Here is a 68,308-nt window from a genome sequence, read left to right as displayed (position 1 = left end):
GGTGGAGCCAAAGGAGAAATGTGGCCTGAGACCTCTCAATGTGTGGGCCTGTGGGTGGGTGGGTGGGTACGGTTCAGAGAACCCATCAGGCTGCTTCCTGCCCCCTGCTCTCTGCCTTCTCCTGTTCTTCCCCCTTGTTAAGGCTTTTCTTCCCCACATGTATAGCTGGAGGTGGAGGAGAAGACTCTGTGGGCCTCTCTCAGCCCCTGTGAGGTCACCATCTAAGACAGACAGACGGAGGTAGTGTTCTCACGTGTACCGGGCCCATTGCAGCTGACCATCCACTCGGCCTTTAGCCACACTTGCATGGGTCAGGGTGCCCGCAGGATATGATGGGCTCTCAGGGCAAAGTGAATAGATTTTAGAGAAGGGTGTTGGAGGTGTAGATAGAAGCAGGATGGGCCTGCACCTGGGGAGGAGTAAGGGGAGGCTGAAGGGACAGGAGAGGAAGGAGCAGTGTGATGAGAGCTGGGGAGGGCTGCCCCACAGGACTAGCGACCACAGCTGGCCTGTGGGTGGAATAGTTACCCAGGCTCTCTCTTGCCATCCATCTCCCACAGCTGACTCCCACTGGCTGATCCACCAGGCAGCCAGAGAGCAGCTTTCCTGGCAGAGAGCAGGGCAGAGAGGGGCAGGAATGGATCCAGAAGGACCCAGGAGGATTCTTAGGATCATGGGGGGCACCCAAATGAATAGCAGACCCTGCCAGCAAGATGGTCATCATCTACTAGAGGAGAGAAAAGCTTACTAACTCTCACTAGGTGGGGAGAGGACAGCCCAGGAGAGATTCAGAGAAAGCACCAGATTGGCTCGGAGGAGGGAAGGAGCTGGGGTGGGAAGGGTGCCAAGGATCATAGAGGAATTAAGGGAGAAGAGGTATAAGAGGTTGCTGTAATAAGTTACCACACATTCAGTGGCTTACAACGGAAATCTGAAATGGGTCTCATGGGCTAAAAGCAAGGCGGCAGCCAAACTGTGTTACTTCTGGAAGTCCTAGGGAAGAATCTGTTTCCTCACTTTTTCCAGCTTCTAGAGGCTGCCTGCATTCCTTGGCTTGTGGCTCCTTCCTCCTTCAAAGTGTATCCCTCCAACCTCCATTTCCATAGTCACGGCTCCTCTCTCTGCCTTTGATGGTCCTGCCTCTCTCTCATAAGGACCCTTGTGGTTACATTCAATGCATTCAGAAAATCCAGGACATTCTCTCCATCTGCAAAGTCCTTTCCTGCCATGTAAGGTGCATAGTCACAGGTTGCAGGGATTAGGGCATGTATATCTCTGGAGGGCCATGCTCTGCCTGCCACAGAGGCACTGGAGATGGGGCAGGGTTTAGACATGTGAAGGCCAAGGGAAAGGACCCTGCAGGCGGAGGGGACAGCCCGAGCAGAGGAACGGGTGAGAGGACATGAGCAGCACCTGCCAGCACCTGGCGTGTGGTTGCAGGAAGCCGTGGTTTGGGGGAAGAGGCCTGGAAAAGCTGAAAGCCCAGTGCCTGCTCCATTTCCAAATAAATGCATCTGGCCTCTGAGTTGAGGGGGCAAACACTGCCCTCTGAGGTATAGTGAGCCCTGCTGGGGGCCGGATCAGCATCACTGCTCAGTGTTTATCCCACTGCTTTATTCAGGCACTGATCCTGGCCAGTCTGACCCTGAAATTGTCCCCTCAGTGATGTTCTCCACTTAGTCCTGCCCCCGCCATGTGGCCCTATGCCAGCCAGTGTTCTTTATATACGATTTTCATTTATCCCCCACTAACCTTCGAGGCTCTGAGAGGTTAAGTAACTGGCCTTGGGTGACTCAGCTTTAAAATAAATAGTGGATCAGTGAATTAAAACCAGGCCTCATTTTATAGGGGAGGAAACTGAAGCTCGGGAGGTTAAATAACTGGGCCAGCTGATGAGTGGCTCTCAAACTGAGGTGTGGCTCGGGTTTCACAGGCCAACCTTGTCACTGCCTCAAACACGGTCACTCATAAATCTTAACTGCGCCGCTACTACGCTGCACACTTAGCATCTGTTTTGTATTATTTGCAGGGATCTTCCTCTGCCTCACATCTACCTTGCCCACTATTCAGGGAGCTGGCAGGGGCTGGGCCTGGGTCTCTTTCATCTCTGTATCCTGCACCTGCTCTGGGCCTGGCTCAGAACGCATGCCTTGGGGAGGAATGAATGATGCTTCCTGGGTGTGGCTGTGGGCAAAGCTGGGAACTGCACAAGGAGGCCACCTGCTGCCACCAAGATCCAGAGGGGCTGTTGACTTGAGTCTCTGCTGGGCCCAGGCTTGGGGGTCTCAGCCCATCCAAATTTTTCGGCAGATCTGAATGCCCAAGTTTATTTTATTTTTAAACAAATGTATGTTATATTTAGTTTTTGGAAGACTATGGACTCATAATACAGTACAAACATTTTAAAGTACAAAGTATAACAGAATGTTAGCCTTTCTGCATCCTTTGAATCCAACCTCCCAGGTCCCCTCCCAAGAAGCATCCCATGCTATGACTTTTTGTGTATCTTTCTAAAGAGATCCTATGCATTTGCAAACATAAGTGTGTGTCTATGTTCTTCCCTGGAGCACACGTGCAAAGGGTAGCTGTTTATGTATATGGCTTTGCAATCTTTTTCATTTAATAAAATATTTTGAAAAAAATTTTTAAAAATTTCTCACCCAAGGATATGTTTCCATTGTTTGTTTTTTTTTAAAATATCTTTATTGATTTCAGAGAGATGAAGGAAGAGGGAGAGAGAGAGATAGAAACATCAATGATGAGACAGTCATTGATCGGCTGCCTCCTGCATGTCCCCGACTGGGGATCAAGCCTGCAACCTGGGCATGTGCCCTGACCGGGAATCGAACCCCGATCTCCTGGATCCTAGGCCGATGCTCAACCGCTGAGCCACACCTGGAGGGGCTCCACTGATTTTTAGAGAGAGTGGAAGGGAGAGAGAAACATTGACATGAGAAAGAAACATCCGTCAGCTGCCTCCCTCATGTGCCTTGACTGGGGATTGGACCTGCAAACTTTTGGTGAACTGAGTCACTTGACCAGGACTTGACATTTTTTTAATCAGTTCCATGTAGCACTGCCTCTTTCTTTTAGATGGTGGCACTATATTCTGTTGTCTAGAGGTGTCATGTAATGGATATTTAGGTGGTCTCAGTATTTTGCCATTATAAATAAAGCTGCAATGAACATGCTAGTACATCATCTCATTTTGTACCTGTGCAAGAGTACACTTGAAAGATAAATACCTGTGGAGAAGTTGGTGGGTCAAAAATTATATTTAAAATTTTGATAGATGTTGGAAATCACTGTTCATAGCATGTGTACTGATTTTACTGCTACCAAGAATGTGTGGATAGTCCAGTTCCCCATATGCCTAACAAATAATAAATTATCAACCCTTTTTATCTTTACCAATCTGACATGTACAAAAAGAGATTTCTTGATAGTCTAAATTTGCATTTCTCTTACTGTGAGTGAGGCTGAACATTTTCCTATATCTAAATGCAATTTGCATATCTTTTCTGGGAACTGTCTGCTCATATTCTTTTTTGTTGTTAATCTTCACCTGAGGGTATTTTTTCCATTGATTCTTTAGAGAGAGTGGAAGGGAGGAGGAAGGGGGAGAGAGAGAGAGGGAAGAGAGAGAGAGAAACATCGATGTGAGAGAAACACATCAACTGGTTGCCTCCTGCAGGTGCCTCGACCGGGCCAGGGATGGAACCTGCAACACAGGTATGTGCCCTTGACCAGAAATAGAACCCAGGACCCTCCAGTGTGGGGGCTGACGCTCTAACCACTGAACCACGCTGGCCAGGGCCGTTTGCTCATATTCTTGCTCTTTGTTTCCTCCTGGGTTTTTGGTCTCTTAGTTATTTGTAGGGACTCTTTTTATGCTTAAGGATATTAGCCTTTGGCCCATTATATAAGTGGCCAATATTTTCCCCTACGTTCTATCATTAAAGGCTTCCTGCTTATCACTTTTCTTTTGCCTATTTATCTCCTCTGTAATTATCCCTCTTATTCTTGATAATTTTCATTCATGTGACCTGATTTAAAGCTTTAAAACTCCATCTCATTTAAAGCTTTTAAGACATGTATTGATATTCTCATTTGTGTTGGGAGATAATCCTCCATCAATCTCATGCATTTCTGCCCATCTGGCAACCAGAGACACTGACAGCTTTTGTTCTGGTCTGTCTTTTCAAGGATGTTTTAGTAGTGGATTATCTTGGAAGATAGAGATAGCATCTCCCTCTGGAGCAGAGGCAGGGTTTTTTTTGTTTTTTTTTCTACTGTTTTGTATAATAACAATGATGTTTCCTCCTGGAACAAAGATCAGACAGGTTTGCTTACAAACCAATTATAAGAGATTTGGCTTTCCAAAGCTTGGGGTTGCTCACCTGTGATGCAAAACTCATTGCATAATGTAGCACCCAGCTGGGTCGAGCTTTGCATTGTCCTCATAGCATGTGGGGAGCAGGGCAAGAGGAATCAATGCAAACATGAAGGTCCAGCTGCTTGCTGTGCTATAAGTAATGAGGTCCTTTGTCTCTGACCTAGGAATCTCAGGTCTTTTGCCAGGTTAGATGTGGCAGGCTAACTTGTTAGCTTGCAAAAAGAATAAATCGCAGACCCTTAGAGTTTTTGAGAATTTGGCAGCTGGGCAGAGTGAGACTTTGATCGCCTGAGCCCAGGGTCACTCAGACAGAAAGCAGCAAAACTGGGCCTGGAACTGGTCTCTTACTTCATACCCCAAGTTTTGGCAACACCAGCATAGCCTTTCCCTGCTTGCCGGTAAGCTGCCTATGGCTAGGCTTCCCATGGCTGATTTATCTTTGTGTCTCTCCCACAGCTTCATGGTTTCACACAGGAGTTTAATGGATATCCATCTTGGGCTAGTGGTTCTCAACCTTTGGGGAGCCCCAGAATCACCTGGGGAGCTCAGGGATAACACAGACTTATAAATATGTTGGCTCGCCCCCAGAGATTTGATTCAGCCACCCTGGGGTGGAACCCAGGAATCAGTGTTTTAAACAAACTTCCCAGGTGATACTGTCCCAGAGGGTCTAAGGACCACACTGTGAGTCACTGCCGCTGAAGGCTTGTGAGCAGTGACTGATCAAAGCCGGCAGGGGCCCTGGGGGCCAGCTCCAGGGGAGGCGCCACAGTTGTTTGGTCTTGAAGCGATAAGGCTAGGATTATGAGGGCGGCCCAGGGAAGGAATGAAGGGGGCCTGGGACGCCCAGCCCTGTGTTCCCAGCTTCAGGGCACCCTGCTGACTCATACGACACTTTGCATGTGTCAACTTCTGACTCAGAAAAATTCAAATCCAGTGACCTGACCTGCAGAGGCCCTTCCTTGTCTGAGTCCAGTCAGCTCTGCGGCCTCTACTGCCCAGGTTCTCCGCTGGCACAGGGGTTAGACCTGAGGCACGGGGCCAGGCCTCTCGGTGTAAATCCCAGCTCTGCCACTTGTTGAACTTCAGGCTTAAATAAATTGTGCTCAGCTTCCTAGTCAGTAAAATGGGGAGATTACTATCTGCAACAGTATCTACAGCACAGGGGAGCTTGAGGATTTAAACAAGTTAGCGTATGCTGCACACTTGAACAGGGTCAGGATCCTTTGTTACTGGAACTTTCCACCCATCTGCCACCTGCTTGTCCTCACTCCCCTATTGCTGCTTCTCCTGGGCTCTGTTTAAGGCCCCCCTCCTCCAGGAGGCCCTCCCTGCTCACCCAAGGCCTCTCTCAGAGTGGTCTCCTTCCCTGAGCTCCAGCAGCCCTTGGTTGGGTCCCTCTTCTGACCCTAGCCTGACACCTGCTCCTGCCAGGCGCCTGCATTGTTTACCTCTTTCTCTTCCCTGAGCTCAGAGCTTCCCCTGGGGGCAGACTGCCTGGGTCCGTGGCGCCTGCTTGCTGGTCTCAGTTCAAAAGGAACCAGGCTGCGTGATCTCAGGCAGGCTGAGTCCCTACTATCTCAGTGTTCAGATCTACAAACTGACAGAGCTGAGCTAAGGCATCAATTATTGAGTTTTAAAAGGGAGAACTTTCCGCTTCAGTAAAATCTTGCAGAAAGCTGGGGATATAAAACCAGAGAGCAGAGCTGCTTTGGTTGAAGGAGTGTGTGTGTGTGTGTGTGTGTGTGTGTATGTGAGCATGTGAGTGAGTTTGAGTCTGTGTATGTGTGAGTGTGTGACTATGAGTGTGGAGAGTATGTGAGCATGTGTGTATGTGTGAGTGGAATGAGTGAGGGTTGTGTGTATGTGGGTGGGTTTGAGTATATAGGTGTGAGTGTGTGGGTGTGTGAGTGTGTGGGTGTGTGAGTGTGTGGGGGTGTGAGTGTGTGGGGGTGTGAGTGTGTGTGAATGTGTTTGTGAGTGTGGGGGCTCAGCAGCAGGTCTGCTGAGCACGCACCTCTCTGCTGAGGGCTGTGCAGGCCACGCTTGAAACTCTCTGGGCTAGAAGGTTTGGGGTGTAGGAGTTTCGTCCAGCTCATCTTGCAGGCTTACAGTAGATGCTTAACACGTTACTCAGTGGTCAAGATGAGCATAAGAACAGGTAAAATAGGCCTGGCAGGAGTGGGAAGTTTTGGCTTCCTGAAACCTCCCCTCCCCCCACCTGGGCTCTACCCCAGACACAGATCTCTCTGTCTGAAGGTGTTTGTTTGGTTTCTGTGTGTGAGGCCCTAGCTGTGTGTTTACTGAGCAAGGACTGATGTCTTTGGTGGATGTTCTAGTTTCGCAGGCCCCAGCCCTAATCCCAGCCAAGGCCTATGGAGGAAGAACCCCAACCCCAGCACATTCCACTGGAGGGGGGCTGGGTCTCAGGGGGAGGCTGGGGCTGGCATTCTATAGGTCCTGCCTGGAATGTCAGTGAGGTCCCCGGTGAGGTGTTGTCCTCCCTTAGTGCTCTGTGTGTGGGGGTGGGGTGGGGGGTGTATTCCCTCCCAATCCACTGTCCACTGATCAAAATGCCTCTTGCATACCAGGCCCCTGGCAGAGGGTGGGGTCTCAGGGGCACCTTCTCTGGGCAAAGGGCTTCTCCCCCATCAGACCAGACCTGGGCTTTCCTGGTGTTCCCAGCTTCTGGCAGCCCACCTAGTTATGGGATTCTTTGCAGTTTCTGCCTAATGAATGTTTATCTTGTAGCCAGCTGAAGTCAGGAGGGACCAGAGGCAGCCAGGGCTCAGTATTCTGTCACCAAAGTGGTAATGAATTTCATCTGTTCTCAAGAATGTCCCCTCCCCACTCCCACCTCTCTGGCTGCTTTTCTCTCTGGGGAAGAAGCAGTTTTTCCAGAAACTTGGCTGATTCCCTTCCCCCAGGTCTGCTGGGCTTCTCTTGCCAGCTGGAAGCCAGTGGAATTTGGGACAAGTCGGAAATGAAAAAATATAAACACTCCCCCCCCCCCCCCCCAGGCACAGAGGTGATACACATTCATTGTTGCTTGGTTGGAAATTCAGAAAGTGCAAGTCCTGGCTGTGGGCTCTGTGAGGGCAAGGCCGGGGATGACACAGCCTTTGTCTTTTCCCTTCCCTCAGAGGGCATTGGCCCTGGCAGATGAGGGCACAGTGAGGGCTTGGTGAGTAGAACCCAATGAGAACCTAATTTTGCCAAGACTTCTTCCAAAGTAGATCCAGGGAGACCTTGGGGGCGAACACTGTCCTTCTGGTGCGGGATCAGATAAGCCAAACGTGTCCCAGACAGTCCCCTGACTGCAGCAAATGCCAGGCTCAGGCCTCAAGCTAGGAGTCATCTTGAGTTCCTCTCCCTCCCTCATGCTCTGTGCGATTCCATCAGCTTAAACTGTGGGCTCTGCCTTCAGAATAAACGCCCACATCAGGCAACTTTTCACGAATTCCTCTCATGTGTCTTGCCTGGACTTTCTATGAGCCTCCTGTCCGATTTCCAGCTCCCACCCTTGGCCCCCAGGCTGTTCTCCAGAGGGCTCCCAGTGTTCCTCATCTCACAGCCCAGCTTCCTAATAAGACTGCAGACCCTCATACTGATGGGGCCACAACTGGGCCTCCTCCCCTGGGGAACCCCTCTCAACCAAGAGCTTCTGGGTGTTCTTCGGGGAGTTTGCCTCCGCTGTGTCCTCTGTCTGGGTCCCCCAGAATCTGAAAGCTCCTTGACTCATTCAGGTCTCTGTCCATGCGCCTTCTGCTCAGGGCCTCTTTCATAGGCCTCTCCCTGATGATTGCCCTTCACCCCTTCCCTGCTTTGCTCCTCCCCATGCACCCCTCATTCCTAGAATTGTTGCCGGTGGAAATGGGGTTCTTTCAGAGTGGCGAGAACAGCATTTCCGGAGACCCACACATGGGACGTTGAAGTGTGGTGGTAAGATTTATTGGGAGAGAAATAGAAGGCTGTCCTTAGGTTTCATCTCTGTCCATCCTGCTGTGGAAAGAGTCCAGCCTTGTCTTCATCAAGCCCAGATATAGGGCCAATGTCCAGAAATTCTGTGCCTTTGGTTTAGTCCACGACGGTCGCCATCCGTCTAGTGTAGCCTGTTCCTGCTGTGTCCTGGTGGGCGCTGTGTGGCCCCAGGCGGCTGCCAGGCCTGCATGGCTGCTATGGAGACAACACACAAACACACGGGTAAGCTAGTCTCACCGAGTGAGAGAGGGCTTTGTTAAGCTTGGATAATATTATCTCGGGCTTGGGAAGGACCAGGCACCCTTTCAAACTAACCAATCAATTTCCCAATCTTTCTTGGGCTTCTGGTGGGTCCTCTCTTAACCCATCTCCTAGATCTTCCAGGGTTCTGTGTCCCTTAGCCAATACTGTAGGTCTTTTTCCCAGGCTGGGCCCCGCCCCTATTGTCACCATCTGAGTCCTTATTGCACAGACCTCAAAGTGGAGGGACCTCCACCTGTGCCATCTTGGCCTCTACTGGGGATGTGCCTAGCAGGGGCCTTTTTCCTGCGGTTTTATCTTTCCCTCGGTAATCCTGGCTAATGTCTGGTAACAATCCTTTCTGCCCCCCCTTCACGCATTAGGTTCCCTGGGGAGCGTGTGAAGCTGTAGCTTCCTAATGAAGCAGGCTTATTGTCTGATTCAGCGCCCTAGTTTGTTTGTTTGTTTATTTATTTATTTATTTATTTATTTATTTTTAAATATATCTTTATTGATTTCAGAGAGAGGAAAGGAGAGGGAGAGAGAGAGATAGAAACATCAATGATGAGAGAGTCATCAATGATGACTTCCGCAACCAGGCATGTGCCCTGACAGGGAATCGAACCGCGATCGCCTGGATCCCAGGTCGACGCTCAACCGCTGAGCCATGCCCGGCCGGGCAGTGCCCGAGTTTATTAGGCTTGATGTCTGATGTCCTTTTTGCCTGTTATTAATTACTATCTAGCTACTTATGCTACCAGAATTGCATCATGTCTCCCCGACCCAGAATGAAAGTTCAGGAGGGCAGGGGCTTTTTGACTATTTTGTTCTAGAAGCTCAAAGTCTAGAATTGAAACTGAGGGTCCTTCTGACTTTGATTAAGTTCAGCTTTAAAATCATAGTTCTAAAAATCACCCCTCTCTCTCATCAACAACCCTGAAGGCAGCAGAAGACACTAGGTGGGGCCTGCCCAATGATCACATGAGCGGGATCTCTGGCAGGCTAATGATAACAGCTTGTCCTAAATTATGTTTCAGCTCCTGAGCCCGAAGGTGGAATGACCCCTGGGCTACTGTGGGTGGCTAAACAAAATTAATACTTTTCCTCCCACCTCTGTCTGAATATTTTGGGCAGGAAAGAGGGGAGGGTTAAGGTTCTTTCTAAGTTTTTTGTTTCTTAATAAACAGCTTAAAACCAATATCCCCAAAATGCTGCTTCAGGGTGCCAAAACTTTTGTTCTCCTCAGTTCCGCCTTTGAAACTTTAAATAAGTTTCACACACCAGCAGCTAAATTGGTAGGTTGCTCTGTATTTCACTGATCCAATAATTCAGTCCTGAGAATAAGTTAGTTCAGTTAGGTTTTTGCGTCTTATTTCAGGAGGCAGTGATGCAGATGGGCTCCCAAAGTGAGGCCTATATTGTGTGTAAGCAAGTAATGAAGTATTTAATAAGAGTGTGTCTATAAAAACAAAAGAAAAAAACCCCAAAGATTGATAATCTAAAAACCAGTTTCTGCATCTGTCAGACTGTCAGTAGAGAAGATTTCTAAATATCTGGCTCAAAGCTGCTTTTTCTGGAATGAAGGCAGGCAGTGACAACTTGGTAGATTCTCCTGGGCAGCAGGTTGAATGTCTCTAATGATATCATCAGGTTCTCAGGTAAATGCTCTGTGTGCCTTCACAGAATTAGCAACTGAGATTGTTTCAGCATGAGCTGTTGTGGTGATTTCCCTGAAGTGTACGTCATGTCTTCTCAGACAAAAACAGACCAAATGGGAGAAGAACACACACATTAATTCAAAGGGTTGTAGCTAAATATTTAAGAAAACTAGAAAAATTCAGGATCCAGTTTACAGGTGAAAATAAAATTTTAATGACAACTGACTGAACTAGAATCTCATATCCACAACTGTGAGTTATAGTTTCCATTGAAACACAATTTCTCTCCCTAAAATAATCCTCATTTTTATCAAAGATAGATAAATTTGATCAAAGATAGACAAATTAAGACTAATTTATTGCATAAGTCTAGTTTCAATAAATTTGGCTCCATTATTTGCATAAACACAAGAATAACAATTGATCATATAAGCTCTTTTTAAATCTGCTTTTCTGGAATTTCATACAGATCTCTAGATTGAACTTTAGCCTCTCAAGACTGAAAAGCCAAACCACATAGTTGCCACCAGCCTTTGCGGGCAATACCTATAGATTTGGGTAAGTTACCCAGGTTCAATGTTCCCCAAAATGTCTTGAGGTTCTTTCTTTGCCAAAGGGTCACGGGTTTGATTCCCGATTAAGGGCTCGTACCTGGGTTGCAGGTTTACAGGTGCATCAGGGAGGCAACCAATATATGTGTCTCTCTCACATCAGTGTTTCTCCCCCCCTTTCTAAAATTCAATGGGAAAAATAAATATCCTAGGGTAAGGATTAACAACAACAACAAAATCAACAAAACTGCCAATATTTCTCTGCTATAATTCTCGGTGTTTAGTGTTTGGCGTTGTTAGGGCTGGGTGGATGAACGCTTTCTGTTTGATGACAGAAGGTGCCTGGCGAATAGAGGGCCGTTCATCATTATTGGCTGAATGGTAAAAAGGGCTTTTCCCGTTTCTTCCTCTTTTCCAACAAATGATCATTAAACATTTTCTAGCTCTGAATCGGCCCTGGGGTTAGATGCAGCAATGAAGATGCAAGTCTAGTTGGGGAGACAGAGCTGTTGTATGTGATGGAGTGGCCCAGAGGGCTGTGTCTGTGGGGGTGGGATGGACCCAGCCTGAGTGGACGCCCCAGAGGAGGAGGCTCCCAAGCTGAGACCGAAAAACAGGAGTCGCTGGCATCCAGGTAGAGGGAGGAGGCAGGTGAGAAAGGAGGATGCTCCAGGCCTGAGGGATGTCACCCTCATGGCCATGTGTCAGCCTTTGGTGCACAGTAGGTGTTCAGTGAAACTGCTGGGGTCCAAGAACTACACCTGATTTCAAGAAAGACAATGTCAGGTCCCGGACAGGAGCCTTGCTAGAGTGAGGTCAGTAAGGGCTCTGTAGAGTTCACTGGGGATTCACAGGATCAGAGAGATGAGTTTTGAAACGGAAAAAGTGCCAAGTCCTAGAGCCTTTGTCCCTGAGAGAGGCTGTTGCCCTCGAAGATCCTGGTGGGAGGGAAGTTGCTAAAAAGCGAGCAGAGAACCAGGAAATCAGGGCAGGCACCAGGACGTTTTTCTTTCTCTCTGTCCTGCGCCTGGCCCTCCCCATGCCCAGGTGGCATGAGCAGAGGTTTGGCACAGAGCTCCAAATGAGGCCCAAATAGCCCAGGGTTGGGGCAGGGGCAGAGAGTCCTCCCCTCCCCCACCAAGTGGCCAGCCAAAGCCCCTCCCAGTGTGGAGAGGAGCCTGATCTAGTAAACACTCAGTCCCGGGGGGGGGGGGGGGGGGGGGGGGGGGGGTGGGGGGGGGGTGGGTGGGGGGTGGGGGGGGGTGGGGGGGTGGGGGGTGGGGGGTGGGGGGTGGGGTGGGGGGGGTGGGGGGGTGGGGGGTGGGGGGGTGGTGGAGGGAGGTGGGGGTGGCAGTCCTCATCTTCCCAGGGTGTGGAATGTGACACTTGGAGGGAAGCTGACCCTCTTCCTTCCCCCACTGGGTTGGACAAGGGGCCATTCCCTAGGACTCAGCGCTTTCTCCCCTCACCCATGACTGGCCCAGGTTCCAGTCAGGCTGGTTTTTCCTCCTATGGGGACTCCAAGAGGAAAGCCACAGGCCATCCTGACCCAGCCCGGCCTGCCTCATCTTTCCTGGGTTTCCACGTGTGGGATGTGACAGAGATGAGCTGCCACAGACCTGGGATGCTGACCTTGAGTCCTCATGACATCACCCACCTGGTATGAGTGAGGCCTTGAGCTGCCCATAGCGTGGCCAGTGTGGCCAGTATTTCTCATCTCTGTCCTTAACTCTCCATCCGCATTACTAGGAGAAGTTCAGGCCCCCTCTCTCTAACATGGACTATTTCAGCAGACCTTTAACTGGTCTCCCTAGCCCTGGCCATGCCTCCCTCCTGCCCACCAGCCCACTCACCACATGGAACCGCTGGCAATTTCTAAAATATAAACTTGACCACATCGCATCCCTGATTGACGTGACTTTCCATTGTCTTCTGCATAAAGTCTAACAACTCCTTGGGTGAGATACTGCCCCTCACCCGCCTCCGCCTCTTCCTTAGTCCCTCCTCCCCACATCCCTCCAAACTGGGCCACTGGATGTTCCCCCCAGCTGGTATCAGCCACTCCACTCACTCTTCCAGGTCCCAGATCTCTTCCACACCTTCCCACCCCAAAACACTTATTTGTCTTTCAGTCTCTTGCTCAAGGGTCGTGCCCTCTATGAAACATCTCTCAATGCTCCTGGGCAGAAGTGAGTCCTCCCACCTTTTGCTCTGTCAACATAAGAAGCTTCCAAACCTGTAAGAAATTTTTATGAATTTGAGCCAAACTGACAACAATTGCTGGGAAGCAAAACCTCAATGCATTGAGAGAATGCTCTGGAAAATGGAAGGTTTGTTATTGGAGAAATTGGGGTATCTTTTTCCCCGCTGAATTCTTACAATATCTTGAGAAAAATAATTTTCTGAGACTCGCACGGGAGGATGAGTGATTTTTATTTGCGTGGAATTTCATCCCTGGGTTTCCAAAGTCCCATTTCCCTTAGTCTAGTCATAGAAGATGTGTAGCTGAGGTTTCAGTAGAGCTAGAAGCAAGGCCAGTGTCCAGAATTTCTGTTGCATGTTGCAGCCGGGTCCAGTTCAGCATCAGGCTAGTTGCAGTCCATTAGTCCTTTGCGTGTGGGGTCCACATGGCTGTGGGCCATGTGGGCGAATGCAGGGGAACCAAGGGAGCCCGCCCCCTGCAACAAGAGTCCCAATAATGCAAAATCCTTTGTTTAAGGGATTAAATATCCCACATTTTGCCTCCTTGCAGTGGCCATGTCTATTCTGGCCAATGACTTGTTTCCAGGTGTGACTGACAGGCAAGTACCTTCTCAAGGACACCCCAACTTTACTGGGCATGCATCTATTCTCTCTTTCTGTCCCTTCCCCCAGCACCTTCAGGGAATAGACCTGTGGCTCCCTGGGGAGTGTGAAGCTGTAGCTTCCGGGCGAAGCTGCCCAAATGACAGGCCTATAATATTTGACCTTCCCTTTGTTCCTTTTCTGTTATGAATAACCAGGTTAACTACAACGGTATCAGTTTTAAGACTTATTTTATACATCAGAATATAAAAGGGCGTTACATGAAATTCACTGGTGAAAGATTAGGGAGGTGGGGGGTGGGAAAACAAAGCTGGGGGGTAGGGAATTTCTGGAATTAGATAAAAAGTAAAACAAATAGACTCATACAGTAAACCCTCGATTTTGGGAACCTCGGTTTAATGGACTTAGGATTTAACAGACAAAATTTCCTGTTTGTATGTGATATGTGAAAATTAACACCCTGTTAATCTTTAAATGCTTTTAACCAAGATTTGCGTATAATTAAATGAACAGGTTATGTTTTTTGGTATTAATTCACCGTTATTTTTAAAAACATATATATCTTTATTGATTTCAGAGAGAGGGAGAGTGATAGAAACATCAATGATGAGAGAGTCATTGGTCAGCTGCCTCCTGCACTCCCCTGACTGGGGATCGAGCCCTCAACCCGGGCATGTGCCCTGACGGGGAATTGAACCCCGATCTCCTGGATCCTAGGTTGATGCTCAACTGCTGAGCCACACCCGGCCAGGCTAATTCACTGTTATTTTAAATAAATGTTAGCAAATAAGCCATATGTTGGAAAAAACACTGTAGTGATTTCACCGACATAAGTAAATATTACATATCTACAACTATAGTCTACATATTTAAACCCAAGAGCCACCACTAAAACAATGTTCGGTGAATGATTAACCAGTGATCGCACTGCATCACCCTTGGAAATGGTAATTGGTTCTGTGGTCAAGTGGCGTGACTTTCTGCAGCAGTTTTACTGACTGGCGATGGCAGATGTACAGATGTGCTCTAAGCCACACCCCGGCCATGTGCATTTGTTTACTCGAGGTGACAGGTGAATACACTGATTTACTAGACCTATTCATTATAAATTTAAAATTACTGTAATATATATAGAAAACTTTTCTGTGAAATTAAACTTTTTATACATAGTTAATTTTAATTATACAAACATGTCTACATAAGTAAAAACAGGCAAACTAATCTGTCAATTTTTTAACAGACACATTCGGAAAACCCACTTTCTTATATAATGGACTTTCGGCTTTAACAGACACCCCTTGGCCCGAATTAGTCTGTTATATTGATGTTTTACAGTTTGTGCGTTGTATGTGAGAATTAACAGTCAACAATTAACAGGAGAACAATAGCGATGAGAAGATTTGTGGTCTCTGCTCTGGTGCTGTTGTGCCCTGAGGGGATCTGGGGGAAAAAAGGAAATTACCCAGACATTCCAAAGATGTGTTATCCTAGAAGCAAAAAGACAGTAGACAGGCTCAGTTAAGATTGACCTTTGTTCAGGGAGATAACAGCCTAGGACGTTACTACCCTCGTTTTTAATTAGGAAGTTTTAATTTCAGACCATCCTGTGTGGTTACTTTTGGTCTCTGAGTTTGTAAGGCCACCATGCAGGCCTCCCTTGAGCTTGTCAGGTTTAATATGTGGCCCCTTTTTTGTCCACAGCTCTCACTTGCTGTGAAGACACAATTCCCAGCACCTATACTCTATTATATAAAGTTTCTTTGAGGCCTAAATGCCTACTGGCTCAATAGTTCTAGAATGGTGGCCGACATAGTGGCTACTCGTTCCCGTCCCCCTAAAACGCCCCCAGTTATTTTAGAAAGACCTCAGGGAACGTCTCCCATGTGCTGATGTGGTGGCTGTTGGCTCCAGGTTCCCGGGGTGCACTCGGTCCCTCCTGCTCCTGCCCACTGGCCCACGCGCAGTGCAGGGGCAGCCCGAGAATAGTGTGGGTGCTCCCAAGGCTGACTCCGCGTGCTCCTAAAGCTTGTGATCCTCAAGGAGACAGGGAAAGAGGGGCTTCCCCCCAGGTCTGTCACTGGGTCAAAGGAATCCTCCTTCACCCAGACTCTTCCCAAGTCCCTCTTGAAAGGCTCTGCCGCCTTCTCCTCCCTCTTCACCGCCTTGCTTTATGAAGGGGAAACCAGTGCAAAGGAGCAGTGGGGGCAGGGACCTAGAAACCTTCTGGGGGGCTCTCTTCTCTCCACATCTGCTACTCCTCCTAACTCAAGACTAGTGTCATAGGTATGAGTGGGGACAAAGGTGTCGATGTCTCACTGGTGGAAGTGGGGTCCTTCCACGGAATCACAAGGAAAGCCTTCCAGGGACCCACGTATGGGAGATTGTGGCATGGGAAGATTTATTTGGGTGGAAATAGAAGGCTGGCCCCAGGTGCCCAATGTCTCATCTTCATCCGTCCCGTGTGGAAAAAGACCAGCTTTGTCTTCATCAGGGCCAGAGATAGGACCACTGTCCAGAGATTCTGCGCCATGCTATAGTTTAGTCCATATCAAAGCTTAGCCCAGTTCCTGGCTGTGCTCTGCCAGGCTGGCACTGCTGTATTTGGTACCCAGGCTCGGCTTGGAGCCCGCTTGAAGGCCCACGGTGGCCACCTTGCTGCTAGGGCCACGTGGTTGCTATGGAGCGAGAATGTGCCAATGGACAATGACATTGCGTGTTACCCAGCGAGAGAGCCAGAGCCCTCTGTTAGCTTGGTGCCGCGGTCCAGCGGGAGTCAGGGGGCTGAAGGTGGGCAAGGCGTTGGCGCTGGGAGACGGCAGACTACACGGCTCGGAGGTGGTGTGACACTGTTCCACTTTATTGAGAATCAACAAAATCTTTTATACTATCTTTTTTGGCTACGATTACATTTTTTTTCGGTTAGCAAGCAAGAAATATTATTCACAGGTTAAACAATACAAGTTTTGATTTCATCAGAACGGAACAATTTTGACTTTTATTTTTTAGAATAGAGGAGAAAGGAAAAAATCAGTGACCTATAGAGTGATAGATGTGGCTTTGTTTGTAGCAGTAATATATTAGTTTGTGAGACAGAAATTTTATATAATATTTGCCTGTGGTTACTACTTCTTCTGGTTATATTTTAACTATGGACCTATTCTTAAGCTATTATATTCTTCTTGCCATTTTCTTCTAAGAAAAGAGAGCCTTTTGCCATAGCTATGGATTAACTGCTTAAGAATGCTTTGCTTTTGTTTCTTTGGGAGCAAGCACCGGCGTGGCCACTGCCTTGCCAAGCGTTTCATGAAGGGCAAGTTCTCATACTGAACATGCCTTCCATTTACATTAACTATTCTGATACCGTTCTCATTGTAAGCACCTGTATAAGGCTGAGGGGGGTCTGGTAGCCTTTCCATACTGTTAGCCCCTTTTAGGGGGATGCCACAATCTGCCGTTTATTCTATGTGCTACCCAGGGTGGTCCTTGTGCAGTAGGCAAGGGGCGATGGCCTTTTTCCTGTCCTCGACTAATCTTGCAATCATAGGCGGAGGCACTTGAATATAGGCGGCTGCGTGAGCTCAGCTTTCTCTAGTTCCTCCATAAATTCCTTTTTGGGGGTGCCAGGGGGAGTTTTCCTAGCTACTTCTAATAACAATTTGTTAAAGCATCCGGCACATGTGATAGTGACTGGACTTGGGGAAATCGGGATTTCTTCAGAAGTGAGAACACTGTTTACCATTCCCAGGTTAGTTATTGATTTATGGCCCAAAATCCCCTTCCGAGGAGGAGAAGAGATATTCCCATTAAGCCAATTACTCCCACCCACATGCCACGTCCTCTACTCAGAAGACGCCTTCCTTGAAGCTTCCTCTCCACGTCCAGATTTTGTCAGACGACATGGTTGGGAGAGGACGCGGCAGCTTGGATTATATTATCTCGGGTTTGGGATGGACTAGGTATTTCTTTAAACTAACCAATCAACTTCCCAAGCTTTCCCAGGGTTCTGATGGGTCCAGCCCCTCACCAATCTACTTCCTAGGTCTTCCCGGGGGGTGGGGGTGGGGTGTGGGGTGGGGAGGGCAGGTTGTGTCCCTTAATCAATCCAATCCTTTTCCCAGGCTAGACTGACAGACCTCTAGGGTCACCATCTTGCACGTTGCTCTCCCCCCCCCCCCATAGTCTGGGTGAGGGGACTAGGAAGATGGAAAAGCCTATGGGGGAGGGAGGGGTGTTAATACTCTGCAGGGCAATGCTGCGATCCCCTGGGGAGTGTGTAAAGCTGGAGCTTCCCAGTAGGCTAGGCTTTTTCATACCCGATTCCCTTTGCTTCCTTTCTTTATTAATATCTAGCCCTCTATGCTGACAGATGTGTGCAGGGAGGGGAAGAGGTGTTTACTATAGTAAAGAGAGCCAGTTCTAAATGTCCATCGTATAGCATTTTTAAAAAATAAAAACAAAATTTTCACCCCCGGCCCGGTGGCTCAGTTGATTGAAGCATCACTCCATACACCAAAAGTTTGCGGGTTTAATTCCTGGTCAAGACACATTCCTAGGTTTTGGATCTGATCCCCAGTTGGGGCATGTGGGGGCAGCAACCCATCCATGTTTCTCTCTCTCCCTCTCTTTCCCCCCCTTCCTCTCTCTAAAATCAATAAAAACATATCCTTGAGTGAGGATTAAAATTTTTTTCAATTACAGTTTACATTACAATGTTAAATTAGTTTCAGGCCTATGGCATAGTGATTAGACATGTATATACCTTATGAAGTGATCAGCTCGGTAAGTCTAGTACCCATCTGACACCGTACACAGTTATTACAATATTATTGACTATAATCCCTGTGCTGTACTTTATATCCTTGTGACTATTTTGTGTTTCTTAAGAAAGTACTTATTTTTTAGTCAACAAGTAACACATAAATACATTCTTGTTGTAAAAATTAGAACAGCAGAGATGAGCTTGGGTTCCCCTTGACTACTGTCCTTGGCCCAGCTTCTCTCCAAGGAAACCCCCGCTGCGAGTCTGGTGTTTCCTTCCTTCTTTGTGTTTCTGCGCATATTCATGGGTACCTGTAGAAAGAAGTCATCTTTTTAAGTGTATGTTAGTGTTCATTTATCTTATTATATGCACTGCTCTCCTGCTGCTTTCATTTTACCCAGCAACTGGTTCTCTGGGGTTTTCATGTCACTCACTATATATTGACATTACTTATCCTATTTATTTTCTTCTTGCATAATGTGGATGTTACACAGTTTACTCAACTGTCCCTCAACCAGTGGTTGCTTCTGCTTTTCTACTATTACAAACAATGCTTCTGAGAGCTTTCTTTTCTATACCTCCTTGAATACGTAGGCAAGGGGTTCTTCGGGAGTAAATATGAAAGAGTGGAACTGGGGCTTGTAGGGTGTGTGAATTGTTTTATTGAAGAAACTGACCAATTGCTCTGCCAAGTGGCTGCCACAACCCACTTCCCATCAATGTGTTTGAAGGAGTTAATTTGCCCAGCTTTCCCAACACTTGATATGATCAGACTTTGTAATTTTGCCAGTCTAATGGGGAAGAAGGAATCTCCCAGCTTTTCCTGGCTGCCTGGGTTGGGTCCAGGGTCTGGGAGTGAGCCTGGTGTTGTTTATGGAAACTTCCAACCAGCCCTGTTCACAGTCCCATCGTCCAGTTCTCCTTATCAGATCCCTGGTGCCCCAATTCCTGAACTTCTGGAGTCTGTGTGGACAATGTGCTTGTTTCTGGTGGGCTTCCTGCCCTCCCCTCCTCTGCTGCTTCCTAAACTCCCAAGCCCTAGGTCTCAGCTTCTTCTCTTCTCCTGTTACTTATATTTTTGAGCTTTAAGGTTTATTTTGTACATATCTTCTGTTGTGCCTCCCCCAAATGTTTTTATTGATTTTAGAGAGAGAGGAGGGGAGAGGGAGAGAGAGAACATCAATGTGAGGGAAAAACATTGATCAGTTGCCTCCTGTACATACTTGGATGGAGACTGAACCTGCAACATGGGCATGTGCCCTGATGGGGAATTGAACCTTCGATCTTTGGGTTCACGGATGACACTCAATCAACTGAGTCATACTGGCCAGGGCTGTTGTCTCTTTTTAAAATTCCCTTTAAATATTCCTTAGCTGTGAGCTTAACAGGGTTTTAGGAAAGAGACAAAATTAATATGGCTATTCAATATACTACATTTCATCAAAACTAATATGTCTCTACACTCTCCTGCCAGACCCTCAGCTTCTTAGATGCAGGAAAAGCTTGGGACTCCCTTGGAAGGGAGAGCAGAGCCTCTGTCACACTCAGGAACCCAGGCCAGGGGGCTGAGGGTCAAAAGACTGGAAGCCAGAATCTGACACTCCTGGCTGTAGGCCTCTGGCAAGTCACTGCCCCCCTTAGAGCCTCTGTTTCCTTATCTGTAAAATGGGGATAAGTATACCCTTCCCACTGGGCTGCTGTGAGGATCCAATGAGATTTGAAAAAGCTTTGTAAAACGTACTATACTGCTTGGTTGGGCGTGGCTCAGCGGTTGAGCATCGACCTAGGATCCAGGAGACTGGGGTTCGATTCCAGGTCAAGGCACATGTCCGGGTTGCCGGCTCGATCTCCAGTGGGGGGGGGGGGGTGGTGCAGGAGGCAGCCGATCAATGACTCTCTCATCACTGATGTTTCTCTCTTCCTCTCCCTTCCTCTCTCTGAAATCAATAAAGAGATATATATATATTATTTTTATTTATTTTTTAAACATATCTTTATTGATTTCAAAGAGAGGAAAGAAAGGGGGAGAGAGAGAGAGAAACATCAGTGATGAGAGAGTCATTGATCGGCTGCCTAGCCCGCAACCCAGGCATGTGCCCTGACCGGGAATCGAACCCCAATCTCCTAGATCCTAGGTCGATGCTCAACCGATGAGCCACGCCTGGCCGGGCAGATAATATATTTTTTAAAAAGGTACTATACTAAGGTCAATTGTTCTAATGATTATGGTCTTTGGGTAGGGGGCTGAGACTCCAAGCTCCCCTGAAGTTTAGGGAGCTCATAATCCTTTTATCTTTGGGGGAGAACTGCTGGTTCTATTCTGTTTCTTAATATACAAAGTTCCTTTCCAGACCCTCTTATCAGGCTAGAAAAACAGACATTCCAGCTGGGGCTTAGTGTACATAGCAACGATCTGGCCCATCTCCTCTTCCCCCACAAGGAGCTGGCCTCCTCCTCAGGGCCAAATAAAGAGAGTGACTCATGTCAGACCAGCCCTGGTGGCTACAGGCTACAACCTTTGTGAAGGTCCAGCCACACCCTGCTTTCATGATGGTTTCCCTTTTCCCCACTGGGGATTTACCGGCTTGCAGGCTTGGTTTACTAGTTTAAACAGCCTGAGGCTGGTCTTCCTAGTGGCTTGGGGCTGCTCATGGGTGTGGGAGGTAGAAATGGGTGTGGGGTTTCCAGTCCCTGTTCCTGGATAAGTTGGTATATAGAAGATAGTTTATTAGGGACTGCTTTCAGAGTCTGGGGACAAGTTTTCTTTTAGCCACTGGTGACCCAGATGATAATATGCAGAGAGGAGGGCTGATATTTCATGGGGGAAACTGAGGCCTGGAGATAGGGAGTGACTGGTCCATCTCCCTAACACCCAGTCAAAAAGTCATAGGGCCTCTGTCCTGAGACTGGGTGACTGCCTAGACGTAAGGACAGAAGGAATCATGGGGACAATTCGGTGGAGGGATGAGGTCCCTGGGGACAGTAAATGGACTGAGGTGTTGGCAGTGACCTGCAGTGTCTGGCAGGGGGCCTGGCCCTCCATAGTGTAAAAAAGGTGGGTGGAATTGAGCGGGATGTAGAGCAGGGCTAGGGCTGTGAGTGGAGAGGAGGGGCTCAGATCCTTCCTCTAGTATCAAAACTTCACTTTGGGGGCATCTTTGCAGAGCCCTCCCATCCATCCATCCATCCATCCATCCATCCACCCACCCACTAGGATGCGGTTGTTAGGTACAAGGACTCAGCCTCCGACACCCTCCTTCAGATGCTCACAAGGAGAGAGGGATTCCATCCTATTTTTTTTCTCTGGGTGACAGTTGCTAAATGTCTCATGGGCAAGTTACTTGCCTCCCTCAGGCTCAAATTCCCCATCATGGATCACTGAATGAATGCATGCTTTTGGGTCTGGAGGGTAGGAGGTTGTCCTGGTGGGGGGTGGGGTAGACTGGTAAGAGTCCGGGAGTGAGGGATCACCTCCCAGGTGTGAATGTGCCCTTTACAGTCCAGCTGCAGAACTGCTCCCAGCAGCTGTTTCCAGGAACCTATTGTAACCTGGTGGCTTTGTAGGGACACAGCAGGGTGGGGCAGCTTTGTCTCCGGAGGCATGCAAGGGGGCCCCTCGGAGCACTCTCATCTGGGGGGCTGAGGGGGAGTCAAGGTGTGGGTGATCCCCAAGGGGTGGGCTTTGAAAGCCTTAGTTCCGAATGGGGTGTAGGAACCTGGTAAATGTAATTTGAGGGTTAATTATGATCACAAATGATGATCACAAGCAGGGGCTCAGTACAGGATTCTAGAGGGGAACTCTGAGAGAGGGGTCCCTGGGAGAGGGGTGGAGTGTATACTCTCAGAGGGACCCTAATTCCTGGGGGGTGTCAAACTCAGGGTGATCTTATGAGGGAGGGTCAGAAGGCAAACTGGGAGAGGGTGTCTAAGTATGCGTGTAATGGGGGTGAAGATGGGAACCAGAGGGCGTGTGATCGGGGCCTGTGGTCAGGGCTCCGGAGTCGGCTGGGTGGGGGCCGGGTGGGGCAGCTCCCCTCAGCGCAGGAGCCTCGGGCCCCTGGGGGAGGGAGTCGGAGGCAGAGCCACGGGGCCTGACCAATGGGGAGAGTGCCCGTGTTTGCACTCGGGAGCCTGCAGATTCCTCGGGGCTCGGATATCCGCCCCGACCTCTCCCCCTTCCCCCGCCCCCTCGGGCATAAAGCGCTCCAGGTGAGAGCCCGGCCACTCCTCCCGCGGACCACAGCTCCGCCGGCTCCTCCGCCCAGGGTCGCGGGCCCCTTTCGCTATGACTTCCTACAGCTATCGCCAGTCGTCCGCCGCCTCGTCCTTCGGCGGCCTGGGCGGCGGCTCCATGCGCTTCGGCGTCTACCGCGCGCCCAGCATCCACGGGGGCTCGGGCGGCCGCGGCGTGTCGGTGTCCTCCGCGCGGTTCGTGTCCTCCTCCTCCTCTGGGGGCTATGGGGGCTACGGCAGCGGCTATGCCGGGGCCCTGGCCGCGTCCGACGGGCTCCTGATGGGCAACGAGAAGGTGACCATGCAGAACCTCAACGACCGCCTGGCCTCCTACCTGGAGAAGGTGCGCGCCCTGGAGGCGGCCAACGGCGACCTGGAGGTCAAGATCCGAGACTGGTACCAGAAGCAGGGCCCCGGGCCCGCCCGCGAGTACAGCCACTACTATAAGACCATCGAGGAGCTGCGGGACAAGGTGGGCGGCGGCCGGCGCGGGGGCGCACCTGCCGCGCAGCGCAGCGCAGCGCAGCGCCGCGGGCGGGGGAGGCGGGGCCGCGAGCCCGTTAGGACGCGGGCGGGCGGCAGGGTGGGGCCGGGGGCAGGGGCAGGGAGGGGGGGCAGGCCTGTGGCGCAGGAAGTGGGGGCCCGGGTGGCGGGACCAGGGTGTGGAACTGCCAGGTGGGGGGCGCGGCGGGCAGTAAGTGGTTGGGGTATGTATGGGGGGGCTGGGTTGGAGGGGGGAGGCCAGGGAAAAGGGGTCCGGAGAAGTGGAAGGACGTGGGCCACGCCCTGAGGTCTAGGCCAGGGGCCACGGTTTGGCCTGGGAGGAATCTGGTCCGCCCGGGCCAGCCTGCCCCTGCTGCCCCGTGCGGGGCCCTCTGCTTTCCTTTTTTCGGGCTCCCCATGTCTGGTTTCCTTTACGCTCAGGCCCCTCCTCCCGGGCCTAGGGAGCCACCTGGCACTTGAGAGAAACTCTAGGAAGCATGGGAGTGGCCACCTGTGGCCCTGGCAGGTTAAGGGGGACATGTGCTGTGACCCCTGGACAGGGTAAAGGAGGGGCAGATGCAGAGGCCCTGGGGTTCTTTGCTTGTGGAGACCTCTGTCCGAGGACCCGGTGCAGCAGCACTTCTCTGTGTCCTGGGCTGGAGACCTGGGTCTGAGCCACAGGCTCTTACAAGGGCCCTGGGAGCCTGCAGGGTGGGGCTGGGTCTCCACCCACAGGGAAGAGCTTGGAGCTCTGTCCTGAAGACATGTATGGGAAGCCAGTGGGACATTTTAGTGACCCCACATTCTGGGTCTCCCCATAGCACTGCCCAGTGTCTGCCCTGTGCCTGGCATGGTGCTGGGTGACAGGGACATAGATCAGACTGTAGACAAAGAGGGGGAGCTAGAGGTACACAGCCCACCTTTCAAATCGTGACCTATGATAAGAAATGCATTTTAAGATGTGTCCTCATATTCTCTCATACACACCACAATGGAGATAAAAGCTTCTTGAAACCATCCTTATCCTACTGTGAGCAGTCCCTTCTGATATGTTTATAATCTATTGTTTCATTTAAAAACTATGCAAATCACCATGCATTACAACGGCTAATGCGTCATGATCCGAATGCAAGTAGCTAAATGGTGTGACCATGCCCCTCAGGTCAGAGGGACCTGAGATTGGGGGTGACAAGGAGTTCTGAACTTCGCTTTCCACCTCAACTTCACTTCCCATCCCCATGACATAGTTGTACCCACTGACCTGACATGAAAGAAATGTAAGGTTAAGGTGCCTGGCATATAATAGATGCATGTGCTCAACAGATTTCCTTACTTGAGGCAGACTGCTTTGAGTGAGGAGTATAGATTGGGGGGTGGGGGGGTAACCCCCGCCACTTCCCTTCTTTTGGCTTTCATATCATAGAGGCTGCCTTCCTTGACACCATTTAGAGTTTCCCTGGGCACAGTCTCTCCAAGCTTACCTGCCTGCCCTCCCCTGCTCATCACCTACCCCCTGGCTCAGCGTCCTGGGCAGTGGTGAGAAACCACTGCTGCCCTGCCTAGCGTGGCTCAGCGGTTGAGCGTCGACCTGGGATCCAGACGATCGGGGTTCGATTCCCGGTCAGGGCACATGCCCAGTTGCGGGCTTGATCAATGATTCTCTCATCATTGATGTTTCTGTCTCTCTCTCCCTCTCCTTTCCTTTCTCTGAAATCAATAAAGATATATTAAAAGATAAATAAAAAAGAAACCACTGCTTCAGCTCCGGGGCAGGGACTGATTCCAAGGCCTACCAGACCGCAGGCTTGTGGGCAGTGAGGAGTGGTTGGGGCTTGTCTCCAGGGAGTGAGAGCATACTCATTTGCTCCCATCTCTTTGAAAGGAAAGTGGTGGGCAGTGCCAGTGTGCTGAACTGCCAACCTTCTGCCTTCCAGATTCTTGGTGCCACCATTGAGAACTCCAAGGTTGTCCTGCAGATCGACAATGCCCGTCTGGCTGCGGATGACTTCCGAACCAAGTGAGCACCTCTGCCCCGGGGTGGGGCAGGGGAGGCAATACCAGGCCCTTTTAGAGCTCAGTGCAGTGGGGGCACTGGTCCGAAGCACACCCCTCACAGACTCTGGACCCTGGGGAGGTGGGGGAGTCTTCAGAGGTACAGAGGAAATGCTGGCCTGACTGCAGCTATTTCCTCTGAAAGGTACGAGACGGAGCTGGCCCTGCGCATGAGCGTGGAGGCCGACATCAACGGCCTGCGCAAGGTGCTGGATGAGCTGACCCTGGCCAGAGCCGACCTGGAGATGCAGATTGAAGGCCTGAAGGAGGAGCTCGCCTACCTGAAGAAGAACCATGAGGAGGTGGGTTTCCCGCTGGGCCACCCCAGCTTCCCAGGGCTGAGGACACTTTTGTATTCTGTATACTCTGATCATGGCCACATTTGCTGCACTCTCAGCGTGGCCCTACGTGTGGAGCATAGCTTCCAGGGTTCCAGCAGGGGATGGTGGAAACCCAGTCTGTCCGCCAGTGCCAGCTCCTAGGTCTGCACCTGAAAACCAGCCCCCTTTGGCCTAAGGGGTTGGGAAGTGACCTGGCTCAGGCCCAGCAGGCTCTGGGCCCTGACATGTCCATCTCTGCCCTGTCTTTCCAGGAAATTAGTGCTCTGAGGGGCCAGGTGGGTGGCCAGGTCAGTGTGGAGGTGGATTCCGCTCCTGGCATTGACCTAGCCAAGATCCTGAGTGACATGAGAAGCCAATATGAGGTCATGGCTGAGAAGAACCGGAAGGATGCTGAAACCTGGTTCATCAGCCAGGTATGAAGGGGGAAGAAGGTGCCCTTTGGGGATGTGGCAAGGAGAGAGGGCTTGAAGCTCTGAGGCAAAGTTCTGCCTCAGTGCTCATTCCCTCCGCTTCCTCTCATTGCAGACTGAGGAGCTGAACCGGGAGGTCGCTGGCCACACGGAGCAACTGCAGATGAGCAAGACGGAGGTCACTGACCTGCGTCGCACCCTCCAGGGTCTGGAGATCGAGCTGCAGTCTCAGCTCAGCATGGTATGTGCCCCCCTCCCTGTGGGATGCACACTCAGGTCCTTGCAGACTTGGGCCGTCTGGGCCGTGGCTGTGCCCCTGCCCTCTCTGGGAACCAGGCCCCGCTGAGTCACCTTTTCTCTCCCTGCCCTCAGAAAGCTGCCCTGGAAGGCACGCTGGCGGAAACAGAGGCTCGCTATGGAGCCCAGCTGGCACAGATCCAGGCGCTGATCAGCAGTATCGAAGCCCAGCTGAGTGATGTCCGTGCTGACACCGAGCGGCAGAACCTGGAGTACAGGCAGCTCATGGACATCAAGACGCGGCTGGAGCAGGAGATCGCCACCTACCGCAGCCTGCTGGAGGGCCAGGACGCCTACTACAACAGCCTCACCACCAAGACTGCCTGAGTCCAGCAGCCTCCTGGGCTTCCTGCTTTCAGCAGAGGGAGGAATGCTCCTGGTAGGGGGCGGGGGAGGGGAGGGACCCTTACCTCTGGCTCTTCCTCTAACCTGTCAATAAAATATTATGGCCCAAGGGAGGAAGGACATCGGGTTTGTTATTTCAGCCCATGGAAATGAGCCAGGGCTTGGCCCTGTTTAGGTTTTATTTGGATCAGAGTCCCAGGAAAGGGAAGGGAGGGTGCTCACAAACTCAGACTGTTACGGTAATTCCTTTTTGAAGAAGTCTTCATTAATCTGTTTCTTAAAACAAACATGAAATAGGCATTGCTCCCATTTTACAGAGGGGTAAACTAAGGCTCAGAAAGGTGAATCGGTTTGTTATATATGTAACTATTCTAACACGTGGCAGGGTGGGATTTTTTGCTTCCAGATTAGTTTTCTTTCAACTGTATTCCTCCAAGGGTTGGTGTTTTTGTGTATGAAATTAATGTTTACTGAGCACCTACTATGTGCCATTTAATCAAAACAACCCTAAAAGGTAGTAAGTATGAGTTGATCTTATAGAGCAGGAATCAGGCTCAGAGGTTAACTAACTTGTCCAAGGCCACACAGCAATTACGGGGCAGAGTTAAGAACCTAGAATCTAGGTTTCCTGATTCTTAACTCAGTGCTAATCCTGTACCACATCTCCTAGGATCCGTACCACTTGTGCCAGGTCCTCAGTACATTTCAGTCTTGCTCCACATGAAGGCCTAGGACAGGGATCCCCTGGGGCAGTTCCTGCTGAAACATTTTTACACTGGACAGGAGAAACTGGCACCTTGGGGTGAGAGCCGGAGTAATGGGGGCTGGCATCCCACTCAGCAAGACTGGAGAGTGCCTGCTGGTGAGTGTCTGTGTGCAGGCACTAACACATCCATCCGTTCCTAGGCAGTCCCACATAAGCCCCTTTGCCCACCATCCCATACCTGGGCCCAGAGCCTGGAATGGGACCCAGATGTGACCCAGACCTCCCACACCGACCCCCCAACCTGGCTCCCCCAACTTGGCTCGCCTGGGCCTGGGCCAGCCAGAATGCAAGTCTCAGCTTCCTGGTACAAGTCTGCCCTTGGGTGGGTATGGTCCTGCCCCTGTGGTTTATAGCTTTGTTGCCCAAAACTGAGGCCAATTAAAGGTAAATAAGTCCCACTTGGCCCTGGCTGAGTGGTTCAGGCTGAGTGGATCTGTTCAGGTCCTATGGGTCTGTGACAGCAGGCCTACCCTGTAAGGGAGAGGGGCCAGCGAGGAACTCTCTACCCCGTCCCCCCAGGGTCTGTAGGGGAATGGAATGCTTGTTACTGGGAGCCCAGCACTGTGCTAAGGAGGCCTGTGGCCCTGTCATTCCCATGTTAATCCTGCCATTTGCCTGGGGCCTTGGAGAGATTTATTAGCTCGCTCCAAACCATATGGTTGGTGACTCCAGAGCCCAGCTCTTCCCTCACCTGCTGCAGCCCTGGACCAGGAGCCTCTTCTGGCACCTCCCTAGCTGTTCTGCTCTGGCCTGCAGCACCACAGCCCCCCTCTCCCACTTAACTTCTCAGGAGGCCTTGGAGCTAATGGCCAGAGACCTGGCCACACCCCAGGCTGGGATTTCTCAGAGATATTTGTCCCCAGTTCATGAAAGCCTCTGTTGTCACAGCTGAAACCCTCCCCCATGCCCCAGAGGCCCCTGGAATGTGGCTGAGGGGCGGAGTCTGGGTCCACACAGGTGGGGCACAGGTCTGGGTGTTGGGAATGAAGCTGTCCTTTGTGTGTGTGAGTGGTGGAGAGAAGGCAAGGGCGGGAACACTTTTCTGTCTTGGTCTGGGAGCTGAAACTAGGGGTACTTTGTTGACACAAGCAGCTGCCATAGAGAAGTGGGAGAGAGGGAGAGAAACGGGGAGGGATTTGGGGGGTGAGGTCTTTCCATTCTTGCTGGCCATATGGCCGCTTCAGTTTGCAAAGCACTTCCTGTCAAGCACGTCGATCCATCCCTGTGAGACTGGGCAGGAGTTGTTTCTCTTTTCCAGATTGGTAGACTGAGGCTCAGACAGAGGAGGCATGGTTACCCAAAGCCACACACTTAATGAATGAGAAAGAAAGAATTCAAAGATAGGTCTCCAGGCCCCAGGTACTCTGTCCCTAGCATCTCTCCTGGGGTGGGAGGTAGGGGCCATCAAATGCTCTCTGTGGCACTGTAGCTGGTGTCCGTGTTAAGGCCTAATTTTTTCCTTTAAATTGTAAAATAAATAACATGTTTATCATCTTAGCCAATTTAAAAAAATATATACCTTTATTGATTTCAGGGAGAGGAAAGGAGAGGGAGGGAGAGAGAGAGAAATATCAATGATGAGAGGGTCATTGATCGGCTGCCTCCTGCACGCCCCTGGTTGGGGATTGAATCCGCAACCTGGGCATGTGCCCTGACCGGGAGTCGAACCCTGATCGCCTGGATCCTAGGTTGAAGCTCAGCCGCTGAGCCACACCTGGCTGGGCCATCTTAACCATTTTTAAGTGTGCAGTTAAGTGGTATTAAGTACATTCAAATTGTTGTGTAACCACCACCACCACCCATCCTCATCACTCTTTCCTCCTAACTCTTGTAAAACGAAACTCTGTACCTATTAAACAATAACTCCCCATTCTCCCCCTGCCCCTGGCAACCACAATTCCACTTTCTGTTTTCATGGTTTTGACTACTTTAAGTACCTCAAGTAAGTGGAAAAATGACCGAATTTTAAGTCGGGAACCTGACTTGGAGAAGTTTAATCACACCCAGAGGTGGAGTCCAACTGAGCTCTTTCCACTGGGCTGCATCACCCCATCCCAAGGAGGAGAGGCCAGCTCCAGGGACAGCCTGTCTGCCGTGGACAAAGTTCTGAAACTGGCACCACATCCTGGGCAGGCTGCAGCCTGGGGTGGGCCAAACAGAGCCTGATCTCTGGCCTGGCCAGCCATCGCCCACCCGGACCTTGAGCTCACAGGAGCTATTGGTACCGAACCAGGGATTTGCAACTGGGGCAGCTGTTGCCCTGCATGGACCTGAGAGTAGAGGGAAAGTCGCCCGAAGGGGCTAAAGGGGAGTCGGGTGCTGAAGAGGGGCTGGCTAAGATCCAGCCTTCCCTTGCCCGGGGGTGATGGCGTGTAATTGTTCCTGTCTTAATTGCTGGGGCCGTAATGTCTGCAGAGGCTTTAATGAGCTATGGCTGGTCTGACTTTGGTTATTTTCTTTTGCAGGAAGAAAATATTCCCCCACCCATGAGACAATACTGCACTGTCTGGGCCCAGCACTCGGAGGCCCTGCTCGCTGTGATGCTGGGCGAGGAGGAGCCCAAGCCCACCCACCCAGGCCTGTGGTCCCCCTCCCACCACTTCAACTCACATGCAGGAATCTGGGGTCAGTGGGAGGGACCCTCTTGTCCTGTCCTCTGTTTGAGTGAGGGTCAGAGGGCCATTTGAGTCCTGGAGATGCCCCTTACTAGCTGTGCCACCTTGTCCAAATCGCTTCCCCTCTCTGAGCCGCAAAGTCATTCCTCCTGAAGTAGGACCAGGGGTCATCTGTGAACGAGGTTTAGAGGAGATGTTGGATGCAGAAGCACTTTGTACACCGTAAAATGCAGTGGGAGTAATGGATTACTGTTATTATGGCAATAATAACGACCTGCATTATCCAACACGCACTGGCTATGGAAGAATGTGGAAGAGTGATGCTGCTCACAGGGCGCGAGGACAAAAGTACCCTGGCGAGGGTACTCAGGGGTCCCAGGTGATGGACACTTACCCCACTACCTGGCCCCTTAGAAGGTGGGGCACTAGGAGGAGACAGGAGGGGAATCTTGGGCCTCAGGGCTTCCCTGAAGGTGGGAACTGAAAGTGCCCATTTGCCAAAAGAAACTGAGACTTAAAGGTTTCACAGACAGCAACTAATAGAGGTAGGATTTGAACCTTGGACTGAGGGTACCCAGAGCCCTGCCCACTGCACTGCGGTGCAGCCCTGGGCCAGGAACCATCCTCCTGACTGTCCAGTTCAGTCTTGCTGACTTCCCCAACCCCTTTTCTTCCTAAGTCCTGGAGCCAAAGCCACGCCTCCAAGTGGCACTGCCCACAGGTATCAGGTATCCACGGAAAGCCAGGCCCTGAGCTGGTGGCAGAGAAAAGGGCTCCCCTCTGTGGCCTCAGCATCCTGCCTTTAAGATCTCCGTCTGCCTGCCAGGCCTTCCTATCGTCTCCATCCCCACAGCTCAGGCACACAGAGCCTTCTGGATAGGGTCCCTCCTCAGCCTTGCAGCTTTGCAGGAGAAACGGAGGCAGCAGCGTTAATCTGGCCCTGCTGTGCCGTGACATGTCTCTCCCCAAAGGTAGGGGCTTCCTGAAACTTGTCCCAGTCTTATCTGCAGAGGTTTGCCCCAACGTGTCCCAGGAGTAAGCAAAGTTTCAGTGACATGTGTAGTTGGCAGGTGGCGGGATTATCAATCAGCCCCTTGTCAGCCCGGAGCCTGCTGGCCTTTGTGAGGGTGCCAGTGCAGTGGGGCTGGGGCTGGGGGAGGAGTGGAGAAGGAGAGTCCATTTGCATCACCAGGGTAGTGACAGATGCTGTCCCTTCTGGTCACCTCAGCCGCAACTTGACTCAACACCGCTGCCCCTATCCTCAGCCTGTCCCCATGTGCCTCTGCCCACCGATCCCCTGAAGGCCATGGTTCTCTCAGGGTGCTGTAGGCACACACAGGGGGTCTGTGAGCTGGAGACCACAGAGCAGGGATGGGAACTGAGAGCAGGTAGCTGGCCACCTAGGGGCGAGGGTCTCAGGCTGTGGGCAGTAGAGAGTCCAGCTGAGGGCAGAGCTGGCCTGAGCTGCTCTGTGCTGTGGCTTGATGTGACTTTGCTCCCTGCTACTCTACTTACTCAACACAGAGTGTAAAAATGAACCTGAAATCCAAGTGTTAAAACCATGGCCTGGGGCAACAGCACCATCCATTCTGAATCACCTCTTTTGTTGCACTGAAAAAAAAAGAAAGCAAAGCAAAACTCCACACCAGCCACATGGAGGTGTGCAGGCAGCTGTGTTTGTCAGGAATGCAGAAGGAGTTGGCTTCCCTTTGGGGGAGGAGACGTGAACCCACAACACCCTCCAGGGGGTATATAAGGAGCCTCAGGACTGGGGGGGGACAGGCATAGCACTCCGGTTTCAGGGCAGCCTGTGCCTTCCACCAGCATCCTCTGTGCTTGCTGAGAGCTCACCAGCTGCTGCCTGGCCATGAGCACCACGTTTCTGCAGACTTCTTCCTCCACCTTTGGAGGTGGCTCTACCCGGGGGGGTGCCCTCCGGGTTGGAGGAGGTGGCTTTGGTGGGGGGAGTCTCTATGGGGGAGGTGGAAGCCGAAGTATCACAGCTTCTTCTGCAAGGTTCGTCTCCTCGGGGTCAGGAGGGGGCTACGGGGGTGGCATGAGCTGCGGCTTTGGTGGAGGGGCTGGTAGTGGTTACGGTGGAGGCTTTGCAGGTGGTCTTGGAAGTAGCTTTGGTGGGGGTTTTGGTGGTGGCTTCGGTGGTGGTGATGGCGGCCTCCTCTCTGGCAATGAGAAGATCACCATGCAGAACCTCAACGACCGCCTGGCCTCCTACCTGGACAAGGTGCGCGCCCTGGAGGAGGCCAACACCGACCTGGAGGTGAAGATCCGAGACTGGTACCAGAGACAGAGCCCGGCCAGCCCGGAGCGCGACTACAGCCACTACTTTAAGACCATCGAGGAGCTCCGGGACAAGGTGAGTCCTCACGGGTCAGAGAGAGGGGGCAGATGGCTGGTGCCCTGTCCACATCTCTAACATCAGTGTTCCTGCTGCCTTGGGGAAATCCTTTCCTGCCCAGGCAGTGACTGCCAGTGTATAAACTTGGCAAACGTGGAGCCCAGGGAATGATTTCTAGGTGTGGATGCCGGCGCCCATCTGCTCAGCTTGGCAGTGCCGGGCCGATCCTGGGAGTCTGGTCAGGACCCATAGGGGCCAAGCTGGGCACAATTACAGAAAGCAACTGCTCTCCCTGAACCACACACCCTGCAGGGCTCTGCAGAAGTGTCCTTTGCTTCTTTTGCGAGACTGATGAGTGTAGCTTCAGGAGCCCTGAGTGACAGGGCTTCCTGCCACACCCACTGGGGATGCCCTTGGTGCCAAAAGCACTATCGGGACTTCAATGACCTGAAACTCATTATGGGCTCTGCTACCCACTCACCCACCCTGTCACTCACCTGGACTGGTTTTCTCAGCTGTAAGATGCTTTCCTCAGCTGCCCTCTAGGTCCCTCTTACCGGCTGGGACGGTCTGTAGATCCTTGGCTGTGTCAAGGTGTGCAGGGGAGGACCAGCAGCTGCGAGCTGTCCAAGGGGAGGCTGGTGGAATATCCCTGAGAGGGCTGTTGTTAGAGCCCCTGCACTCCCCACACACTCCAGTCCTGGCCACGCTATTCCCACAGGGGTTGCCAGGCAATCCTGGTTCCTTGGTCTTCCATGCCCCTGAGATGGACAGATCAAGTAGTGGGCATCTGAGACAAGGTTGGATTCAGATTTCTGTCAGTGGTGGCAGAGGAGAGATTGTCAGTGTGGGATGGTGACCTGGGGCACAGGGTAGGGGAAGAACAGCAGGGAAGAGAGAGGGATCCTCTTGGCACCCAACTCTCTGTCTCCTGCAGATCCTGGCAGCCACCATTGACAACTCCCGGGTCATCCTGGAGATTGACAACGCCAGGTTGGCTGCGGATGACTTCAGACTCAAGTGCGTTCCTGCCCCCTCTCCCCTTCTGCATTCCCCCCTTTTCTTGGCCTCTCTCCTTCCTCCAGCTCAAGCAGCCCAGACCCCTCACCCTTACTTATGTTGCGTTCCCTCTCTCTTCCCAGGTATGAAAACGAGCTGGCCCTGCGCCAGAGCGTGGACGCTGACATCAATGGTCTGCGCAGGGTGCTGGACGAGCTGACCCTGGCCAAGGCTGACCTGGAGATGCAGATCGAGAGCCTGAATGAGGAGCTGGCCTACCTGAGGAAGAACCATGAGGAGGTGGGGCTGGGAGACCAGAGTGGGGCTGCTGGTGCCTCCTCATAGTTGTCTGCAGGGTTTAGTGGTTCAGAAACACACCCCCCCACACCAAAACAGGGGTCTCCATGGAGAGGACAGAACACTGTTCTCTGGTGACCGAGACCCTTTTCCTTCTCTGGTCCAGTGGGATCTGCTGTCCTGATCTGCTTCATGAGCTTATGCAAAGGCCCTGCTGTTTTGAGATCCTTCCTTGGTAGCGCCTAGAGAGGAAGAGAGGCCCTGAGAGCTGAGGGGCCCATGCGATCAAACCTCTTCCTGGGCAGCGGAAAACAGAGGCTGGGTGGGTACAGGGGAGAGCCAAGGTCATGTAGTGAATTAGGGACAGATCGGGATTGGCACGTGGGACCCCAGACTCTCTGCTCTCCTACCCTCTGTCACCACCCTGCAGGAGATGAAGGAGTTCGGCAGCCAGCTGGCTGGCCAGGTCAACGTGGAGATGGACGCAGCCCCGGGCGTGGACCTGACCCGCGTGCTGGCGGAGATGAGGGAGCAGTACGAGGCCATAGCTGAGAAGAACCGCCGAGATGCTGAGGCCTGGTTCTTCAGCAAGGTGAGTCTGACCTCCCAGCCTGCCCCAGCTCCCCAGATTTCCCAGGAAGCAAGCCCATGCCATGGGGCTCACTTCTATGTGTGCGACCTACAGACCGAGGAGCTGAACAAGGAGGTGGCCTCCAACACAGAGATGATCCAGACCACCAAGACAGAGATCACAGACCTGAGACGCACCATGCAGGGGCTGGAGATCGAGCTGCAGTCCCAGCTCAGCATGGTATGGCCGCCCTACCCCACCCCGCCCTGGTCTATCCCACCCTCTGTGGTTGATTAAACCTTGGCCTTCCCAACCCCCACAGAAGGGGTTCTCTGCGTTCATTCAGTGCCTCTCCCGATGCCCCTGGTGCTTCCTTCTAGCCTGACACAGTGTCCATTGATCTGTTGCCCCACTAGAAAGCCGGGCTGGAGAGCTCGCTGGCGGAGACAGAGTGCCGCTACGCCACGCAGCTGCAGCAGATCCAGGGGCTGGTCAGCGGCCTGGAGGCCCAGCTGGGTGAGCTCCGCTGCGAGATGGAGGCTCAGAACCAGGAGTACAAGATCCTGCTGGACATCAAGACGCGGCTGGAGCAGGAGATCACCACCTACCGGAACCTGCTGGAGGGCCAGGATGCCAGGCAGGGCCAGGGTGCCAAGGGAGGGATGAGGAAGAGGCCAGTTGTGGTCGGGGTGGAGAGTCATCTGTGGGGCCGATAGTGCTGCGGTGAAAGAAAACTAGGCGAGGAGGAAGGGCTCTGCGTTCTGCACTCTGGTCTCTGGCTGTTACCTTGGGCAGGTCACGTCACTTCCCTGAACCTGTGTGTCTTCGGTAAATGACAGCGGTTGGGCTAATGCTGATTCCATCCCATGCATGAAACAGATGGGTGTTATTGTAGGTCAGAATCTGTCTGTATGTGTGGGTGGCACGTCAGGAGAAGCTCTCAGCCTCTAGAGAAGTCAGGTGTCGGGGTGGTAGGTGTAGGGGGCTGGGGACGACTGCTGAGCTGGCCACGGAGGCCTCCCCTAGGGAGACCTGAGCTTCTGCCTTTGCTTACATCTGCTCCCCCCTCTTTCAGGATGCCTGGCGTTGGCACCAGAGAAGGTAAGAAGTGGGGAGGGGTGGTAAAAGCCACCCTTCCCCTTGGAATGGGGAGGCCAATTATTTCAGTAGGGTGGGACACACCCATTCCAGTTGACACCTCTTCCACTCTGGGACCCTCTATCAGCCCCCAGTAGAGTTGGGGTTGAAGATTTATGGAGTCCCTTCCAGGTTGAGCAGGCTCTGTCTAGGGCATAGCCCCTCAGGCCCCACCTTCATGCACTTATGCTAAGATGCCTAGGATGGCTCCCTGTTCACGTGCAGTTAAAAACCCTGACATTGTTGCTCACTGCGGGGCATACCAGCCGCGGCCACCACCCTCCCCTGTGATGAGTGATTCAATACCAGCCTTCTGGCAGCTCTGGAAGGATCAGGGGTGCTGTCCGGTTCTCCCGGAGCTCAGCCAAGGTCCTGCCCCCTTGAGAGTGGAGGAGAACAGGGAGGCTCCCCCACTCTGAAGCTTGTTCCTCCTTTCTAGTGTCCCTGGGAGGTGGCCGTGGCGGCAAACTTCACATCAACGTTGAGGAGTCAGTGGATGGGAAGGTGGTTTCTTCCCGCAAGACAGAAATCTGAGTGCCCAGTGCAAAAAAGATGCCCCTCACACGCCCGTCCTCCCCAGGCTGAGCAGGGGACTGGCCGGAGGGGCTGGAAAAGCAAATTCCTTTCTGCCTTCAGAGGGTCCAGCTCAAGAGGGCTCCCTGTCTCCTAGTTCGGAGCTTTGCTAGCTCTCCCTCCCTCTGCCCTCCAGCTCTCCCCGCCTCATTTGTGTAACAGGTTCTTTCGTACCTTTTCTGTCCATGCAATAAAAAAAATTGATTTCCCTTTTTCAAATATCTCTTGGTAGTGTGTCAGTTTTTTGTGTTAGGGCCTCTGAGGAGGCCCAGGGCCCACATCCTGACATTTCCCCCTACTTTGGCTTCTTCCCGGCGTGGTGATAATTCATTCCTTGGGGTACCCAGGGTTCCAGGGACAAACCCACGCTGCTCAGGTGACTTGCTGCCTGACTTACTCCATTTGGTGATCATGGGAGCAGGAGATGGGAGTGGGTGGGTGGGTGGGTGAGGAGGTGGTTCCTCAAAGCAATTTTGCAGACTTGGCACAGAACTTGACATATGAACTAATTATTATTTTTTAATATAAATTATTTTTATTTCTATAGCATGCAAAAGGAATAAATATGATAACTGCTGACTATTTACCGATTGACAGCATGGATTGTATGGGTTCATCACTGTGTGACTGGCACTCTGCTAGGCACACCCACCCATGGGTCTCATTCAATACTCATGACTATGGGTGGTCAGGGTTGATTACTCTCATCTTAGAGATGAGGAAACTTAGAGATGAGGAAGTTGGGGAGATGCAGGGCTTGCCCAGTGGCCTCATGGTTGAATAGGAAGCATGAGGGCTGGGACTGAGCCCCATGTTTGTATAACTCCAAGACCAGGGCTTCTTCTGGGACCTCAGGCCCCAGCCCTTCCCAGTTGTCAGGACCCTCCTCCTTGCTTCTGGCCTTCAGCACATGTGCTATTTGAAATTCTCTCCTTACTAGCCAGGCACACCAGACCTCTAGGGTGGCAGAGTCGGTTCCCATCTCTGCCCCCGTGCAAAGCTGGCCCCCATGCCCCTGAAGCCCCCATCTCCTCTGCACGAAGCACTTAAAGTGCTCAGGAGGAAAAAAACCCTCAGCTCCAGGAAGCCCTCCCTGATTTCCCCAAGCTTAAATCCAAAGCAACACCAACCCCTATTGCCCTCCTCTCTCAAAATCTGGCGGCTCTCCTGACCCCAGTGTCTCTGCTCTCAGGCCCATGAAAGCAGCGACATCCATGCACACCTGGTTTGTTGCCTCTGGTCTGGGGCTGGTTCCTCTGGGGTCCTTAGCCCTGGAGAGAGGGCAGGGAACGAGGAAGTGGAAAACTCTGGGTGCTGTGGCTGGGCTGGGTCAGTGGGGAGAGGAAGAACTGGTTTCCTAGCCCTGCTGGAAAGAGCAGATTGAGGGTACCTTTGTTATCCTGAGAATCAGATCATTTTGGGGGAGAGCCAAGCCTTCTGAGAGGGGCCCCTGGGTCTCATTGCGTAAAACTCCTTGCCCAGCCACCCTGGTTGGAGAGAAGCTGGCGCCTGTGCTTTCTGGGGGAGATTTAATCTAGAACGTGTCTCCTGAGTACATACTTTGAGACCAGGTTTCCCTGGGGCTGGAGGAAGGAAATAGAATTTATTAAGTGTCTACACTGTGCCAGGCTCTGGGCAGGGCACTCAACGAATGGCATCTCATTTACTGTCTCCACAGCTTTGCAAAAGCTGGTCAGCCTTTAGCGTCAGTTTTCAGAAGAGGAAACTGAGGCCCAGGGGAGTTAAATAACTTGAACAAAAGCACGAGCTGGGAAACAGTGAAACGAGCCTGGGACCTGTCTCTTTGATTCTAGACCCTGGCTTTTCTCTTGACGTCACGAGGGTGACAGAAGATGGACACACCTTTCTTACCAGGAGGTACTCATCTGAAACCCACTTCTTAGCCTCTCTGGGCAGCCTGTTCAGGTGTCATTCAGCTATTGTAGTCAGAAAGATTGTCCTCGAATCTAAGCTCGGTCTCTCACGCTGTGGTTTAAGCTGACACTGAAGCCCAAAGCACCAGATGCCATGTCCCCAACATCCTGGGAACAGCCGGACTCCTTCCTTAGACTCTCAGATCCAATGGCCTGGCTGCTGCTCCTTCTCACCCACCTCCAGGCCTCTGTGGAAAAGTCTTGGGCCTTCTAAACAGCCGGCAAAGGGTTTTCTCAGCTTTTAGTTTGCAAGAATAATAACCTCTGCAAAGGTGCAGAGAGGAGATTGGGGCGTGGCCTTCACCCCACCGCCCTCTCTCAGGGCTGGACCCTGAGCTGTGGGAGAACAAGGCTGTTTCTCCCTGGAGCGCCCGTGCCTGCTCTCCTGGGACTCCAGGAGCGGCTGTCAGAGAGGTCCTCGGACTTGCCAAGTCCTGACCCCCACCTGACCCTGGAGTGAGATGCCCACACCCAGGGGGAGCTCATGCCAGGCAGAGCCCTTAAATAGTCTGCGGCAGGGATGGCCCGCCTTCTGCCTGCACCTGGCTGCCGGCCTTGGATTCCAGCCAAGCTGAGAAGCAGGCATTGAGCCTCCCTGGGATTAAGGATTAAGGCCGTAGGCGTGTCTTTTGCTAAGGCTGGGCTTCCTAGAGCAAGCACGTGACATGCCCGCCACTCTCCCCCTCAGAAATTTGGCTGGTCCTTGTCCCTCTCTGAGTCTCAGTCTCCCCGTCTTGAAATAAAGGAGTCTGGTCCTTTGGTCTGGAAGGTCTCTGTGAGCTGATCTGTGTCCTGGGAACTCAGAGGGGAACCCTTGGATACCCGTGACAGTGGGGCTGTGTCTACACTGGGCACTGCTGTGTCCTCAGAGTGGGTGCTAAATAAACACTTGAACTAATGCATGCCCTTGCTTCTCTTTGGCTTTTCTGCGTTAGACATGGCTCTGGATGTTCACTAATATCTTGGGTATATGCCCATCTGGTGCTCACCTGTCCCTCCGTGGGCAGCTGGCGGCACAGGGGAAATCAGAAGCTGGCAGCTTTTCCCATTACATTTGGAGCTGGGGTGACCCCATTGGATTCCACTCCTGTTTGCCAATCTCCCTCACTCAAATCAGCAGACAGTGTACCCCTGGGACAGCTTCTCGGGCCTTTGTGGAAGCTTTCCTGTTCCAGGAGCGGTAAGCAGAGGTTTATCAGAGAAAGATCTTCTCCTCAGGGAATGGAAGGCTGAGTGGGGAAATACGGTAGGAATGCCACAGACTATCACTTGTCTGCTTGTGGTGGGTGCCGTGCTGGTTGCAGGGACCAGAGAGGGAGTCAGAGCAATGTGTTGGCACAGGATGGAGGCCCAGAAGAAGTCTCGGCCCGATCATCTAGCAACTATGAGCTGGCATTTCCTCATTTGTAAAGGGAAGTAAGAGCAGCCTTCCACCTGCCCAGCATCCCATGTCAGGTGTTTCTCAAATGTGAACTTGTCTAATGCCTGTTTTTCAGTAGCAGCCATTGAAGCATCGAAGAGTCGAGCAACTTTCCCAAGGTCACACAGCTTGTCAATGGCAGACGTAGGGTTGAAACTCAGGCCCACTTAATTCAAAGCCTTCGCTGACCTTGTTGGGTTTCTGGGAAGCCCTGGAGGCATAAAAAGGATTTTAGAAAGCTGAGTACTGTGGAAATGCAAGGGTCTGAGGCATTGAGGCCAGTCTGGAGAAGGCTCCTTGGTACTTTTGTGTTAAGCAGGTGTTTTCGAGGGCAGAGAGTTGCCCAGAGGGCCAGGTCTGTTGTCTGGGAAGGGTCTGTCTTTCAGGAGAGGCCCCTTCCCTGTGGGGTCTTGAGACCCTTTGGGAGGTGGGTCAGCCGTCCTGGGCTCCGGGCCCCTGGTGGTCCAGGGAGAGAGGAGCCTGATCTAAGATCCAAGCAAGGTACCGTGGATCCAGAGCTTGGGGACAGGGTGTAAGCCTGGGCTCTGCAGATGAACAACCTGGTGACCATGGACAAACCTTTGAGAACCAGAGACTCAGCAAGGAACTCATTGAAGGAAGCTTGGAGGTCATTTCAATGGGAGGCCCACAATAAGTTGGTGGTTAAGCTGTAAATCCAGGCATTTCTTCTTGTGTCCCACTGTCCTGGGCCTTGGCATTCTGGGCCTCAGTTTCCTCTCATGTGAAATGAGAGGGTTGAGTGGGAAAGTTCCTATGACAATTCTGCCTCTGACATTGTACGTTATGAGCGCCCTCGCAAGCCCCGAGCTTTGAAGCTCACACCGGTGACATACATTAGATAGGCTGACCTGTCAGCTGCATAGGCTTTGCCACCATGGGAAGCAGGACCATCCACCCGCTAGGCCTGGGGCAATGAGGGTCCTGAGAAGGGAGAGGTCAACAGAGGATACCCTAGTTTGAATAGGATGGCACTAACACTGGCTTGAAAGGGATCTACCAGGCAGTGGTTAAGGGCATAGATTCTGGAATCAGAGGTTTAAATCTTGGCTCTGAGTTTGGGCAATGTATTTAAACTCTTGGCCTCAGTTTCCTCATCTGAAAAAGGGTATGCTAAAAATAGTCAAGTTGTTTTGAGGACCAAATGAAGTCATGTATATAGAGTGTTTAACACAATGTTCAAGAAATGTTAGCTGGTGTTATTTTATTATCTTTTAACACATAGAATGGAACACCCAGAGATCATACATGGAGTTCATAGCAAGTCTTTAAGACAACACCAAGTGGGGTCAAGAGAGCCACATGCCAAGTTTAAATCTTGACCTTGGCCAAGTGGCTTGGTCTCCCTGGACCTCAGCTGCCTCATGTATAAAATGGGGCCAATAAGCAGCCTCTCTGGTTGTGGTATGGACTCGAAGACAATGTGTTAAGTGCAGCCTCATTGACAGGGGTGCTCATGAACACAGCTTTCCCTCTTCTTCCCTGGAAACTTACTGGAGAGGGGATTGAATTTGGTGTGATTTCACCAGGAAGCAAAGCAGAAAGCTCAAGACAAGCGAGCAGTGCCTCAGCCCAGCATTCTGCTGTCCCATTAGAACCGGGACCTCTGTCCAGCTTCCCCCACGAGGGCCCGGCTGTGTCCCCCAGCCCCGCGGGCCCTGGGGTTCACCATGGGTCACAGGCCACATTCCTGTGTTGAGGCACCGAAAGTCCATGCTGGGGACGGGAGGGGATGGGCCGTGCCTTGACCCCGTGAGGGGAGGCATGTTTGTGCTGCTAGGGCTTTGCAGGATCTGTGGTATTGTTCCTCTGAGAGGCGTTGGCCAGAACCTGCTCAGCAGCCCTGGGAAGATCATCAGTCCAGGCCTGGCAGGTTCCATTAATCACCTTTTTGTCAGTTTTGATCCTATACTGAGAGAGCAAGAGCTCCTCTTTGGGCTGAATCAAACCTTCTCAGAGGGAGAGCTGAGCCATCAGTTTGGGGCAGAAGGGCTGGGCCAGGTCAGGGGTCAGCCCGAATCTCTGGGTTCAGGAGGTCTTGGAGCACCCGCAGTACTCCCTGGCTCTCTCCCTGGTGCTGACACCCGCTGGGTGAAACACAGGCTGGCTTCCCTATCTGCAGAAAACAAAGGGCAAGAAAGCCCTGACTCAGAGTTCTCTTTTCTGGTCTTGTTTGCTGGATCAGCCAAGGATAACCTCAAACCTGTGCCAGCCTACCCCAGCCCCTGGCCCAGTCCCATCCAGACCCTCTGGCTGGTGTGGGCTAGAAGGCTGCTCTGGAGAGGTCATTCACGACAACCCTGGCCCCCCTGGTGAGTGGGGCTGGGAGCCAAGCCCAGGGTCCTTCATTCTTAGACCTGGAACCTTCTCCTTCTATCCTGAGCTCTGAGTGGTCACCTTAAAGCCCTTTTCTTCCAGTCTGGGTGGTGAGGGCCCCCTGGCAGGGTTACTGAGCAGCGGCTGAGTTTCAGCCACTTGTCTGGCCTCAGGCCCTGGGTCACATCCTCCAATGTGGCCTCTTGGTCAAATACTCACAAGCTGAGACAGGTGTCATGAGGTTGGGGGGCTGGAGATGGCCCCGCTCAGGTACTGCGAGGCCCTCTTTCCAGGCCTGGCTGTGCAGCTAAGGCAGCTGGTATAAAGGAATCATGAAACACGTGGGCCAGGCTGATCCAGGGCTTCTCAGCCTCAACAGCACTGACCTTGTGGGTGAGAGAATTCTTGGTCGTGGAGGCTGCCCTGTGCACAGTAGGATGTTTAACATCATCCCTGCCTTTATTGTCCAGACACCAGGAGCATCTCCCTGTTGTGACAACCAAATGTTTCTAGACCGCGTCAAATGTCTCCTGGGAGCAAAGTAGCCCTGGGGCTGAGGACCTCTGACTTGACCTATGGTGACAGAAGTTGGATTGTGGTTGTCTTCAGGTTGTGGGGTGTGGGTAATTGGGAAAAGGCTCCAGTTGTTTGATGGAGTGCTGGGCATGTTCTGGGTGGTTGTTGCACAGGTGAACACATGCTTACAACTTCATATATAGGTAAAAATGCATTAAGCTGGACACATGATTTGTACATTTTATTATATGAAAGCTATACCTAAGAGATGAGCCTTAGTGTCAGACAGAACCAGACTTGGGTTTCAGTCCTGACTCTGCCCTTTAGACTCAGTTTCCTCATGTGTAAAATGGGGTAAGAGTAGGACCCACCTCACTGGGCTGCTGCAAAGATTAAACTTTATAGTCACCAGTATTAAGTTCTTAGCCCAGTGCCTGCATGTGGCGAGGGGTCTGAGACTATGATCTATTATAATGTACAGGGTCGCTACCTCTTTCTGTGCCTCAATTTCCCCAGCTCTGTTGGATGGTCCCTAAGGTTCCTTGTCACTGTGTCTTTATCTGATGGTCTTGGAGTCATTTTCTTCTCAACCTGAACACTTTCAAGGTAGTTGATTCTACAGGACCAAGCAAAGTCTGTCCTTTGAGTCGCTGGGAGCACTGGGGTAGATGAAATGCTAAGAAGGATGCAGAACATTCGGGTCAGAAGTTTTAGGAATAGAAAGAAGGGAGGCCAGGGGCTGCAGTGACCTCTCAAAGCACTGGGCCACCTTGCTGCCACCTCTCCCTTCACAGAGGCTCCCTGAGAAGGCTTTGCAGCTCAGTCCCCATTACAATATCGGGTGGGGCCGAGAGCCTCTGGGAGCAAGTTCCTCAAGTGGAGAGGAAAGCAAATTCAGTTGTCAGAGGGCAGTCTCAAGCAGAACACCGTTCCCTCTGAATCATCCCTTTTGTCAAGGGATGGTTGACAGAAAAAAAAACCAGCACCCCCCGCCCCCAAGGCACAACCCACCCTGGAGAGCAGAGGTAACTGGGCTTGTGGGAAACAAAGACGCCCAGCTGGCACGAGTCAGAGGGTGGGGAAGGGAGGAGGAAAGATGGGGTCATTGTCCCACCTCTGTGGAGGGTGTATAAAAGGCATCCACTGCGGGAAGAGCCACAGTCCGGTCCCAGGCCAAGTCAAGCTTCTGCCCACACCCGCTCTCCATCTTCTCTCATCATGAGCTGTCGCCTGCAGAACTCCTCTGCCAGCTACGGAGGTGGTTTCCAGCTGGGAGGTGGCCGTGGCATCTCTACCTGCTCAAGCCGATTTGTCTCTGGGGGATCAGCTGGGGGCTATGGGGGCGGCATGAGCTGCGGCTTCGGTGGAGGAGCTGGTAGTGGTTTTGGAGGTGGCTTCGGAGGTGGCTTCGGAGGTGGTGTTGGAGGTGCCTTCTGTGGGGGTTTCGGTGGTGGCTTTGGTGACTTTGGTGGTGGCGATGGCGGCCTCCTCTCTGGCAATGAGAAGATCACCATGCAGAACCTCAACGACCGCCTGGCCTCCTACCTGGACAAGGTGAGGGCCCTGGAGGAGGCCAACGCTGACCTGGAGGTGAAGATCCGTGACTGGCACCTGAAGCAGAGCCCGGCCAGCCCGGAGCGCGACTACAGCAACTACTATAAGACCATTGAGGAGCTCCGGGAAAAGGTGAGCCCTTGAATGTCAAGGAGGTTCCTCTGTGCAGGGCAGAGTCAAAAAGGCCAGGAAATGTAGTATCCCAGGGGACCAGAAGATGCGGTGTGGATGGAACTCTCACCCTTTCTGCAAGGGAAAATTCTAGTATTTTACTACCAAGCGTCTCTACTCCTGATAGGCTTTCTCAGGCCATAACTCCCCAAATGCATTTTCTCCTAGTCTTCTTTTATTGTTGTTGGTACTCATGTCAATGTTTTTATTGCTTTCCAAACAGTTATGTTATTAGTGACTCAGTCTCTATAGCCCTAACCCATTGTGCTATTTGGAAACCATGACAGTTTTAAAAGCCACTAGGAATGACTAAAATCAATAGAGAAAGGGATACAAGTTCATTCACTGATCTGGAAATACTACTTTGCTTTGTAGGGGCCCCATTTTAAGTTTATTCTCAATTGGTTGCAACCAGGTGGGGAGATGGAGGCAGAGGCTTGGCAGCGCTAAGCCAAGTTCCCGCCAAGCCTGTCCATCACGCTGTGGTGCCAGCCTGTTGGAACATATATCCACCTGCCTGGGCTGAGTCCCAGCTATGTGGGGTGGATTTTAAGTGCTTTGGAATAGAAAAGTTTAGCCAAGGAATTAAAATAGATGGGTATATGTTAGATTTCCCCATTGCTCAGCTGGCAGGCCAGCTCCGGTGCAGTTATGAACTGCGTGCAGCCAGGTTGACTCCCTCCTGACCCAGAGGACAGGGTTCTCAAGACAGAGGCCTAGAGAGGTTGCTAGTCCTGATCATCCAAAGATATTTTTGGAGGGGGTGGTTCCCCTGAAATGCACCTCCTGACTTTCCCCATCGTGACCAGAAAGCAGGACACAAAATGCTAATAAACTGAAGGGACCCGGCCGGCCCTTTATAGAAAAGGAACTGAGGCCAACAGCCAGTCCTGCCCATGTTTTCTCAGCCCACCTCCCCAAGCTCCTGGAACCTCCAGTGGTTACCTTCTGTGTTTTGCAGATCCTGGCGGCCACCATTGACAACAACCGGGTCATCCTGGAGATTGACAATTCCAGGCTGGCTGCGGATGACTTCAGGCTCAAGTGAGTTTGTTTTTCTCACTCACCCCTCCTAGTGGTCTCTTGTTTTAGAAAATGCTCCTCTAAATAATGAAATTGGAGCCTGCCAGGAGCGAATGTCTTAGAGAAGTAGCAGGGTCCAGTGCAGAGGCTGGGGGAGTGCCTAGTATCACTTATGTGTTGCTTTTTAAATTCAAAAAATCCTTTAGGTATGAAAATGAGCTGACCCTGCGCCAGAGCGTGGAGGCCGACATCAACGGCCTGCGCCGGGTGCTGGACGAGCTGACCCTGGCCAAGACTGACCTGGAGATGCAGATCGAGAGCCTGAACGAGGAGCTGGCCTACATGAAGAAGAACCACGAGGAGGTGAGACAGGGCACGGACCTGCCATGGCTGCAGCACTTCCAGTGAGAAGGGGGAGCCCAATGCTGTGGCCAGACTCAGGCCTCCATTGCGGGACCTGGAAGGGCTTTCCAGAACATTCCAGCAGCATCCAGAGCCAAGGAGAGGAAAGATGAGGAGCTTCACACCTCTTCCTTTCCCATCCCCACAGGAGATGAAGGAGTTCAGCAGCCAGGTGGTAGGCCAGGTCAATGTGGAGATGGACGCCACCCCGGGCGTTGACCTGACCCGTGTGCTGGTGGAGATGAGGGAGCAGTACGAGGCCATGGCCGAGAAGAACCGCCGAGATGCCGAGGCCTGGTTCAACAGCAAGGTGCCCGGCCCGCTCACCCCATGGGGCCAGGGGGTGCCAAGCTTTCCATCTGGGCTTCCCCATGACCTTCTTCCTGCTTGGATTTCAGAGCGCAGAGCTGAACAAGGAGGTGTCTTCCAACACTGCCATGATTCAGACCAGCAAGACAGAGATCACAGAGCTCAGGCAGACTCTCCAGGGCCTGGAGATCGAGCTGCAGTCCCAGCTTGGCATGGTACGCCTGCTGTCCCCTGCCCAGTGGCCACCGCCTCCAGGCCTCCCCTGGGCCTGGCTCCCCTCATGACTTCTCCGTTGCCTCACCAGAAAGCCGGGCTGGAGAGCACGGTGGCAGAGACGGAGTGCCGCTACGCCACGCAGCTGGTGCAGATCCAGGACCTGATCAGCAGCATGGAGGCCCAGCTGAGCGAGGTGCGCGCTGACACCGAGCGGCAGAACCTGGAATATGGGCAGCTCATGGACATCAAGACGCGGCTGGAGCAGGAGATCGCCACCTACCGCAGCCTGCTGGAGGGCCAGGACGCCAAGTAGGTCCTCGCCAGCCTCTCCCTTGGGAAAGTGACAGCAGGCCCTCAGGTGTCAGGGCAGGCGGTGTCTGAGGGATCAGGCCCTCATGTCCTGGACGGGAGGGGACCTGACTGAGCTTAAACAGCCTGGACGACGTCCCAGGATCAGAGCTCCTCTATCCTTTTGAATTAGACTGTGGAGGCGTTTCCTCAGCAGGCTGCAGAATAAATACCTTTGGACGTTGTAATTCAGGCCTCTGAATTGGATTGGCAGGAATAGGGACCATGGAGAGACCATCTCATATTGGAAAAATATGCCCAACAAAGCTATTACAATGGTGATTTAACTGCCTTCAGACCATTTGCAGAGACCAGGCCATCCTTGTGGGCTCAGGGTGGGGTGGGGGTGGGACTGAGTGAACCAGAGGGGGCATAAAACTTCCAGCAAATACCCTGCATTTAGGGGCCAATAATATCTTCTCTGGAGACCTGAGACAGACAGACAGACCTGGCAGGCACCTGCTGCCCCTGGGCTGAGGGCACAATTAGATAAAATAGCCCAACTCAGGGGCTCCAAACAATGGTGTGAGTTGTCCCACCTGAGGATAGGTACGCAGCTGTCCCCAGTTGTCTTTCTGCTCACGGCTGCCTCTCTCCTCTCTTCTAGGATGACTGGCTTCCCCTCCTCAGGAGGTAAGGACATCCTGGCGGGAGAGGCTCCTGTTCTCTGCCCCAGGGGGTGGGGAGGGAGGCAGCTGGGCTCCCTGTGTAGGGAGGGAAGGGGCTGCGGTGAACGTGGACATTTGCTCATCAGTTTTCCCTTCAACATAGATGGCTCTGCCCCACAGAGCCACTGGGCTGTCTTGGAGGGAGCCAGCTTTGGGGACAATCATACAGAGTCCCCATTAACTATCCCCTCACCTGGCCAATGGGGAGGGTTGGGGGTCCTCCTAACCTGGCCTAAGGCGAGTCTTCTCCGACCTGAGCATCTCCTGCCTCCTTGTTTCCCAGGAATCACCAGCACCAGCAGCCCCACTACCACTGGCCCAGCGTCCAATCGCCGTACTTCTGACGCCCGTAGGCCCTAAGTCTGCCTGGCATCCCCTCCCTCTGTCTTCAGCATCCAGAGGAGGAGAGAGCTGACGGTTCCTGCAGGAGAGAGGGAGGGGCTTCGGGAAGCTGTCACTCGGCTCCGAGGCCCCAGCCCCCACGTTCCCTAGGGTGGGCCCTTGGCTCTTTACTCTTCTCTCTGGGTCAGCTTCCTTTTCTTCCTGACCTGGTTGTTCTGATTCTCAGCTTCTCTGCTAAAAAGAAAAGATAATCCAATAAAATTTCCTGTCTTTTTGCAAACGTATTTTTGACTCTGGCTTGGTTTCTGTGGGTGGCACCTGCCAAGACCCTGGTTTGGGGCTATGGGTGAGCAGGTCACCCTGACAAGCTCAGCCAAGGGAGCTCCCAGTGGGGAAGGACATAGGCGCCTGGGTATGCCAACAGCACACAGGTGCAATGATGACAAACACAGGGACCACAGGGGGCTCATGGATGACAGCACCCTGCAAACACGGACAATTGGGTCAAACTGAAGACATGTGGGGGCAGTCAGAGCATTCTGGCCTCATTCCCAGTGCCTTGGAGCTCCAGAGTGAAGCACCTCCATCCGGCAGGTGCTGCACAGAGGTGGCTAATTGCTGTGCTGCCTGCGACTCCTGACTGCTCTGTCACCCTCCTTCTCACCCTCAGCAAAAGGCTCCTCCCTCTCCCTGAGGCTCCTCCTGGCTGGACAGGCCAGTGCACTTCTGCACTCCCCATGGGGTTGCTTGTCCTGCTTGGGTCCTGCAGGGGGCAGGCTCACTCCAGAAAGCAAGTCAGTGCCTCTAAGGCCACCTGCTGGGACACAGAGTGAAGGGATAGGGCTCTAGACCTGGCCTACCCTGGCCTGGTCCCAACATGGCCTCATGTTGGGCAGCTGGGCACTGGAGCTAGCAGGACATGGCTGAGGAGAGAGCTGCAGCCCAGGGACCCTCTTGGGTCCCTGTTGTCCCTCTGTTTTGGGTGATAGTCTTGAGGGTCCACAGAAGACAGAGTATGAGATAAAGGTGTTCAGGTTTGCCGGGCAAGAGGAATTTTGCTGTCCCCCTCCCCCCTCTCCCTACACCCAAGGGAAGCCTGGGAAAGAGAAGAAAGAGATGTCACGGGGGGCTATGGTCGATAACACTCCTCCAGCCTCCCCGCTGGGCCTTTGTTACCTCCCTCCCCCGCCCCCGCCACCTGGGTTAGTGCATCTCTGGAGCTACTGGGGACTTGCTCCCTGGTGGATGATGTTCCTGAGTCTTTTGGTGGCCGGAGGGGGGCAGGGTATGTGGATTGCTTCCCTTTGAGCAGCTCCTTTGGGAGCCACAGAGTTTGGGAGGAATCAGGTGGGTAGGTGGGTGCTGCTCTCGGGGGTGGAGATTTGGGGGAGTTGGCCAAGAGTTGGTGTTCACTCTTCTGGCCCATTTTTATAGACAGCCATAATAACTGTGTGGCTTCTTTCATCCAAGGATCTCAGGCCAGGTTGAAAGTGGAATCCACAGTATAAAGCATAGCTAATTACAGCCTGGAGCCCACAGTCTGGTTTGCAGACATGCTGTGAGAGCTACCACACACCAGCCCCTGTAAATGCAGATGATGGGACCCAATCAAATGGAGAGATTTGCTTTGTGGTTCAGTTAAGTGGTATCTGAATCAAGGGGACGCGGTACCAGCTTCTTTCTCCCAGTGGGCCTGGCCATGCGTCTCCCACAAACCACAGGTCCTCTAAGCACATCAGGGAGAGCAGTGACAGCTCTGGAATTCTCCATAAAAGCTGGGTGGGGGGAGTTAGGGACTGAATGGATCTGAGCAGGAGGCCCTGGACTCTTCCAGATGGGAGCTGTCAGCTAGCACAGCTGTGCAGGAAGAGCTCCCCGTGGGTGAGAAGGCAGAGCTTGGCGTGAGAAAACCAGAGAGGTATGACTTAAGATTGGGGTCAGGGTGGCTCTCTAGGCCTCCCCCACGGCAAGAGCAGTATGGAGGAGAATCCTGAAGCCCTGGGCACTTGCCAAAGCCATACCTTGGGGGAGAGAAAAATACCTTTGTATTTTGGGGGAGATGAGAGTTTCAGGGCAATTCTGGCCTGGCAAAGGGGGAGTTTTGAGGCCTAATCAGGGTATCGCCAAGGCCCTGTGGGAACTCAGGACCATGCACAGAGCAGCATGTGGGAAGCTGGGTGTCTGGGAGCCCTGCAGATCCTAGAGCCCTGGGAGAAAACATTGTTCAGGGCCGAGGCCTCTCCTGAGGCCCCTGAGCAGGGGCTCTGTGCTCTGTAGAGGGAGTTGTGGAAAGACCTCCTTGGCCACCTAGTGTGTATCCAGAGTGTCCTGAGCTTGGTGAGGCCTGGGGGCAGCAGGGGCAGGCAGAGGTTTGGAGGATAGGCTGGGGGAGTAAGAAATGGAGCAAAGAAGGACTTGCCTAATCTTGCCTAGGAAGCTCTGAGTCACTCTGCTCAAGGCAGCTGCCATCAGGGTGGAATGTCACTGAGGTGGCCAGGACAAGAGTGAGGACAACACAGCACTGTACATCTGAGTCCTGCTCACTGGGCCTGTGATGGCAAAAAAGGGCAGCCACTGAGAATAGGGTACAGATAAGAGAAAGGCACAATTTTCCATGGGAAGCCAGATATGCATGTCCCCAAGACCAGCCAGTCATGGTGATAGGAGGGGAGGAACAGCTGTGCCTTTTTGGGCCAAGGCTCTGAGCTGATGATGCTTCCTTACTTAGGATTGCCAAATAAAATGCAGGATGCCTAGTGAAATTGGAATTGCAGGTAAACAATGAATAACTTTTTAGTATAAGTATGTCCCAAACATTGCCTGGATTTTCGTTTGCTAAATCTGGGAACCCTATCCTCAGCAGGTATGTGAATAGCCCTGAGTTTTCTGCTGTCGAAACTAAGTAAGAGAGAACTTTTTCCAGATCTCTGGACAAAGTAAATTGGTGGCTTAAAATGTCCTCATTGAAGTCTTTTCCCCTCCCATAATGCTTCCTTCAACTTTGTGTACCTGTCAATACATGCCTGTACTAGAACCTAACACCAGCTGGTGGTAGCTTTGGCACAAGCTTTTGATGTGGTTATTTGACACAGAACATATAGTAACCATGCTTGTCTGGTAGGGGCCGGGAATCACAGGTGCATTGTCACTTGAACAAATTCTTTGTTACGAAGAAAAAGCAGTTGTGTGTAGGTGAGGGAAAGAGGTCAGTGTGGGTCTCCCCATTTCTAGGTGACTGCTGGGAAGGTTCTAGAGGGGTTAAGACACAGGTCCTGGCTGGGTAGCTTGGTTGGTTAGAGCATCGTCTCCATATGCCAAGGTTGGGGGTTCGATCCTGGATCAGGGCACATACAAGAGTCAACCAATGAATGCATGAATGAGTAGAACAGCAAGTCGACATTTCTCTCTTTCTCTCTCTGTCTCCCCCTTTCTCTCTCTCTCAAATCAATAAAAAATTAATTAAAAAAAATAAAGGGGTTAAGACACGGGATCAGCATTTCTTAGATGCCTGTTATGGTGGGAAATTCTGCAGGATCTGTATGTGTGGGCATCAAAGGTGGAACAGGTGGCAGGAGACAACCAGAAAGATGAAGCCTAAGCCAGCAGGACACTGAGAGAGGCAGCCACGGACTTCTTGAATGATCTTAGTCCCCTTGGTGCCCAGTTCTAGGGGTCTTGGCTGCTCCATGGTCCACTGTCTGCTTCCTCCAATGCCTCTGGGGCACTATGGTGTGGTGGTGGCTGGCGCACTCTGACCACAGCCCAGAGAAGCAGGGAAAGAGGGACCCTGCTCAGAGAACCCATTTCCCCCTTGGGCACACTGTGACAGGCTGTTCCGGGATGCACTGGGATGCCCGCTCCATGTCCTGATGACACTGCACCTTCGAATGGGGCCTTTTGGGGAACAGCCTTGGGAGGTGGTTAATGTCACCTCTGCCTAAGGAGGACAGCCAGGAGGAAGCCCAGGCCATTGCTTTTGCCTGATGTGCAGGCCTGGAGGCCAAGGGAGATCTGAGGTCCATGGTGGTTTACAAAAGAAAAGAAGACTCCATCGTGTCATGGGAAAGAACCTTCGTGTTTCCTCTTTATTTTCTAGGTCAGAGACTGAGATGGTACAGGAACCGTGGGCAATGGTGAATGAGTCACAGACACATCCAGGTGACTCCTGGCTGTCTCCACAGGAAACACTTGGGCCTCAAGTCCTATAATGTCTGAGACGTAATGGCCTGAAGTGCGCCTGTCCAGGCCCTTCCTGTTCAGATCAGGACTCTGGGGCCCAGAGTGGATGGGGCTCACACAGGGAGCTTGGGCAGAGCTCCGCCTGGAGGCCGGGTTTCCTGACACTCAGCCCAGTGTATTTCTGAATAATGTTAGAAGGAATGGTCTCAGAATAAGTCCTTATTTTGATATAAAACCTCATAAATAGGCAGCCCTGATTTATTAAACATTGGACAGGCAGGTTTTCTCCAGGGTGGGCGGCCACCTGGTGCTGTCCTGGGAGATGAGCAGCTCTGCGAGTCCGGGTTCTCTCCTCTGATGCAGGCAGAGCGTCTGTCCCACTTGGGCCTCCCCATTCCACTGTGGTCCAGGCTGCTGGGTAGGAGAGAAAGAGGAATTCTTCCCAAGCGGCTCCCTCCACTCTTGCCTCCAAGAGGTGGCCTTGAAGTCTACAGCATGGGGGAAGGCAGGGGACTGAGGGCGACTGAAAGACCTTCTCTGGCCTGCTTGTCACCTGCTCCTGGAGAGGTAAGTGACTCTCCCCAGCCCTGGAGACCCCTGCATGGACTCTGGCCCACAGTGGCTCTCCTGATCACAGGCTGAGAGTGGGAACAGCCAGAGCCGCAGACCCTACTTACTGTGGTCCTGAGAGAAACCTAGAATCAGTTAGCTTCAAGTATGGATTTTGCAGTGGAAGGATTAAAAAAAAAAAAATTAGGAGATCAACTTCAGCCGGAGACTCCAAACAGAGAAGAGCCGCCGTGCCAGAGGATTGGTAAGAGCTGCCTGCACAACAAGCACGCCGTGTCACAAATGAGGTAATTTGAGGCATGGGTGCATTGAGGACTTGCCTGAGAGGGCCCCACAGTGACCTCCAGACTCTGCACTAGTTGTCCTAGAAAGCAGAGGGGGTGTTTATCGGAGGCCTGGGCAGAGCCCCAGTCCCTGTACAGATAGTCCAATGGATCTCAACTGGGGGCAATTTTGCCTCCTAGGGGATATTTGGCAATGTCTAGTGACATCTTTGGTTGTCGCAACTGGGGGAGGGGACTGTTACTAGCGCCTGGTCATAGAGTCCAAGGATGCTGCCAACATTTGACAATGCACGAGAAGCCCCCACGACAGAGAACTATGTAGTCTGCAATGCCCGCAGCACCGAGGTAGAGAAACCCTGAGCTGGCCCGGCCCTAGGCCCCCCGGCAGCTCAGGGAGGAGGGCAGCTGTGAGGAAGCGGGGCTGAGGCGGCCGGGGCTCTGGAGGCTGCTGCCCCGCTCTCACCTCCAGCAGGAGCCCACCGGGCTGCTCGGGGGCATCCTGTGAGGGTGCCCACTGCACTGGGCGAGGTGCTGTGCACCACAGCCAACCCACCTGAGTAATTTCAGAGAGAAGCTTATAAAGCGTTTTAAGAGGTTGGTAAATTACAACTCCAGAAGCACATAAATGCTCCATAAATGCCAGCCTTGCGAAGCCCGTCTGTGTGGGAGAGGAGTGAGCAGATGGCCCACGCCTCGGGACAGCCCGCGTGGCGAGGCAGAGGCCGCGTTCACCTTTGCTCCTGAGTTCTCGGGTTCCCCTCCGGGCCTGCTCACTGACCTGGCAGGATTTTGTTTCTCTTGTTCCTCCCCTGTCCAGAGAGCCTGCGTTGAGCATCTTTGTGCCCAGTTCAGGGACTGGGGAGTCAGAGCAGGTTATCTTAGGGTCTTGATTCTACTCTCCTCGGTTTAGAGAACTGGGGGCCACAAAGGGAACTGCCCTCCAAAGCAGCCCCATTTGTAGTCTCACTCCCATGATCCTCTGCTGGCCCCAGCCATACACAACCACCAAAGACTGTTCTCTTAGCCTAACCAACATCTCTACAGCTCCTGATGGTTTTCAAAACACTTTTACTTCTGACTTTTGATGCAGGGTAGGCTGGTGATCTCTCCTGTCATAATGGAGACACCGAAGGAGGCCAGAGAGGGGGTGACATGCTCAGCAGATTATCAGCAGAGCCGGGATTTGAACCTAGGTCCCCCGTCCCTAAATTCTGGGTAGTGGCACTTGACCTTGGTTGTGTGGGGAACAAGGGTGTGGGATTTAGGGCCTGAGAACCCTGGTTTCAGATCTAGGTTCTTTATTCACTGTCTGTTTACCTCAAGCAGGCTTTTATTTATTTTCTAACCATACTGAGCCTCAGTTTCCACATTGGTAAAATGGAGACAATATTGGCCATTTCCCAGGACTGTTGTCAGGTGTAGATGAAATAACTAGCCTGGCACATAATAGATGCTCCATGAATTTTACTTTTCTTTGCTTCTTTTTCAGCAGCCCAGTGGCCCAGGCCCAGGTCAGCAGCTATGAGGGGTGGGGTAGTAGATGATGGTGACAAATGGACAGATTGGGCTCCTCAGGGGAAGGCACACAGACAGGGCAGGAACCAAATGTCATTCGTGAGGCCACTCCCGATTTATGGGATCTGGTGCAAAGTCTTTGAAGAGGCAATAAAATTCATATTCTGCTCCAAAGTGACAACAGCTGAGAGTCCTGACTTAGCCAACCAAATTGAACAATTTTTTTTTTTTTTTTTTTTACAAGGCAGGGAATTCTGGATGGGTGGCAAAAATCACGTTTTAATGAGATTAGCTTTCTGGAATAGGAATAGGCTTTCCCAAGACTAACACACCAACACCCCACGAAGAGGGTATATAAACGCCCCAGAGAGGCCTTGAGAACCAGAACCCAGCTCCTTGCTAAGCGGGATCTTTCTTTTCCAGCATCATGGCCACGCAGATCTGTTCCTCGATCTTCTCTTCTGGGTCCATCAAGGGCCTCTGTGGCACAACAGGTGGCATGTGTCGGGTGTCCCCTGTCCGCTCTGTGGGCTCCTGCAGGGTCCCCAGTCTTGCTGGTGCTGTGGGCTCTGCCTCCTCCTGCAGGATGGGCCTCTCTGGCCTCGGGAGCTGCTTGCCTGGCTCCTACCTGTCCTCTGGGTGCCACTCCTCTGGCTTTGCTGGCAGTGGGGGCTGGTTCTGTGAGGGCTCCTTCAATGGCAGCGAGAAGGAGACTATGCAGTTCCTGAATGACCGCCTGGCCAACTACCTGGAGAAGGTGCGGCAGCTGGAGCGGGAGAATGCGGAGCTGGAGACCAAGATCCGAGAGTGGTGCGAGTGTCAGATCCCGTACATCTGCCCGGACTACCAGTCCTACTTCAAGACCATCGAGGATCTCCAGCAGAAGGTAATGGGGACCTGGCCCCTCTCTAGCCTGGCAGCTCCGCTCCTGGAGGGGGTCTGTCTCATACCAAGGGACTATAGATGGGACTATGGCTCTTAGGGAATTCTCCTATCAAGGCAAGCTTTTCTCTTTGGGGCCTTGATTTCCTGGGGCCCAGACCTCTTTGCTGCTTGTAACCAGTTGCCAGCCATTCCTGCCCTTCCCTCGCTGTCTTGGCTATAGAAAGGGCAAAAATATGCACCAAGCCCCTACTGGGCGCAGGCACTGTGCCTGACATGCTCCTTTCCATGGCTTATTTATTCCTCACTTGGAGAGATGGGCATTACTGGATCCTATGAACAGATGTGGCAGTTGAAATTAAGGAGGTTCAGCAATTTGCCCAAGATCACAAAGCCTGTCAGTGCTGGATACAGAACTGGACTCCAGCTCAGCCTGGTTATCTCCACTCACCCTAGTGTTGCCCACTGTGCCGCTGCGGGGGCTGCAGATGTCAGGACTGATGGCCACTGACATCCCTCCTAGCGTTTATACCTGGGCTCAGGGCTGGAGATGCTGAAGGTGTTACCCCTTCCCACCTGCCCCCACCCTGCTGGGCCTTCTCCAGTTCATGGATGCCCCTTGTTCCCCAGATCCTGCTGACCAAGGCTGAGAATACCAGGCTGCTCCTGCAAATTGACAATGCCAAGCTGGCTGCTGATGACTTCCGGACCAAGTGAGTAGGCCTGATCCTGGAGGTCTCTGTGCTGCTCCTTTGCCTCCATCCCCTGCCCTTGGGAGCCAGTGAGGTGGGAGTGAGGCCTGCAGCATTGGCTCTGGATCCCTTCTGGGTCAAGGGAAAGGACCACATGCTGCTGACCCCAAATCAGCTACTGCAGCTGGATTGCAGGGCAGGGGGCCTTCCCTGTGCGTGGCTCCTTTGCTGCAGACTTGCAGGGTTCTGTGTGCGCAGGTATGAGACGGAGCTGGGCCTGCGGCAGCTGGTGGAGTCGGACATGAATGGCCTGCGCAGGATCCTGGACGAGCTGACCTTGTGCAAGGCCGACCTGGAGGCCCAGCTGGAGTCTCTGAGGGAGGAGCTGCTCTGCCTCAAGAAGAACCATGAGGAGGTGAGGCTGGTGCCACATGACCTCCCAATATTTCCCATCCAGTGGGAAGTCTTGGGCTTAACAATTGTGACAACCACCTCCATGGTAACTCCAGCTGACCTTTATTTATGACTTAGTGTGCCAGGAACTGTGCAAAGCACTTTGTGTTTCATTTTCATTTCATTTCATCCTCATAACAATCCCAGGAGGATACACTATTACAAGCTCCATTCTACAGATGAGAAAACCGAGGTACAGAGAGGTTAAATCGCTTGCCTAAGGCCACACAGATCCCACACTCCTGCCCATGACACTAAATCTCCATTTGGACTGTAGTGCCTGCTAATGATTCTATTTGCCTGGTCCTTGCATCATCTCACTTTACTCTCCTGAACCCCCTGAGGAGGTAGGCACAAGTCCATGAGGAGGTGGAGGCTTGGAGAGGTCCAGTATCCTGTTTAATGCCACATAGCTGGCGACCAAATGAGGAAGGTCTGAATGCAGCTCAGTCGAACCCCCCATCCAGCATCCTTCTCATCGTCTTATGCCACCTTGTCTGCTCCCTGCAGGAAGTCAACGCACTCCGTTGCCAACTCGGGGACCGACTGAATGTGGAAGTAGATGCCGCCCCCCCAGTGGATCTCAACAAGATCCTGGATGATATGAGATGCCAGTATGAGGCCCTGGTGGAGAGTAACCGCAAAGACGTGGAGGCCTGGTTCAACACGCAGGTGGGGCTGGGGCAGCCAGGGCAACCAGCTCCTGGGGTGGGGTTACCCTTGACAGCAGCTTCCCTTGGTCTGACCATGCGCTGGGCCCTCTCATGTTTCTCAGACTGAGGAGCTGAACCAGCAGGTGGTGTCCAGCTCAGAGCAGCTTCAGTGCTGCCAGACGGAGATCATTGAGCTGAGACGCACTGTCAACGCCCTGGAGATTGAGCTGCAGGCCCAGCACAGTATGGTGAGTGCCCCCTGCCCGAGCGGCTGGCCACTGCTTGTGGCAAGTGGGCTCCCTGACCCTCCAGCCTCAGCACTTAGATGATCATGGGGCGTGATCACAGTGGCACGCAGAATCCCAGGGCTGTGGGTGTCTGGGTGGGATTCCCTCTGGTTGGCAGCTCTTCTTTCCCACTGCAGCGGAACTCCCTGGAATGTACCCTGGCGGAGACCGAGGCCCGCTACAGCTCCCAGCTGGCCCAGATGCAGTGCCTGATCAGCAATGTGGAGTCCCAGCTGGCTGAGATCCGCTGCGACCTGGAGAGGCAGAACCAGGAGTACCAGGTCCTCCTGGACGTCAAGGCCCGGCTGGAGTCGGAGATCGCCACCTACCGCTGCCTCCTGGAGGGAGAAGACTGCAAGTGAGTGGCCATGGATGGGCCCTGGGGAGTCAGGCTTGGGGAGAGGGTGCACCTAGACCCACCTTTAGTGCCTCACTGGCAGTAGCAGCCCAGAAGTGGCTAGCACACAGATGAAGGGGGACTGATCCAAAGCCTCTTAATAGAGATTCCTTCCTGTCCTGGACTTTGGTGATTCACAGGGGTCCAACCATTGTCCCTGCAGCCCTCTCACTGTCTGAGGCCGTTGGTTGTTGTCACCCACCTGTCTCACTTGATCCCCTAAATCTGTTTAACATGACGTCAGTGCCATGCCCCAATGCCACACACGATCTGATAGGATTTCATTTTCCCAGGCTGCCTGCCCACCCTTGTGCCACAGAATGCCGTTAGAATTCCCTACAGCTCCAGCGTGTCCTGCTCCCCGGCTTCCCATGTCTGCACCTAGATTCGCACCATCGCCGAGGAGATCAGAGATGGGAAAGTCCTTTCCTCCAGGGAGCACATGTAGTCCTGCCCTGTAACCAGCCACCCAGCCCACCAGGGCAGGCCTGGCCCACAGGAAGGGGGACACCCCTGTGGCTCCCGTCTCCAAATGACCCCCCTTCCCTCTAGGAGCTCCCCGCTCAGCAGGTTTTTCTACCAGAATACTTCTTATATTGTGCTTCTGGACTTCACTGCTTCTATGCACGCAAAACTAGGTTTCCCTGGAAGTTAACTCAATAAAGTGTGTTCTCTTGGCATAGCAAACTCGGCTCTGTTTATTTTCACCTGGTTAGTTAGTGGGGGTGTTTGATCAGGGGTTGCACTGATGTGGGTTTTGGTTTCAGGTCTGTCTTCTCTGGCTTTGAGTGATAAGAAGTGATGGGGTAATAAAATTATTCAATAACACCGATAACTCAGGCCCTGGTTTGTGAGATCAGATACTGACCCAATCAGGGTGGGCGCTGGCCATAATCCACTGGCTTGTGGGCCCTGCCTATGGGTACCCACATGAGTTGACCACAGAAGAGGAAAAGGCTCCCAGGCGAATCTTCTTTAGTAGCCCTGCCTGAATCTGGTGGTTATCTCTCCCTTCCCTTTAGCTTCTTGCTTGTTCAACTCCCTTTACCCTGCTCACCTACCCTCAGACCTGACACTGGGGACAGATCAGGAGAGGGGGTTCTAGGACCAACCAGAGAGAGGCAAACTCTAGGCTGCCAGCCTGGGCCAACCACCTCAGGGAGGGGAGCTGGAGTGACCTGGGGTGTGAAGGTGGGAGGTGAATTAATGTCTGCCACACTGGCTACAGAGCTGAAGTGAAAGGTGGTGGGGATATTGAAGTGGAGGGGGGGGGGGGTTGGACATAGAGCAGGGGGAGGGAAGCTCACAATGGGGCAGAGTTCAGAGTGCCCAGATTCTGTTGTTTGAGCCCTGCCCAAATGGGCATTGAGCTTAACCATGCCAAGCCCTGCATCCCTCTGATCAGAGGAGCATGGCCTGTGAGAAGCCTGAGGCCCTTATGCTTACTTTGTCTCCTGCCTCATTCTTTTTTTTTAATATATCTTTATTGATTTCAGAGAGAGGAAAGGAGAGGGAGAGAGAGAGATAGAAACATCAATGATGATAAAGTCATTGATTGAGCCTGCAACCTGGGCATGTGCCCTGACCGGGAATCAAACCCCGATCGCCTGGATCCTAGGTCAACTCTCAACTGCTGAGCCATGCCCTGCCGGGCTCATTCTTTAGTTGAGAACACAGGCCCAGAGAGGGCAGTGACTTGCCCCAGGCCACACAGTGGTGAGAGAGAAGGCCATTGCTTAGCCTTTCCGACTCTAACTCTGGTGCTCTCCCCAGCACACAGGTTCTCACCCTCTCTCCGTGTTTGTCTCTGAGTCTGTCTCTTCTTTTCTGCATCTGGGTTCTACCTTGAGCCCAAGACCTCCATGGGAAAGACATGGCCTTGAGTGATGTCACCAGGAATTTGGTGCTCAACCAGGGGTGCAGCAAACATCTCAGACCTTAGGGGAAGATGCACACGGGCAGGTTGGAGCATCCCGTATTGAACTTAGCTCTGTGTTTGGCAGTGGGTGTCTAGTCATGTCATGTGACCTCTTTAGTATCAGCTGGTTCATCTGAAATGGGGCTGCAGGAGGCTCAATGTATGTACAGCACCCGGGAAGTGCTAGCTGTGAGCATTAGTGTTAAATGAAGAGCCCCTGAGCTGAGTGTGGAGAATGGGAATTCCCTCAGGTGGGCCCAAGGTTTTAGCTTGGTTACATGGCAGGACTCTGGTGGAGCCTGCTCTGTTGGCCAGCAGCACCCTTGGAGCTGGACAGTGAACCGAAGGCCTTGGACTCAGAGGACCCACTTGGCTTTGCCGCAGGGGGGCCCTTCCACATGGTCTCGCTCTCCTCCTGCCCTGCTGCTCTCTGTGCCTTGCACTCCTGCTCTGGGGCCTGTGGTCTGCAATTCCTGGCTCATGCCTGAGGCGCAGGAGATGAGAGGTGGGCAGCCAGGCATGCTGAGCGTGCTCCTGTTTGCTGCTACATGGAAACAGCCAGGGATGGGACTGAGCTTCCTGTTCTGGCTACAGCTTGAGCTGTCTGGCTACCATGTTGGAGCGGACAGACAGACTGCACAGGGTTGTGACCTGACAATCACGTGTCAACTCCTTGCACTGTGCAGTGCATTCCCTTTCTAACACACTCTACAGTTTGCAGAGGACATTCACAGCTCAACTCATGCACTCAAACAAGTCTGTGTGTCATGGGCAATTTATTTATGTAGCTTTGTCTAGCCTTTTATTAAATTGTTTAGAGTATCTGTGTTGGTTAAGGAGCTCCCTTCTACTTTCAACTTCACATACTGAGTTCCAGTGTAAATCACGAACCAGTGTGCACACCAGAATTCAACACTCTTGTGGACTGGACGTTGACACAGCAAGTGGCAGACTTCAGTCAACAGATAGGCACTGAGCACCTGGTGCATGGAAAACCCAGTGCTGATGCAGGGGCTCATTATGGAGAAGCAGGCTTGGAGGACAATTGACCAAACAGTGGAGAACAGGCACAGTTCCCAAGGGACCAACGGTCCAGGTTAGGAGACCACCCAAGCACCACCGCAGGGCACCAGGGATGGCAGGTGTGGGTGTGGGCAGGCTGTCAGGTCCTCAGGAGGCGCACAGATCTCTGAGAGCTGGGACAACCAGGGAAGGCTGAGGGGATATTTAGTACTGATGGAAACCTTGATGGAAGGGGCAGAAGTGGGAGGAAGGAGGGCAAAGGGAATTTGAGAGCATGGCCAAGTATATTCGTGGCATGTTCTGGGGACAGTGCAGGTCCCAATTGAGCAGAGTGTGAAGGCCCTGTAGGGAAAGTTATTAGGATATTTGCCAATGACTTTAGTTCTTGCTGGTAATGGGTTCTAGGCATTTATTTTGTTCTATTAAAAAGAATGTTAAGAAAGAATGGAAAGGGACCAGGTCAGTTTACAGGATAACCCATAGCTTTAAAAATATTACTTACATGTTTTATAAAATTATCTAAAAAAACTTATCAAAAATTTTTAGCCACACTTTTTCACACTGAATTGGCTTATGGTCTTGTCTCCCTTTGGGCAGAATGACAGGTCAACCACCAGTCACTGCCATGAGTGTTTGGAGCTGGTAGGGCACAGCAGGGCTGGAGCAGGGGGCAGGCTCCTGAAACATCCCAAGCCTCAGTTTATTAATCTATTAAATGAGGATACTGGCAATGCCAGTCTCATGAGGTTGTTGTAAGGAGTGAATGGGAGAATGCCTGGAGAGAGCTCAGCATGGAGCCCAGCAGGTGCTAAGTGCTCAATGAATGATGGCCGTACCCTTAACCTTGTTATTAATAGGTCTGTGTGGGGGAGAGAAATCGCTTGCAGGTAGCACAGGTGCAGAGCCCTGCCTGGGAAACCATGTGACCCCCAGGGCTGTATAAACAGCATGTGGCTTCCTGGCCTCTACTGGTGTATCTTCTCTGGGCTCCTGGGTGGTTCCAGGAGGCTTCGGCTTAGCAGGGCTTGGGTGGAGCTCTGTACCCACCTGAGTGGGAAGCACAAACACCTAAGGAGGTACAGCCAGGTTCTCAGCTCAGCTGAGTCCTTGCACTGGGGCGTGGATTTCCAGGGAGGAGAGGCTGAGGCAGCCAATGGGGGCCTGGGCTGGCGCTGGGTGGGTGCTGGTCACACAGCCCCCCAGGTGTGGGAAGGGCACGGTGACTCATGGAAACTGTGTATCTGAGGGCCCCAAACACATGCACCTGGCCCGTGGGATGGTGGCCTGTGTGCTCAGAGACTGTCCACACTCCCTAGTGACAGCTGTTTAGTATCGACGGTGTGACTACAACAAGACTCCACGAGTGGGGGACCAGCGATCTTAGCGGCTGCCCTTACTGAGCACGTACCATGAGTAGGTGCTGTTCTAGAGACTTCACACTCATGGAATCCTCAAAGCAGCCCTAGGAAGCAGGGACTATTACCTTCTCTCCAGTTTACAGAGGAGGGAATAGAGAGAGATGGAGAGAAGTTTAGCCACACAATTGGTACGTGGCGGGGCTGGGATTCGAACCCACGGAATCCACAGGTAACCATGATGCTGTGCTGCTTCTCCTGAGACACCAGAGGCTGCTGGCCATCCCTTTGTGGAGTCCACTCTATTCCGTCCTTTCAGTTGTCCCAGAGCCCGACCACATCCAGCAGCCTGGGGCTGGATTCTGCAGCCGCAGTGGAGGCTGGTGGTGTGGTGGAGAGAGCCAGGCCAGTCTCAGGTTGGCATATTGGTTGTACCTGTCACTAGCTGGTGGCACTTTAGCAAGCTTTGATCATCCCTGAGTCTTGGTTTCCTCAGCTTTGAGATGGGAATAACGAGCTCGGGCTCACAGGGCAACATGTGGATTAAGTGAGACTACGCAAGAGAAAGCACTGAGCACCCCGCCTGCAAGGCTGCTGGTGCTCAGCTCACGGTCATTCTCCTGATGGGAAAGAGAATGCATCTTCCTAGAAGAGTAAGCAGGACCCCAGGCCACAGGGCAGAGCAGAAGGCAAGTCCCACCTGCCTCTCATTCAGCTCCCAGCCCCTCTTCCAGGTCCCACTTGCTTGACAGATTGGATTTTCTGAGCAAATAACCCACCCTTGTCAAGCTTTCTGGGCATTAGTCCAGAGAACTCCTGTAGCAGAGATAAAACTCCGAAGGCCAGGCTCTTTGTGTCTTCTGAGGAGGCCTGTTAGTCATGACCACTCTGCCTGGCCCCAGGCAACCAGAGGCTTCTCCATTTTACAACCAGGGCCTGGGAAGACACCTTCCTACACATGAGGTGTCACCATAGGCAGGTGCCCAGTTAGCCGACCTCTAGTCATTTTGGCTGGAGCTGAGGCTCACAACCAGAACGGACTTCCTGGCATGGGTGGGAGTGGGGCTGTGTCCATCAAGGCTCTGCTGTGTCCAGGGTGACCAACTGAACCATTTGCCCAGGACTAAGGGGTTCCCAAGGATCTGAGGCTTTCAGCACCAAAACCAGAACAATCCTAGGGAAACTGTAATAGAGGTTATCATAGTCATATTTCCTGAGCCGCTCTTGAGCCTGTCTGTCTCCTTGGGCTTGAGGCCCTACCTTCATGCAACAACCAGACTTGCCCTTCCAAAGCCCAGGAGCCAGCCCAGAGGCCTCCTTTACTCCCCCGGGCCCATAAAAGAAGACAATACTGGAGAAAGTCAAGGCTGCACTGGACTCCCACACCTCTTAATGAGGAGGCTGAGGTCTGGGCTCTGATGACAGGCCCCTTTGAAGAACTGATGGAGACTTGGTCTTCCCAGCAACACTGGGTGGTGGAGATGAGTCTCAACGTGGCCGCCAGTCCAACGGGGCTCCTTTTTTACGAGGCCAAGAAATGTTCACAGGAAACTGAATAGCAGGTTAATGAGGGGTTCGGATAGAAAGTGGTATGAACTTTACAAGGAGAAAACACTTTGTAAGGGCCGACGCCCACTGGGGCCCAGATATAAACCCAGGAGAGGAGCTGCATCTCCGCAGCAGGGGGTGTCCAGCCACAAAGATCTGTCACTTGTGTCCCGGCTGCTGAGGCCATGGCTTCCAAATGTCTCAAGGCCAGCTTTTCTTCAGGGTCTCTCAAGGGCCTTGGAGGTGCCCATGGGGGCTTGCCTCGCATGTCCACCGTGTACTCCAGCAGCTCTTGCAAGCTCCCGAGCCTCTCCCGGGGGGCCCGGAGTTTCTCTACGAGCTCAGTTGGGCTGGGCAGGAGCAGCTGCAGGGCCGCCAGCTGCCTCCCTGCTCTCTGCCTCCCATCTGGAGGCTTTGCCACCAGCTACAGCGTGGGCGGGGGCTGGTTTGGGGAGGGCATCCTCACTGGCAGCGAGAAGGAGACCATGCAGTTCCTAAACGACCGCCTGGCCAGCTACCTGGAGAAGGTGCGCCAGCTGGAGCAGGAGAACGCCAGCCTGGAGAGCCGCATCCGCGAGTGGTGTGAACAGCAGGTGCCCTACATGTGCCCTGACTACCAGTCCCACTTCCGGACCATCGAGGAGCTCCAGAAGAAGGTAAGGGGTTTAGAGTGGTGTTGGCTGCTCAGGAGGCTGGTGTCACCAGCACTGGACTGGAAGCCAGAACATCTGTGGTGGTGGCCCTGCTCCCGTGGGGCACTTCAGAGGTCACAGAGCATATGGCCTCATTTGCTTCTCCCAGTAATCTATGAGGGAGGTATCATCAGCTCATTTAACAGATGAGAACACTGAGGCTCAGGCTGGTTAAGTGACTTATTCAAAGTGGTCCAGCTGGCAGTTAGTAGAGCCAGAGCTTGAACATGGCTCTGTGAACTAATTGGTTGTGTGACCTGTGGTGCCATAGGCCCACTCTTCCCCCCACCCCTTCAAGGGAAGGGGATTGAATTCATGTGTTTGTGCAGGTTAGGTTTCCTAGAACTAATTCAGGAAAGGAAAAGCCTGTTGGAAGTTTCATTCTTGCCCAGCCCACATCCTCTGAAAGTCACAGCTGGCTCCTGAGAAGGCCCATTTATGACCAAGGGATCACAGAGTATGCTGTTGGTAATAACCTGCCCAGAGACCCCAGTGCCTGGATGATAGGAAGGCAAGAGGAAGCCACCTGTAGCATTTCCACACCTCCCTTTCTCTATTCCAGGTTACAGGTCACACATGCACTGTACTGGAAAGGACCTCAGTGGTCTCCTACTCTGATCCATGCAGCATGCCCATGAGCCTCCATGGAGCCTCAGCTGCCAAGAGTCCAGAGATGGTTGCTGCCCTTTCTCCAAAGGCAGCTCATGCCAGCTTTGGGGCACTCCAGCCGGCAGACTGTCCTTTCTTTCACTGAAGTAACTATTTTCCCCCAGACCCTGTGCACCAAGGCAGAGAACGCCAGGCTGGTGGTTCAGATCGACAATGCCAAGCTGGCGGCGGATGATTTCAGGACCAAGTGAGTTGTCTTGCTTACCCCTTGGTTGGAGGCTGGTAGAACTGGATGCTGGAGATGCCCAGACTTAGGGTTCTGGCCGCACTAAGTCACTGAGACATTAAGATGGACACTCAGTACCAGGCCAGTCTGGGTGGGATCTGACTTAGATATAAAAAAGAAATGCAGCTTCAGGTGCCCTGTTATGTGCCTTCCAGGTATGAGATGGAGGTGTCCATGAGGCAGCTGGTGGAATCAGACATGAACGGCTTGCGCAGGATCCTGGATGATCTGACTCTGTGCAAGGCTGACCTGGAGGCCCAGGTGGAGTCCCTGAAGGAGGAGCTGCTCTGCCTCAAGAAGAACCATGAGGAGGTAAGTATGGGGAGGTGAGCATGGGGGTGAATATAGGTGAGCATGGGGGAGGTGAGCATGGGGGTGAGTGTAGGGGAGGAGGTGAGCATGGGGAGCAGGTGAGCACGGGGAGCAGGTGAGCATGGGGAGCAGGTGAGCATGGGGAGCAGGTGAGCATGGGGAGCAGGTGAGCACGGGGAGCAGGTGAGCATGGGGGAGTAGGTGAGCATGGGGAGCAGGTGAGCATGGGGGAGCAGGTGAGCATGGGGAGCAGGTGAGCATGGGGAGCAGGTGAGCATGGGGGAGTAGGTGAGCATGGGGAGCAGGTGAGCATGGGGGAGCAGGTGAGCATGGGGAGCAGGTGAGCATGGGGAGCAGGTGAGCATGGGGAGCAGGTGAGCATGGGGAGCAGGTGAGCACGGGGAGCAGGTGAGCATGGGGGAGCAGGTGAGCATGGGGAGCAGGTGAGCACGGGGAGCAGGTGAGCATGGGGAGCAGGTGAGCATGGGGAGCAGGTGAGCACGGGGAGCAGGTGAGCATGGGGGAGCAGGTGAGCATGGGGGAGCAGGTGAGCATGGGGGAGCAGGTGAGCATGGGGAGCAGGTGAGCATGGGGGAGCAGGTGAGCATGGGGAGCAGGTGAGCATGGGGGAGCAGGTGAGCATGGGGGAGCAGGTGAGCATGGGGAGCAGGTGAGCATGGGGGAGCAGGTGAGCATGGGGAGCAGGTGAGCATGGGGGAGCAGGTGAGCATGGGGAGCAGGTAGGTGTGAGGGAGGAGGGTGAGTGAGGCAGCCAGCTGGGAAAGTTAGTGCTGACCCTGGTCTATGCCACAGGAAGTAAACTCACTGCGCTGCCAGCTTGGTGACCGGCTCAACGTCGAGGTGGACGCTGCCCCACCTGTTGACCTGAACCGCGTTCTGGATGAGATGAGGTGCCAGTATGAGACCCTGGTAGAGAATAACCGCCGGGATGCTGAAGACTGGTTCAACACCCAGGTAGGTACCTGGAAATAGCCAATAGAGACACACCGTGGGTCACACAGAAGTGACCTTGGGGCTTCCAATCAAGAAACCCGAGTTTGAATCCCAGTGCGTCCCCAGTGATCCTGACCGGGTCCCGTGTGTGAATGTTTCAGACCGAGGAGCTGAACCAGCAGGTGGTGTCCAGCTCAGAGCAGCTGCAGACCTGCCAGGCAGAGATCATCGAGCTGAGACGCACAGTCAATTCCCTGGAGATCGAGCTGCAGGCCCAACAGAGCATGGTGAGTCCTGAGGCTGCTGGGGAACAAGCCTAGCTGCGCATGAGCCCCCAACTTCCATGCTTTGACCACACAGGCAGGCTCTAGTGGTTCAAGTTCTTGAGCATCAGAGATTTTCTGTGCAGAGAAGAGGGAACGAGGGCCCAGCCCCATTCACAAATGTCCCAGTGGTAAAAGACAGGAGGCCTGTAGCAACTGACATGTCCAGGCAGCAGCTCCTGTATTTGTGTAGGCAGAATCATTCTGCGTAATTATCAGTTACTCAGAAATACTATATTTAGGGTTAGACTCTCTAGACCGAGATGGCTACAGGAGCTAATTGGCTCATCTCAAATGAGATGTCTGGTTGTGGTTCATTCTGGCTCAAAGTGATTCTCTGAGCTTTGTTCTCAGAGGATTCTGAGGCCTCAGTGAGACCCAGATGGATTAGCTGCATCTTCTTTGCTCCTTCTCTGATCTCGAACCTTCTTCCTCCCTACACAATCCTTGCCCTCATAGAGAGATGCTTTGGAATCGACCCTGGCGGAAACCGAGGCCCGCTACAGCTCCCAGCTGGCCCAGATGCAGTGCATGATCACCAACGTGGAGGCCCAGCTGGCCGAGATCCGGGGCGACCTGGAGCGGCAGAACCAGGAGTACCAGGTGCTGCTGGACGTCCGGGCCCGGCTGGAGTGTGAGATCAACACGTACCGGGGCCTGCTGGAGAGCGAGGACTGCAAGTGAGTGTCACTGCGTGCTCTTCTCTTCTGAATGCAATCTACAAAGTTCTGTGGGGACAGCATGCTGCCTGGGAAGAGCCCAGCTAGGAGCCCTGGGTTTTCATTCTGGTCTTGTTTCAAATTCATCACATGACCCTGGCAAATCTCTTTTCTCCCTGGGCCTCTGTTGTTTCCCTTTTGGTAAAACAATGGGGGCAGGACTAGGTGATTTTTAAGGTGCCCTGAGTTATTGCAAACAGCAACTGGAAAATCATACTAATCTGATTTTTTTTTCTCTTCTAGGCTGCCCTGTAACCCATGTGCTCCTGAACCCTCGCCCTCGAAGTCATGCGTCCCCTGTCTTCCAATGGCCTCCTGTGGTCCTGGCGCAGCCCGGACAACCTGCAGCCCCCGCCCCATTTGTGTGCCCTGCCCGGGAGGCAGGTTCTGAGATGGCCTGGTCCAGAAAGTCAAGGCCATTGTCTCTAGGGCTTGGAGTTGGCTTCTACTTAACCCTAACCCTAAAGCCCAGTCCCTTCACTTCATGTAGAGCCCAGGGCCTGGGCCTGAGAGGCCTCACTGCAGATACATGCCATAAAGTTTCTCAAAGCCTGTCACTAAGGCTGGCTGCTCCTGAAGGCCTCAACTCCTCATCATTTCAAAGGGCGCCAGGGTCTCTGCTCTCAGGCTGCCTCTTGGGTCACGGCTTTCTTCTGAGTGCTGTTTCAGTGGGTTCTGAAATGGGACAGAGGGCTTGTATTAGCAGAACAATAAAGCGCATTTGCTCTGGCTCTTGATGCCTAAGTAGTCCCTTCTGGATTGTTGGTCTGTATCTCTGCTATGTGAAGAGGGGTGACCCAGATGAATGGGGGATGTTTGACCACATATGATGCCGGGGATGACAGGGTCCCTGTGCTCCTTTTTGGGGTGGGTAGAGGTCTACAGTGGGGCTTTTCTGCTCAGCTTTTCTGATGAAGACCTTTCTCTGAGAGTCCAGTGTAGTGACAGATGTTACCAGACCCCTTCTACTATTTAGTGCACATGGTCACCCCGGGATCCCAGAGAGGGATGAATAAACCTGGGGCCAGTACAGTGGGAAGCATCTTAGGCTTCTTTATTAGCTCATGTCTGTGGTTCTCATAAGAGCAGCCACAGGAAGTTCCACACCAGGGAACCTTTAAGAGTGTGTTTACAACAACCCCACTCTTCCACTGCAGCCCTCTCACACAGGCCTCCCCGTTCAGCAGCCCTCCTGAAAACCCACACTCCGTCAAAAGCAGGAGATCGGAGAGTGAGCCGGCCACCGTGGCTTCTACTCACAATTCAGAGATTCTTGTCCTTAAGAGGCTCACATCATGTTCTCGTGTGCCCTTGACATCCGATAGGGCACACAGTGACTTTGGGTAACAAAGCACTTCCACATGAAAGTGGGAGCTCCCGGCATCTTGACCCAAAGGCTCTCATTCGTGTCCAGAATGTCCTCCCCCAACAGACCAGGCACATACCGAGCTCCATCAATCCCATTAGGAAGGGGGGAAGGAAGGAGGAAGACTTTCTAGGTGGGAAGGAAGGTGGGTTGTCCCCAGATGACCACGTGCTCTTTATAAGATGCCAA

At 52.7% G+C, this 68,308-nt stretch overlaps 5 protein-coding genes across 5 annotated transcripts; all 5 read left to right on the top strand.

Moving 5' to 3' along the window:
• Positions 1 to 22,515: 22,515 nt before the first annotated feature.
• Positions 22,516 to 26,672, top strand: LOC308568401 (keratin, type I cytoskeletal 19). The gene is made up of 6 exons (XM_081161330.1): positions 22,516 to 23,095; positions 25,041 to 25,123; positions 25,304 to 25,460; positions 25,751 to 25,912; positions 26,025 to 26,150; positions 26,282 to 26,672. Exons 1-6 carry the CDS (start codon positions 22,676 to 22,678, stop codon positions 26,531 to 26,533), a joined length of 1,200 nt encoding a protein of 399 aa, XP_081017456.1. The 5' UTR covers positions 22,516 to 22,675; the 3' UTR covers positions 26,534 to 26,672.
• Positions 26,673 to 31,114: 4,442 nt separating this feature from the next.
• Positions 31,115 to 36,086, top strand: LOC308568394 (keratin, type I cytoskeletal 15-like). Its single transcript, XM_081161324.1, has 8 exons — positions 31,115 to 32,306; positions 33,226 to 33,308; positions 33,431 to 33,587; positions 34,015 to 34,176; positions 34,270 to 34,395; positions 34,572 to 34,792; positions 35,231 to 35,256; positions 35,732 to 36,086. The coding sequence occupies exons 1-8, from the start codon at positions 31,800 to 31,802 to the stop codon at positions 35,824 to 35,826; spliced, it is 1,377 nt and encodes a 458-aa protein (XP_081017450.1). The 5' UTR covers positions 31,115 to 31,799; the 3' UTR covers positions 35,827 to 36,086.
• A 7,134-nt stretch (positions 36,087 to 43,220) lies between these two features.
• Positions 43,221 to 47,386, top strand: KRT13 (keratin 13). The gene is made up of 8 exons (XM_081161326.1): positions 43,221 to 43,755; positions 44,756 to 44,838; positions 45,024 to 45,180; positions 45,368 to 45,529; positions 45,618 to 45,743; positions 45,833 to 46,053; positions 46,700 to 46,725; positions 47,044 to 47,386. Exons 1-8 carry the CDS (start codon positions 43,288 to 43,290, stop codon positions 47,118 to 47,120), a joined length of 1,320 nt encoding a protein of 439 aa, XP_081017452.1. The 5' UTR covers positions 43,221 to 43,287; the 3' UTR covers positions 47,121 to 47,386.
• Positions 47,387 to 54,077: 6,691 nt separating this feature from the next.
• On the top strand, positions 54,078 to 57,698 carry KRT36 (keratin 36; the record flags this gene model as incomplete). The annotated part of the gene is made up of 7 exons (XM_081161332.1): positions 54,078 to 54,536; positions 55,163 to 55,245; positions 55,483 to 55,639; positions 56,188 to 56,349; positions 56,453 to 56,578; positions 56,755 to 56,975; positions 57,308 to 57,698. 7 exons carry the CDS (start codon positions 54,078 to 54,080, stop codon positions 57,342 to 57,344), a joined length of 1,245 nt encoding a protein of 414 aa, XP_081017458.1. The 3' UTR covers positions 57,345 to 57,698.
• Positions 57,699 to 63,043: 5,345 nt separating this feature from the next.
• KRT35 (keratin 35) lies at positions 63,044 to 67,488 on the top strand (the record flags this gene model as incomplete). The annotated part of the gene is made up of 7 exons (XM_081161325.1): positions 63,044 to 63,514; positions 64,324 to 64,406; positions 64,601 to 64,757; positions 65,571 to 65,732; positions 65,873 to 65,998; positions 66,494 to 66,714; positions 66,997 to 67,488. The coding sequence occupies 7 exons, from the start codon at positions 63,044 to 63,046 to the stop codon at positions 67,142 to 67,144; spliced, it is 1,368 nt and encodes a 455-aa protein (XP_081017451.1). The 3' UTR covers positions 67,145 to 67,488.
• Between the last annotated feature and the right edge of the window lie 820 nt (positions 67,489 to 68,308).

Source organism: Miniopterus schreibersii, assembly GCF_964146895.1.
Source record: "Miniopterus schreibersii genome assembly, chromosome: 16".
In the NCBI taxonomy this organism is placed as follows: domain Eukaryota; kingdom Metazoa; phylum Chordata; class Mammalia; order Chiroptera; family Miniopteridae; genus Miniopterus; species Miniopterus schreibersii.
Note: the sequence above shows the minus strand (reverse complement) of the source record. Positions and strands in the feature narration are given on the sequence as shown.

Excerpts from the sequence above, each read along its gene's own strand:
- KRT13 (XM_081161326.1), top strand. The coding sequence starts at position 43,288 with ATGAGCTGTCGCCTGCAGAACTCCTCTGCCAGCTACGGAGGTGGTTTC. Across the intron at positions 46,054-46,699 it reads CTGGAGGGCCAGGACGCCAA|GATGACTGGCTTCCCCTCCT; the intron begins GTAGGTCCTCGC and ends CCTCTCTTCTAG. Across the intron at positions 46,726-47,043 it reads TGGCTTCCCCTCCTCAGGAG|GAATCACCAGCACCAGCAGC; the intron begins GTAAGGACATCC and ends CTTGTTTCCCAG.
- LOC308568394 (XM_081161324.1), top strand. The coding sequence starts at position 31,800 with ATGAGCACCACGTTTCTGCAGACTTCTTCCTCCACCTTTGGAGGTGGC. Across the intron at positions 32,307-33,225 it reads TCGAGGAGCTCCGGGACAAG|ATCCTGGCAGCCACCATTGA; the intron begins GTGAGTCCTCAC and ends TGTCTCCTGCAG. Across the intron at positions 34,793-35,230 it reads CTGGAGGGCCAGGATGCCAG|GATGCCTGGCGTTGGCACCA; the intron begins GCAGGGCCAGGG and ends CCCCTCTTTCAG.
- LOC308568401 (XM_081161330.1), top strand. The coding sequence starts at position 22,676 with ATGACTTCCTACAGCTATCGCCAGTCGTCCGCCGCCTCGTCCTTCGGC. Across the intron at positions 23,096-25,040 it reads TCGAGGAGCTGCGGGACAAG|ATTCTTGGTGCCACCATTGA; the intron begins GTGGGCGGCGGC and ends TCTGCCTTCCAG. Across the intron at positions 25,913-26,024 it reads AAACCTGGTTCATCAGCCAG|ACTGAGGAGCTGAACCGGGA; the intron begins GTATGAAGGGGG and ends CTCTCATTGCAG.